This window comes from Oncorhynchus mykiss, chromosome 20, assembly GCF_013265735.2.
Source record: "Oncorhynchus mykiss isolate Arlee chromosome 20, USDA_OmykA_1.1, whole genome shotgun sequence".
NCBI classification, from domain to species: Eukaryota; Metazoa; Chordata; class Actinopteri; order Salmoniformes; family Salmonidae; genus Oncorhynchus; species Oncorhynchus mykiss.
In genome coordinates this window covers 20,762,955-20,835,043 of record NC_048584.1, presented here as the reverse complement: position 1 = coordinate 20,835,043, position 72,089 = coordinate 20,762,955, and the positions used below count along the sequence as shown (strand labels likewise).

Sequence of the window (72,089 nt, the reverse complement as noted above, 5' to 3'; positions counted from 1 at the left end):
TCCAGGCTGTGTAAGGGCTATTTGATGAAGAAGGAGAGTGATGGGGTGCTGCATCAGGTGATCTGGACTCCACAATCACCCGACCTCAACCCAATTTAACTCCTTCAAGACTGTTGGAAAAGCATTCCAGGTGAAGCTGGTTGAGAGAATGCCAAGAGTGTACAAAGTTGTCATCACTATTATTCTACAATGTAAAAAATAGTACAAATAAAGAAAAACCCTTGAATGAGTAGTTGTGTCCAAACTTTTGACTGGTACTGTATTATAGATACTGCTATGAGGTCTTTCAAACATTGTCACTTTGAAAGTCAAATCGACACTTTAAACCTACTCCTCGTTTTTCCTCGTGTTAGACTTCTTTGGATTATATTTGTGGTGGTCTTATTCGCAGTATAATGTGGTTACTGGGCTATCATTTCCTCTGTGGTGGGAGACCATTTTCTGGGTCAGTGAACCCCACCAAAGGAGTGATTGAGTCTTAAAGGGGGCTCCCTCAAGCATGTGCCCTCTCCCCTGTCCCCTTGTTCCCAAGACAAAGGGCCCAACACAACACCCTCACAACATCCAGGAAACATTCCTGCAACATTCCTGCAACATTACACGTGTCTCGTGAGAGTAGCAGGAAATGGACCAGGTGCTATGGAATATTGTTAGATGATAACTAATCTCTATATGCTTTTACCACAGCATCTCTCTCTACATTATCTAAGATCAGCGTTGTGGATGGAGCTGGTTTCAGCTCACCTGCCTGGGTTTGTGGGCCTGCTCATGCAGATGTCAGTGGAGGCCGGAGAGGAAGGGAGGGATCCATTGCTCTAGTGTAACGAGATTCCAGGCTAATCAGTGACTTTCCTGCCTTATCTCTTCCATCAGGACACTCAGGAGGCCATGTAACCCAGGATAGGGTGATGTCATGCTGTGATGATGGGTAAAGTTGGTGGGGAGGGGGAGTGAGTGTGTGTATGTGGGAGTGGGGTAGGTGTGTCATATATCTCCCCTTCAGTGAAGGAGAGGGGGGTAAAGGCAGAAGCCCACATGGTGGTGACTAACTGGGGTGGTTATGTCCCTAACCTAGACAATAAAGGATTAGGGGGCCTGGTTTGAGAGAGAGAGAGAGAGAGAGAGAGAGAGAGAGAGAGAGAGAGAGAGAGAGAGAGAGAGAGAGAGAGAGAGAGAGAGAGAGAGAGAGAGAGAGAGAGAGAGAGAGAGAGAGAGAGAGAGAGAGAGAGAGAGAGAGAGAGAGAGAGAGAGAGAGAGAGAGAGAGAGAGATAATAAATAACATTTGTGAGTATAATGTTTACATATCACCAGGGGTGAGACAGGGATGCAGCTTAAGCCCCACTATCTTCAACGTATATATCAACAAATTGGCGAGGGCACTAGAACAGTCTGCAACACCCGGCCTCACCCTACTAGAATCTGAAGTCAAATGTCTCCTGTTTGCTCATGATCTGGTGCTTCTGTCACCAACCAAGGAGGGCCTACAGCAGCACCTAGATCTTCTGCACAGATTCTATCAGACCTGGGCCCTGACAGTAAATCTCAGTAAGACAAAAATAATGGTGTTCCAAAAAAAGTCCAGATGCCAGGACCATAAATACAAATTCCATCTAGACACTTTTGCCTTAGAGCACACAAAAAACTATACATACCCCAGCCTAAACATCAGTGCCACAAGTAGCTTCCACAAAGCTGTGAACAATCTGAGAGACAAGTCAAGAAGGGCCTTCTATACCATCAAAAGGAACATCAAATTTGACATACCAATTAGGATCTGGCTAAAAATACTTGAATCAATTATAGAACCCATTGCCCTTTATGTTTGTGAGGTCTGGGGTCTGCCCACCAACCAATAATTAACAAAATGGGACAAATACCAAATTTAGACTATGCATGCAGAAATAAGCAAAAATATTCTCTGTGTACAACGTAAAACACCAAATAATGCATGCAGAGCAGAAATAGGCCGATACTCACTAGAAATAGGCCGATACCCGCTAATTATCAAAATCCAGAAACGAGACATTACATTTTACAACCACCTAAAAGGAAGCGATTCCCAAACCTTCCATAACAAAGCCATCACCTATAGAGAAATTAACCCGGAGAAGAGCCCTCTAAGCAAGCTGGTCATGGGGCTCTGTTCACAAACATAAACAGACCCCACAGTGCCCCAGGACAGCAACACAATTAGACCCAACCAAATCATAAGAAAACAAAAAGATAATTACTTGACACATTGGAAAGAATTTACAAAAGAACAGAGCAAACTAGAATGCTATTTGGCCCTAAACAGAGAGTACACCATGGCAAAATACCTAACCACTGTGACTGACTCAAAATTAAGGAAATCTTTGACTATGCACAGACTCAGTGAGCATAGCCTTGCTATTGAGAAAGGCCGCTGAAGGCAGACCTGGCTCTCAAGAGAAGACAGGCTATGTCCACATTGCCCCCAAAAAGAGGTGAAAACTGAGATGCACTTCCTAACCTCCTGCCAAATGTATGACCATATTAGAGACACAAATTTCCCTCAGATTACACAGACCCACAAAGAATTTGAAAACAAATCCAATTTTGATAAACACCCATATCTATTGGGTGAAATACCACAGTGTGCAATTACATCAGTAAGATTTGTGACCTGTTGCCCCAAGAAAAGAGCAACCAGTGAAGAACAAACACCATTGTAAATTCAACCTGTATTTATGTTCATTTATTTTCCCTTTTGTACTTTAACTATTTGCACATTATTGTAACACTGTATATAGACATAATATGACATTTGAAATGATTTTTTCTTAATTATTTTTATTGTTTATTTCACCTTTGTTTAATATCTATTTCACTTGCTTTGGCAATGTAAACATATGTTTCCCATGCCAATAAAGCCCCATAAAATTGAATTGAGAGAGAGAGACAGAGAAAAAGAGAAAGAGTGAGAGCGAAAGAGAGAGAGAGAGAGAGAGAAAGAGCGAGAAAGTGTGTGTGTGCGTGTACCTGTGAGTTTATTGCATGCGTGTCTGGAGGTTGGTTGATGAGGGTGAGAAAACATCAGCAAGGCTGTTTTAGGCTCATCTAATGAGCTAGTGTGAAGTGGACCTGCAGCATCTCGCTATTTCAGCCACACCCGTTGCTGACAGGTGTATAAAATTGAGCACACAGCCATGCAATCTTCATAGACTAACATTGGCAGTAGAATGGTCTTATTGAAGAGCTCAGTAACTTTCAATGTGGCACCATCATAGGATTCCACCTTTCCAACAAGTCAGTTGTACAAACAGTACATGTATAGGTAGGGGTAAAGTGACTAGGCAGTAACAACAGCGTATGTGACAGTAACAACAGCGTATGTGATGAGTCAAAAGAGCGCAAAAAGGGTCAATGCAGATAGTCCGGGTAGCAATTTGGTTAACTATTTAGCAGTCTTATGGCTTGGGTGTAGAAGCTATTCAGGGTCCTGTTGGTTCCAGACTTGGTGCATCGGTACCGCTGGCTGGAATCCATTACCATTTTTAGGGCCTTCCTCTGACACCGGCTAGTATAGAGGTCCTGGATGGCAGGGAGCTCGACAACGGTGATGCACTGGGCCGTACGCATTACCCTCTGTAGCACCTTGCGGTTTCCAAGTGGTGATGCAGCCTGTCAAAATGCTCTCAATGGTGCAGCTATAGAACCTTGTGAGGATCTGAGGGCACATGCCAAATCTTTTCAACATCCTGAGGGGGAAGAGGTGTTGTCGTGCCTTCTTCATGACTGTGTTGTTGTGTGTGGACCATGTTAATTCCTTAGTCATGTGGAAGCTCTCAACCCGCTCCACTATAGCCCTGCCGATATGGATGGGAGCATGCTCGGCCCTCCGTTTTCTGTAGTCCACTATCAGCTTCTTTGTCTTGCTGACTTTCAGGGAGAGCTTTTGGTTAGGATTTGTAAGTACTGTCACTGTGGGGACGATGTCATTGATGCACTTATGAAGGAAGCAGATGACTGATGTGGAAAACTCCTCAATGTTATTGGATGAATCCCAGGAACATTTTCCAGTCTGCGCTAGTGAAACAGTCCTGTAGCTTAGCATCGGCTTCATCGGACCACATCCGTATTTGCTGCGTCACTGGTACTTCCTGTTTGAGTTTTCGCTTGTAAGCAGGAAGCAGGAGGATAGAGGTACGGTCTGAGGTACGGTCTGATTCACCAAAGGGAGAGCCTTGTATTTGTTTCTGTGTGTGGAGTAAAGGTGATCTAAAGTTTGGTTACCTCTAATTGCACAGGTGACATGCTGGTAAAAATAAGGTAAAGCGGATTTCAGTTTCCCTGCATTAAAATCACATGCCACGAGAAGCGTTGCATCTGGATGTGCATTGTCTTGTTTGCTTATTGCCCTATACAGTTCATTGAGTGTGGTTTTAATGCATGCATTGGTTTGTGGTGGTAAATAGACAGCTATGAATTATATAGATGAAAATGATCTTGGTAAATTGTCACGCCCTGATCTGTTTCACCTGTCTTTGTGATTGTCTCCATCCTCCTCTAGGTGTCGCCCATCTTCCCCATTATCCCCTGTGTATGTCTCCTGTGTTCTCTGTTTGTCTGTTGCCAGTTCATCTTGCTTGTCAAGTCAACAAGCGTTTTTTAGATCTGCTCCGGCTTTTCCCCAGTCTCTCTTTTCTCGTCCTCCTGCTTTTGACCCTTGCCTGTCCTGACAAAGCCCGCCCACCTGACCCTGACCCCGAGCCTGCCTGCCGTCCTGTACCTGTAATAAACATTGTTACTTTGACACAGTCTGCTTCTGGGTCTTACCTTTATCCTGATAGTACGAACTGGTCATGACTGACCAAGCAAACCCGGGCCAGCTGTGCAACGCCATCTCCTCCCAAGGAGCCTCCATTGGTAGGAACAAGGAATTTCTTTGTGGTCTTATAGAGGGGGTCCAAACATCGGCTGAGCCCCATGACCGGGCATTGGACATTCTGCTGGAGCAATTCCGTGGGTTGTCTGGGAGACAGCCTGCCACGGTGGTACACCCACCGCCCCTCAAATACACTGCGGGTAGCAGCACAGCTCCACCGTTCACTACACCTTCTCGGGAGTCCCGCTTACCTCCTCCGGAACACTTTAATGGAGAGCTGTGCGTTTCTAGCTCAGTGTGCCCTCATTTTCGAGCTTCAGCCCTCCTCCTTCCCCTCGGATCACACCAAGATATCCTACCTCATCACGCTGATCTCCGAGAGGGATCTCACCTGGGCTACCGCCGTATGAGAAAAACAGTCGGCCATGTGCGTGAGTCTGGAGGGGTTCGTGGGAGAGAAGCTGCCCGGAAGCTAATCCAGCTCCGTCAGAACGGCCGCAGTGTGGCCGACTATGCGGGGCATTTCCGACGTTGGCAACGGAGAGTGCTTGGAACCAGGAAGTACTGTTCAACATGTTCCTGCATGGCGTCTCGGAGGAGGTTATGGACGAGCTTGCTGCTTGGGAGTTACCCACGGATCTTGATTCCCTCGTCGCTTTGACCATCCGCATCGATGGGCGATTACGGGAACGACAGATGGAGAGATAATTCGATTTCACTCGCACATCCAGGGATTCCACCTTGCCTCCGAGTCATCCCGGAAGTCCCCGACGGTCCAGTTGAAGAAAGCAACCAAGGTTTCCCGTCCTCCCTCGAGAGTCGCCGAAGACGGCCGAGGCACTGTTTCCCAACTTATGCAACTATGCAGAGCTGTGCTGCTACCAGTGGAACGGCAACACAGGATCAACGCAAAGAGTTTTCTGTATGGCGAGACGTTTGGTCATTTTGGGTTCTCTTGTCCGTTAAAGAGATCAGGCTCACTAGTAGGAGCGAGTACTTTGGTAGGTCATAGTTAGAATTTTCCTGCTTCCCATGCTCGCACCCCTGTGCATAACATTCTGCTGTGGGGAAACCAGTCTAAATCTCTCTGGGTCCTCATTGACTCTGGGGCCGATGACAGTTTTTTGGACGGTACGCTGGCTTCCAAGCTGAACATCCCCACTCAGCCTCTCTCCACTCCCATGGATGTTAGAGCACTTGCTCTATAGGCCGGGTCACTCATACTACCACTCCCATCAACATACAGGTGTCAGGGAATCACAGCGAGACTATTCAATTCCTACTCATCAAGTCTACTCAGATTCCCATGATATTGGGATTCTCCTGGCTCCACAGCGACACAATCCCCTCATCTACTTGTGCCATCATGGTCTGGAGTCAGTTCTGCCACGCCCAGTGTCTGAAGTCAGCGCAACCTGCCCCGGGACGTCTTCCTGGCGGCTCGGAAGGCTCCCCGGACATCTTCGCCGTTCCCGTGGAATACCAGGACCTTCGGCAGGTGTTCAACAAGGCCTGGGCTACTTCGCTTCCACGGCACCGACAATATGACTGCGGGATTGACCTTCTCCTAGCACCACTCCGCCCCGGGGACGACTGTACTCGCTGTTGGGAATGGAGACCAAGGCTAGGGACACCTACAGTTGAAGTCGGAAGTTAACATACACCATAGCCAAATACATTTAAAATCAGTTTTTCATAATTCCTGACATTTAATCCGAGTAAACATTCCCTGTTTTAGGTCAGTTAGGATCACCACTTTATTGTAAGAATGTGAAATGTAAGAATAATAGTAGAGAAAATGATTTATTTCAGCTTTTATTTCTTTCATCACATTCCCAGTGGGTCAGAAGTTTACATACACTCAATTCATATTTGGCAGAATTGCCTTTAAATTGTTTAACTTGGGTCATACATTTCGGGCAGCTTTCCACAAGCTTCCCACAATAAGTTGAGTGAATTTTGGCCCATTCCTCCTGAGAGAGGTGGTGTAACTGAGTCAGGTTTGTAGGCCTCTTGCCTCGCATTTTCTATAGGATTAAAGTCAGGGCTTTGTGATGGCCACTGCAATACCTTGACTTTGTTGTCCTTAAGCCATTTTGCCACAACTTTGGAAGTATGCTTGGGGTCATTGTCCATTTGGAAGACCCATTTGCGACCAAGCTTTAACTTTCTGACTGATGTCTTGAGATGTTGCTTCAATATATCCACATAATTTTCCTTTTCTCATGATGCCATCTATTTTGCGAAGTGCACCGCAGCAAAGCACCCCCAAAACATGATGCTGCCGCCCCCGTGCTCACGATTGGGATGGTGTTCTTCAGCTTGCAAGCCTGATTGGATAGTCTCTAACGAGAGCCGTAACACTTTGGTTACAACACATACTGTTGTGCTCTAATATATTGGCACTCTTGCACTTTACAAATCAAATCAAACTTTATCAAATCAAACTTTATTTGTCACGTGCTGAATACCACAGGTGTAGACCTTACCGTGAAATGTCCTTAACCAACAATGTAGTTTGAGAAAGAGTTAAAATATTTACCAAATACTCTAAAGTGAAAAAAATATTAAAAAGTAACACAATAAAATAGCAATAACGAAGCTATATACAGGGGGTACCGGTAGTGAGACAATGTGCAGGGGTGCAGGTTAGTCGAGGTAATTTGTACATGTAGGTAGGGATAAATTGACTATGCATAGATAATAAACAACAAGTAGCAGGAGTGTAAAAAAAAATGGGGGGGGGGGTCAATGTAAATAGTCCAGGTGGCCATTTGATTAATTGTTCAGCAGTCTTATGGCTTGGGGGTAGAGGCTGTTAAGGAGCCTTTTGGTCCTAGACTTAATGCTCCGGTAACACATGCCATGCGGTAGCAGAGAGAATAGTCTATAACTTGGGTGACTGGTGTCTTTGACAATTTTTGGGACTTTCCTCTGACACCGCCTAGTATATAGGTCCTGGATGGCCGGAAACTTGGCCCCAGTGATGTACTGGGCCGTATGCACTACCCTCTGTAGCGCCTTACGGTCAGATGCCGAGCAGTTGCCATACCACACCATACTTGGTGTGTTTGGACCATGATAGTTTGTTGGTGATGTGGACATCAAGGAGCTTGAAACGGCCCGCCCTTTCCTGTAGTCCACGATCAGCTCCTTTGTCTTGCTCACATTGGGGGAGAGGTTGTTGTCCTGGCACCACACTGCCAGGTCTCGGACCTCCTCCCTATAGGCTGTCTCATCGTTGTCGGTAATCATGGCCTACCACTGTTGTCATAAGCAAACTCAATGATGGTGTTGGAATCATGTTTGGCCACACAGTCATGGGTAAACAGGGAGTACAGGAATGGATTAAGCACGCACCCCTGAGTGGCCCCAGTGTTGAGGATCAGCGTGGAAGATGTCTGTTAGCTAACCTTACCACCTGGGGGCGACCCGTCAGGAAGTCCAGGATCCAGTTGCAGAGGGAGGTGTTTAGTTCCAGGGTCCTTAGCTTAGTGATGAGCTTTGTGGGCACTATGGTGTTGAATGCTGAGCTGTAGTCAATGAACCGTATTCTCACATAGGTGTTCCTTTTGTCCAGGTGGGAAAGGGCAGTGTGGAGTGCAATTGAGGTTGTGTCATCTGTGGATCTGTTAGGGTGGTATGTGAATTGGAGTGGGTCTTGGGTATCCGGGATGATGCTGTTGATGTCAGCAATGACCAGGCTTGCAATGCACTTCATGGCTACCGACGTGAGTGCTATGGGGCAGTAATAATTTAGCCAGGTTACCTTCACTTCAGGGACTATGGTGGTCTGCTTGAAACAAGTAGGTACTATAGTCTCGGTCAGGGAGAGGTTGTAAATGTCAGTGAAGACACTTGAAAGTTGGTCTGTGCATGCTTTGAGTACACGTCCTGGTAATCTGTCTGGACCCACGGCTTTGTGAATGTTGACCTGTTTAAAGGTCTTGCTCACATCGGCTACCGAGAGCGTTATCAAACAGTTGTCAAGAACAGCTGGTGATCTCATTCATGCTTCAGTGTTGCTTGCCTTGAAGCGAGCATAAAAAGTATTTAGCTCCTCTGGTAGGCTCGCGTCACCGGGCAACTCGGGGGTGTCACGTTCGTCGTAGTGAGGAGACCAAAGCGCAGCGTGGTGTGAATACATCTTCTATTTATTAATGAAGACGAACACTAAACAAACTATACAAAATAACAAAACGACCGTGAAGCTATCTTACAAAAGTGCAGACACAGGCAACTAGACATAGACATAGACAATAACCCAGGAAATACCCAAAGAAGATGGCTGCCTAAATATGGTTCCCAATTAGAGACAACGATAAACAGCTGCCTCTAATTGAGAACCAATCTAGGCAACCATAGACATACATAAACACCTAGATGGTAAACAACCCCATAAACTTACAAAACCCCTAGACAGTACAAAAAACACATACATCACCCATGTCACACCCTGACCTAACCAAAACAATAAAGAAAACAAAGAATACTAAGATCAGGGCGACACAGTACCTCCCCCCCAAAGATGTGGACTCCCGGCCGCACACCTAAACCTGTATGGGAGGGTGTGGGTGGGCATGACTCCGAGGTGGCGGTTCTGGCTCAGGACGCGTACCCTGCTCCATTTCTGACTCGTCACAATTACTTAATGTCTCTGGAGCGGGAACCCTCACCGCCAACCACGGACTAGAGGACGCCACTGGAGTGAGTGAATCCTCTGGATTGGAGGGAGATTCTGGCGGATCCGGACTGGAGGGAGACTCTGGCGGACCCGGACTGGAGGGAGACTCTCGCGGATCCGGACTGGAGGGAGACTCTGCAGATCCGGACTGGAGGGAGACTCTCGCGGATCCGGACTGGAGGGAGACTCTGGCGGATCCGGACTGGTAGGTTTCGGACTGCGACCCGTCGTGGTAGGTTCACGACTGCGACCCGTCGTGGTAGGTTCAGGACTGCGACCCATTGTGGTAGGTTCACGACTGCGACCCGTCGTGGTAGGTTCCGGACTGCGACCCGTCATGGTAGGTTCAGGACTGCGACCCGTCGTGGTAGGTTCACGACTGCGACCCGTCGTGGTAGGTTCCGGACTGCGACCCGTCGTGGTAGGTTCCGGACTGCGACCCGTCGTGGTAGGTTCTGGACTGCAAACCGTCGTAGGAGGTTCCGGTCTGCGGCCCGTCGTAGGAGGTTCCGGTCTGTAGACTGTTGCAGCACTGTAAGCCTGGTGCGTGGTGCAGGTACTGGTGGTACTGGGCCGAGGACACGCACCTCAGGGCGAGTGCGGGGAGGAGGAACAGGCGTACAGGGCTCTGGAGACGCACAGGAAGCCTGGTGCGTGGTGTTGGCACTGGTGGTACTGGGCTGGGGACACACACCTCAGGGCGAGTGCGGGGAGCAGGCACAGGATGTACTGGGCTGTGGAGGCGTACTGGAGGTCCGGAGTGTAATGCTGACACAACCCGTCCTGGCTGGATGCTCATTCTCATTCAGCCAATGTGAGGAGCTGGAATATAGCGCACCGGGCTAGAAATGCGCTCTGGAGACACCGTGCACATCTCTGCATATCACGGTGCCTGACCAGTTACACGCTCCCCACGATAAGCACGAGGAGTTGTCTCAGGTTTCCTACCTGACTTAGCCAATCTCCTCGTGTGCCTTCCCCCCCAAAAAATTATTGGGGCTGCCTCTCGGGCTTCCATGCTAGCCATGTACCCTTATATCTTCATTGTTCCTCCATTCTCCTGTATCCCTCCTCGCAATGTTCCAAAGAATCCCATGCAGGCTCTGGCACTCTCCCTGGATCGATCGACCAACTCTCAATCTCCTCCCAGGTTACCCATTCGTCCTTCTCCCGGGTCCATTTCTCCATTAAGCGCCTTAACGGCCTTAAATAGCTAGTTGACTGCAGTCTTAGTGCAAGCATCGGTTTGTCGTGATAAATAGATGGCCATGAATAATATAGATGAGAACTCTCTTGGTAGATTGTGTGGTCTCCAGCTTACTCTACCTCAGGCGAGCAATACCTCAAGACTTCTTTAATATTAGACATTGCGCATGTCAAGGGGTTTACTAGAGGCGAAGTCAGGTGCAGGGGAGCAGAGTAGTGTTAACAGGCGCACTTTTGTTTTCATTCCAAAAACGAGAGCACAACATTAATCACACGTGCTTAATACACGGAACATAACAAAAGTCAAGCACGTAATAAAACACCACATAACATGAAACAATTACACACGAAGACATGTTGGGAAACAAAGGGTTAATGTAGATAAATGTAGATAAATTGGAGAATGAAAACCAGGTGTGTATGGAACAAGACAAAACAAATGGATATATGAAAAATGGAGCTGCGATGGCTAGAAAGCCGGTGACGTCGATTACCGAACGCCGCCCGAACAAGGAGAGGCTCCAACTTCGGTGGAAGTCATGACAGTTGGCTTTTCATAGCCGATCATTAAGAGTATCTCTAACGCTCCTGTTGTCTCTAGAGAGTTGAAAAGAGCAGGTCTGGGACAGGTAGCACGTCCGGTGAACAGGTCAGGGTTCCATAGCCGCAGGCAGAACAGTTGAAACTGGAGCAGCAGCACGGCCAGGTGGACTGGGGACAGCAAGGAGTCATCATGCCAGGTAGTCCTGAGGCATGGTCCTAGGGCTCAGGTCTTCCGAGAGAGAGAAAGAAAGAGAGAAAGAGAGAATTAGAAAGCGCATACTTAAATTCACACAGGACACCGGATAAGACAGGAGAAGTACTCCAGATATAACAAACTGATCCAAAACATCTGCAACCGGAACCCAGCACCTCTCCTCCGGGCCGTACCCATCCCACCCCACTCCGACGCCTCGAATCCAGGATGGAACGAACAATGTACGCCGGGGCCCCCTCGATGTCCAAAGGGGGCGGAGGGAGTGGACCAGCCACCTCCGGCCTGAGGAGAGACACATTGAATGAGGTGTTAATATGATAATCAGAGGGAAGCTGTAATCTGTAACCTCCTTCACTCTCCTCAGGACTTTGAAAGGCCCCACAAACCGCAGACCCAGCTTCCGGCAGGGCAGGCGTAGGGGCAGGTTACGGGTCGAGAGCCAGACCTGGTCCCCCGGTGCGAACACCGGTGTCTCGCTGCGGTGACAGTCCACACGGGCTTTCTGGCAACGCGCGGCTCGCTGGAGGTGTACACGGGCGGCCTCCCATGTCTCCTCCTTGTGCCTAAACCACTCGTCCACTGCAGGAGCCTCGGTCTGACCCTGATGCCACGGCGCCAGAACCGGCTGGTATCCCAATACGCACTGAAAAGGGGAAAGGTTAGTGGAGGAGTGGCAAAACGAATTCTGTGCCATCTCGGCCCAGGACACGAACGCCGCCAACTCCCCCGGCCGGTTCTGGCAATAAGACCGCAGAAACCTGCCCACATCCTGGTTGACTCTCTCTACCTGCCCGTTACTCTCGGGGTGAAAACCTGAGGTAAGGGCTGATCGAGACCCCCAAACGTTCCATGAACGCCTTCCAAACTCTCGACATGAACTGAAACCCCTTAGTGCCAGAAGACGTAAGTAAACAGGGCCTCCACAGTCTGTACGGCCGTAGGAAGACCAGGCAGAGAGAGGAGACGACAGGACTTAGAAAAACCATCCACAACGACCAGGATCATAGTATTTCCCTGTGAAAGAGGAAGATCTGTTAGGAAATCCACTGACAGATATGACCAAGGTCGTTGTGGAACGGGTAAGGGATGTAACTTACCTCTGGGCAGGTGTCTCGGAGCCTTACACTGGGCACACACCGAGCTGGAGGAAACATAAATCCTCACGTCTCTTGCCAAGGTGGGCCACCAGTACTTCCCAGTCAGACAATGCACCGTCCAACCAATCCCAGGATGACCCGAGGAGGAAGACGTATGGGCCCAATAGATCAACTATATGGAACGTACATATGCCCAACAGGACACTGAAGGGGAGCGGGCTCTGTACGTAACGCCTGCTCAATGTCCGCATCCAGGTCCCACACGATCGGCGCTACCAGGCAGGAGGCTGGGAGTATGGGAGTTTGATCCATGGGCCGCTCCTCTGTGTCATACAGCCGGGACAGTGCGTCTGCCTTCGTATTCTGGGAACTTGGTCTGTAGGATAGGGTAAACACAAAATGGGTAAAGAACATGGCCCACCTTGCTTGACGAGGTCTCCTCGCTGCCCAGATGTACTCCAGGTTGCGGTGTTCAGACCAGATGAGGAAAGATGTTTAGCCCCCTCAAGCCAATGTCTCCACGTCTTCAACGCTTTAACCACAGCCAACAAATCCCGGTCCCCCACATCCTAGTTACACTCTGCCGGGCTGAGCTTCTTCTTCGAGAAGAAAGCACAGGGGCGGGGTTTCGGTGGTGTATCCGAGCGCTGTGAGAGCACGGCTCCTATCCCAGCCTCGGAAGCGTCCACCTCCACTATGAATGCCAAAGAAGGATCCGGATGGGCCAGCATGGGAGCCGAAGTAAACAGAGCTCTTAGTTGCCCAAAAGCCCTGTCCGCCTCAGCCTAACACTGCAACCATACAGGACCCCCTTTAGCAGTGAGGTAATGGAAGCAGCAACCTGGCCAAAACCCCGGACAAATCTCCGGTAGTAATTGGCAAACCCTAAAACGCGTTGCACTTCCTTTACCGTGGTGGGAGTCGGCCAATTACGCACGGCTGCGGTCACTCTCCATCTCCACCCCTGATGTGGAAATGCGATACCCTAGGAAGGAGACGGACTGCTGAAAGAACAGGCATTTCTCAGCCTTGACATACAGGTCATGCTCCAAAAGGTCATGCTCCAAGGACACATGCTCGGCGCATGTAGCGGAGTATATCAGAATGTCATTGATATACACCACTACACCCTGTCTGTGCAGGTCCCTGAAAATCTTTTCTACAAAGGATTGGAAAACTGATGGAACATTCACCAACCCGTACGGCATGACGAGGTACTCATAATGCCCTGTGGTGGTACTAAACGCTGTCTTCCACTCGTCTCCCTCCCGGATATGCACCAGGTTATACTCACTCCTGAGATCCAGTTTCGTGAAGAAGCGCGCCCCATGCATTGACTCAATCGCGATATGACGATAAGAGGTAACGGGTAACTGTACCTCATCGTGATTTGATTGAGACCTCTATAGTCAATGCACGGGCATAAACCTCCATCCTTCTTCTTCACAAAATATAAACTCGAGGAGGCGGGTGAAGTAGAGGGCCGAATGTACCCCTGACGCAAGGATTCAGAGACATATGTATCCATAGCCATCGTCTCCGCTTGTGACAAGGGATACACGTGACTCCTGGGAAGAGCAGCGTCTGCCAGGAGATTTATGGCACAATCCCCCCGTCGATGAGGTGGTAATTGAGTCGCCTTCTTTTTACAGAAGGGGAGAGCCAAATCGGCATATTCTGGGGGGATGCACACGATGGAGACCTGGTCTGGACTTTCCACCGTGGTAGCACCAACGGCAACCCCTACACACCTCCCCGAGCACTCTCGCGAACACCCCGTGAGAGCCCTCTGTTGCCAGGAAATGGTAGGGTTATGATGAGCCAGCCAGGGAAGGCCTAGTATCACAGGAAAGGCAGGAGAGTCAATGAGGAAGAGGCTGATTTTCTCCTCGTGATCCCCCTGTGTCAACATGGCCAAGGAGATGGTGGCCTCCCTGCTTAGCCCGGACCCTAATGGTCGACTATCCAGAGCGTGTACCGGGAAGGGTCTAACTACAGGAAAAATGGGAATCCCTAAACTAATGGCTAACGCTCTGTCAATAAAATGTACAGCTACGCCTGAATCGACGAACGCCTTATGCTGGGAATGTGAGGAAAACTCAGGGAAAGAAACAGGTACAAACATTTGGTCAACAGAGGACTCTGGATGAGTGTGGTGCAAACTCACCTGAGGTGATGCCAGAGTGCCCTGCCTGTTACCTCGACTCCCAGAGGAACCGACACGGCACCGACCGGCAGTGTGTCCTTTGCGGCCACAGATGGTGCACGTGATGGCTCCACCTCCAGTCTCCCTATGCGCAGCCCCTCCCAACTCCATGGGCACCGACAGAGCCACCCTCTGGACGTCCACGGGTGACCAGCAGGTTATCCAACCGGATGGACAAATCCACCAGTTGGTCGAAAGAGATGGTGGCATGCCTGCAGGCCAACTCTCATCGGACGTCCTCTCGCAGGCTACACCGATATTGGTCGATGAGGGCCCTGTCGCACCAGCCTGCTCCGGAGGCCAAGGTCCAGAATTCCAGGGCAAATTCCTGAGCGCTCCTCGTCCCCTGCCTCAAAAGGAAGAGCCATTCCCCCGCCACTCTCCCTTGGGGCAGATGGTCGAAAACGGCCCTCGAAGTGGTCCAACGCCGCGTCATCTTCTCCCCATATGGCGTTTACTCACTCCAGAGCTCTCCCTGAGAGGGCTGACACTCTCTCCCTTTCCGAGGGAGCTGGGTGTACAGTGGCCAGGTAAAGGTCCAGTTGTAATAAGAATCCCTGGCACTATGTGGCTGTCCCATCATACCCCCTGGGATGGGAGAGACGTATCCCACTAGGCTCCAGATGGGACGGGTACTGGTCGAGGCACTGGAGAGACTGCCTGTCTCTCCCAGTGGTCCATATTCTGGACAGTGCGATCCATCATGGTACCAAGATGATGTATCATAGCCGAATGTTCCTGGACGTGCTCCTCAACTCCTTTAACCGGGGTACCTGCTCCTGCTGACTCCATAGTCGGTGTGTAATTCTGTCAAGGGGTGTACTAGAGGCAAAGTCGGGAGCAGGAGAGCAGAGTAGTGTTAACAGGCACACTTTTATTTTTGTTCCAAAAACGAGAGCACTACATAAATCAAACGCGCTCAAAACACGGAACATAACAAAAGTCAAGCGCATAATAAAACACCACAATAACATGAAACAATTACACACAAAGACATGATGGGAATCAGAGGGTTAAATACATGTAGATAAATTGGGGACTGAAAACCAGGTGTGTATGGAACAAGACAAGACAAATGGACATATGAAAAATGGAGCGGCAATGGCTAGAAAGGCGCCGACTTTGGCAGAAGTTGTGACAACGCACCAGCTGTTGTTGACAAATAGACACACACACCCACCCCTCGTCTTACCAGACGTAGTTTTTCTGTCCTGCCATTACATGGAAAATCCAGCCAGCTCTATATAATCTGTGTCGTCGCTCAGCCACGACTCGGTGAAACATAACATGTTACAGTTTTTAATATCCCGTTGGTAGTATAGTCTTGATCGTATATCATCCATTTTGTTTTCCAATTATTGCACATTGGCCAAAATAACAGATGTTATTGGAGGTTTACTCACTCGCCTACCAATTCTCAGAAGGCAACCCGACCTCCAAATGACTGGGATTTGGGCCCGTAGGTTCGAGGTGAGTAATCACTGTTCTGATGTCCAGAAGTTATTTTCGGTCATAAGAGACGGTAGCTGCAACATTATGTACAAAATAAGTTCAAATATAAGTTACAACGCAAAAAAAAATAACAAAATAGCACAGTTGATTAGGAGCCAGTAAAACGGCAGCCATCCCCTCCAGCGCCATTATAGATGGAGTGCAATGGAGGAAGCAGAATGTTCTGTTTCCTCTTTTCATAACTGTTTGAATGGCTATTTCTACCCTGTAAGCACCTGCAATTTACCACAGATCAGATCAATTACACAGTAAATGAGAATCACCTGCCTCCAACCAAATAAATTCTGAATAATTTAGTACAGGGCAGTTTAGATTAGTTATTTCTTGGTTCTGTGCAGTTGTAAATCAAACAAAACATTTTTTTATTTTGTTTTTATTTCACCTGTATTTAACCAGGTAGGCAAGTTGAGAACAAGTTCTCATTTACAATTGCGACCTGGCCAAGATAAAGCAAAGCAGTTCGACACATGGAGTAAAACAAACATACAGTCAATAATACAGTATAAACAAGTCTATATACGATGTGAGCAAATGAGGTGAGATAAGGGAGGTAAAGGCAAAAAGGCCATGGTGGCAAAGTAAATACAATATAGCAAGTAAAACACTGGAATGGTAGATTTGCAATGGGAGAATGTGCAAAGTAGAAATAAAAATAATGGGGTGCAAAGGAGCAAAATAAATAAATACATTAAATACAGTAGGGAAAGAGGTAGTTGTTTGGGCTAAATTATAGGTGGGCTATGTACAGGTGCAGTAATCTGTGAGCTGCTCTGACAGTTGGTGCTTAAAGCTAGTGAGGGAGATAAGTGTTTCCAGTTTCAGAGATTTTTGTAGTTCGTTCCAGTCATTGGCAGCAGAGAACTGGAAGGAGAGGCGGCCAAAGAAAGAATTGGTTTTGGGGGTGACTAGAGAGATATACCTGCTGGAGCGTGTGCTACAGGTGGGAGATGCAATGGTGACCAGCGAGCTGAGATAAGGGGGGACTTTACCTAGCAGGGTCTTGTAGATGACATGGAGCCAGTGGGTTTGGCGACGAGTATGAAGCGAGGGCCAGCCAACGAGAGCGTACAGGTCGCAATGGTGGGTAGTATATGGGGCTTTGGTGACAAAACGGATTGCACTGTGATAGACTGCATCCAATTTGTTGAGTAGGCTATTGGAGGCTATTTTGTAAATGACATCGCCAAAGTCGAGGATTGGTAGGATGGTCAGTTTTACAAGGGTATGTTTGGCAGCATGAGTGAAGGATGATTTGTTGTGAAATAGGAAGCCAATTCTAGATTTAACTTTGGATTGGAGATGTTTGATATGGGTCTGGAAGGAGAGTTTACAGTCTAACCAGACACCTAAGTATTTCTAGTTGTCCACGTATTCTAAGTCAGAGCCGTCCAGAGTAGTAATGTTGGACAGGCGGGTAGGTACAGGTAGCGATCGGTTGAAGAGCATGCATTTAGTTTTACTTGTATTTAAGAGCAATTGGAGGCCACGGAAGGAGAGTTGTATGGCATTGAAGCTTGCCTGGAGGGTTGTTAACACAGTGTCCAAAGAAGGGCCAGAAGTATACAGAATGGTGTCGTCTGCGTAGAGGTGGATCAGAGACTCACCAGCAGCAAGAGCGACCTCATTGATGTATACAGAGAAGAGAGTCTGTCCAAGAATTGAACCCTGTGGCACCCCCATAGAGACTGCCAGAGGTCCGGACAGCAGACCCTCCGATTTGACACACTGAACTCTATCAGAGAAGTAGTTGGTGAACCAGGCGAGGCAATCATTTGAGAAACCAAGGCTGTCGAGTCTGCCGATGAGGATGTGGTGATTGACAGAGTCGAAAGCCTTGGCCAGATCAATGAATACGGCTGCACAGTAATGTTTCTTATCGATGGCGGTTAAGATATCATGTAGGACCTTGAGCGTGGCTGAGGTGCACCCATGACCAGCTCTGAAACCAGATTGCATAGCAGAGAAGGTATGGTGAGATTCGAAATGGTCGGTAATCTGTTTGTTGACTTGGCTTTCGAAGACCTTAGAAAGGCATGGTAGAATAGATATAGGTCTGTAGCAGTTTGGGTCAAGAGTGTCACCCCCTTTGAAGATGCTAATGCATCTCGATGCTAATGCAGAACGCCATAGGATGTTTTTGTGTTGGTTAAGGGCAGTCAGGTCTGGGAAGAACCAAGGGCTATATCTGTTCCTGGTTCTAAATTTCTTGAATGGGGCATGTTTATTTAAGATGGTTAGGAAGGCATTTAAAAAAAATATCCAGGCATCCTCTAATGACGGGATGAGATCAATATCCTTCCAGGATACCCCGGCCAGGTCGATTAGAAAGGCCTGCTCGCTGAAGTGTTTCAGGGAGCGTTTTACAGTGATGAGTGGAGGTCGTTTGACCGCTGACCCATTACGGATGCAGGCAATGAGGCAGTGATCGCTGAGATCTTGGTTGAAAACAGCAGAGGTGTATTTAGAGGGCAAGTTGGTTAGGATGATATCTATGAGGGTGCCCGTGTTTAAGGCTTTGGGGAGGTACCTGGTAGGTTCATTGATAATTTGCGTGAGGTTGAGGGCATCAAGTTTAGATTGTATGATGGCTGGGGTGTTAAGCATGTTCCAGTTTAGGTCGCCTAGCAGCACAAGCTCTGAAGATAGATGGGGGGCAATCAGTTCACATATGGTGTCCAGAGCACAGCTGGGGCCAGAGGGTGGTCTATAGCAGGCGGCAACGGTGAGAGACTTGTTTTTAGAGAGGTGGATTTTTAAAAGTAGAAGTTCAAATTGTTTGGGTACAGACCTGGATAGTAGGACAGAACTCTGCAGGCTATCTTTGCAGTAGATTGCAACACCGCCCCCTTTGGCAGTTCTATCTTGTCTGAAAATGTTGTAGTTTGGAATTAAAATGTCTGAATTTTTGGTGGTCTTCCTAAGCCAGGATTCAGACACAGCTAGAACATCCGGGTTGGCAGAGTGTGCTAAAGCAGTGAATAGAACAAACTTAGGGAGGAGGCTTCTAATGTTAACATGCATGAAACCAAGGCTATTACGGTTACAGAAGTCGTCAAAAGAGAGCGCCTGGGGAATAGGAGTGGAGCTAGGCACTGCAGGGCCTGGATTCACCTCTACATCGCCAAATACACAAGAGAACACCAAAGGTGTTGTCCATTTCAACACATTTTAGAAGAAATAGTGAAATATATTCTAAATGTGCAAGTGCCAATATATTAGATGGCAATTGTAATTTCAAAATGATACAGATAATGATTCTCCCTCCCTCATACGTTGACTTTATTTCAATAGAGAAATAGAAAGACCTCTAAATATTTGAACAAATATTTTATTTAAACCAAACCTATTCAAAGCTGTTTCCTATTCAAATCCAGGCCACTGCTAAAGCTATGTTCCACATTTACATACTTTTGCAGATACTCTTATCCAGAGCGACTTACACTAGTGAGTGGATACATTTTCATGTTTGTTTATACTGGTTCCCCGTGAGAATCGTACCCACATCCTTGGCGTTGCAAGTGCCATGATCTACCAACTGAGCCACACGGGACCAAATGTCCACCACTCTCACTCATTAGTTAGAATCCTCCCAGTAACCCACTGGCATTTCTATCCCTGTCCACTGGGTACATCTTCTTCATCTCCTATGTCTAATGGCAATAAAGCATGTCCACACTGCCACTGATCTGTCAGTCTCACATACCCGGCTCATCCCAACAGGAGGTCGTTCATATACCAGGTCTCACCAATACCCAGATGGCACCTGATGGCTCTAGTGCCAGTGTCACATCCATCTTCCTTCAAAGAGAACGGTGGAGTGCCAGGCATTCTCCACATGTAGCCTATAAGGCTGGTATTAGCTTGGTACACTTGTAGCTGCAAAAGGTCATCTCTATCTTCAGCGTCTGTATAATCTTGTTGAGGTTGATGGTGGGCGCGTAAGATTTGTAAGAGTATTTGACTAATAGGACAGTGTGGTAAACGTGTACATGTCCACATACTGTATCGCTATATTTATGATTTCACGTCATGCTGATGTAATACGCATACAGGATGTTAGATTGAGCTTAGTTACTTTGCTTAAGTCCATACCTCTGTTTTCCTAAGAGTGCTTTCTAACAAATGTGAGATTTCAAGTTGCATAAGCATTGAGAATTGAGTCAACATGAATTACAGTAAAATATACAGTATGAAGAAACTAAAAACTACCAGCTGCAAGTATTTCTTGACAGTCTTGATATTTCTTGATATTTCTTGACATAAACTTTATGAGAGTGCTCTGTCGTGCAGTAAATCTGTGGTCAAGCTGAGTGACATTGTCTTATCAGGTCAGCCTAAACCGGATAAACCCAAACTAAACACTACCGCCCAGTTGTTTGGAATCCCAACACAGGCCCTCGTGTTTGAGGAGGAAGGTCTAGGGGCATTGTTTAAACGTGCAGAGTTCATAACTAACTACAACAAGAATTTTGACAAAATGAGCGAGGCTCCCTTGTGGAAACAAAATTATAGTGATGTTAAATCATGAAACCTCAACAATATTATTTAGGAAAAGAGAAGGGGTGAGGATGGGCGAGAAGACTGGTTAAATCTGAGACACCACTGATCAGTGAATCTGTGAGAAGTCTCTTCTTTTCTCAACATGCTCTTGGGTAGAGCTTTGATGTCTGTCTGAGTAGCACTGAAAGTGGACAAAGCCCTGCAGGGGTTTTCTGTACATTACGCACATCTATAGAATTATTTAACAAATGTATTCTTTTACAAATGATTTCTCAACATATCAACTTCTAATCAATGATGACCTTTACTCAATCATCATGATTTCATATTAACATTTTCCACTGTAAAATTCATGATAAACATTCCACAATACTGAATATTCCTTCTATCCATATAGCCTTTTGATCAGACTAAGACAGTGATGATGAGGCACAGCACACGCCCCAAAGCCAAACCATTGGCTTTCCCCATGCGCCTAGATGATGCAGCTGGATTACCATAGCTGAAGTAAATGGGATTTTGTTTTATCCCCAAATTAGCATGGAAATGAAGTGGAATTTGGGATATAAATGAAAATGTGGGCGAGTTGGTTGGAGCGACAATAGAGAGTTTACACAAAACCAGTGCTGTGGAGCGACAGAGACAGCAACAAGGCTCCTCTATGTCTCCTCATCTGAACCATCCCGCCCTAAAAAAAAAAGAACTTCTCTCAGTCCCAGCTCTTCTCTATGGGCTCCTGATGTGTGCTGTTGGCTCGTTGAGAAAACTGGAGAGGGCCAGTCTAAACCTTGAATAAAGGGGGGTTTGCTTTGTCTCTTATCTGGAACCTCAGCTGGGCCAGTGCAGCTGCATGGGGACTTTCAGCCGGCATCTGAAAACACCCCCATAAACGAGGAGATGATTGTATTCACCTGATTGATCTTTCATAGGGCAGTGCAGGCTATACAGGCTGGCTTTGGTGGGAAATGGATGGTGGGGTTGACAAACAAGCAAGTCAGTGTCTGTGGCAGGAGACTGAGACTGCAGGTGCTGAGCATGCTTGGGTTGGCGCGCTAGACCTCCTCAGATGCCAATGGTGACATTTCCTGCCTGTGACTATACACAGCAACGAAGCCATGTCCTGGGGGAATTAATAATAGGCCACCGGCGGGTACAGAGCACACACACACACACACACTCAGACAGTATACACACATAGATAGAGAACACACACACACTCAGACAGTATACACACATTGATAGAGAACACACACACAGATAGACAATACACACACTGATGAATGCACACACACACACACACACAGCCGTTAAAGCTCATCTGTTGTTGTGGGGGAGGCAGGCTGAGCTAAGCCTGTCTGGGGTCTGTGTGAACTGCAGTGCCAGGCATTCCACAGGGTTGGCGGTGGGAAATCAATTTATGTGTTGCGGTCTAAGCCAGCAGCCAGTGACAATCCCATGCACCAGGCCCGAGCCAGGAGACATAAATCAGCTCATGACTTACAAGCGTTCATTTCAGAGAAAATGCACCGCAAGTGACTCTCACTCCCTTCACTATTTGGGGCAAATCTGTTCACTATTCAGGTGTAGTCATAACAGGGCAAGTGCCTGATTGACAGGCAGCGGCAGACACTGACAGAAACAGAACAACACAACTCTCAAGGATGAGGGTTCAAAACCCTGATTTGAATTTGTGTAGTGTCAACACCTATTAAATCTGACCTCTTGGCCTTAATAAACATAATTGGCTCTGGTTTATGCTTGAGTTATTTTCAGGTGAGCATTGTTTGCTGTTCAGGAGGATGGAGGAAGTCCTGAAATGAATGGAGACGCCATTGGCCCAGAGGAGTCAGGACATAAGGGCAAGGCAGCCTGGCACAAAAAGGATGTGCGATAAGTCCATGCCCAAATGTGTAGAGTGTATTTTTAGTAGCTATTTCACTGGAAATGTTTGTTTAGCAAACACACACACACAGAAAGACACACACGCGCACGCATACACGCACATACACTCCCTCTCTCACACACACACACACACACTCGCCCTGCACCTCTTTTCACACGGCAACTGTTTGGACTGGGAATCATCTTCCAGTTGACATGGCATGTGAGAGCAAGCTGCTCTTGCTCGAACGCCCGTCCCTATTGCAAACAGCCAGGGCTGCCTGTCTTGTCTGGCCTCTGCCCTCTGCCTGAGAGAGTATGTCCTGTTTGTTTTAATGGCCCAGAGATGCCCCCTCTATGGATGAGAAACATGGATGTCATGCACGGGTCAATGAAATGAATGGACACCCTCATGGGCATTAATGTATAATATTACAGTGTTTAAGAATCCCTTTGGCACTCATTTCAGAACCTTGTGGTCCTTTTTCAAAACTCTAGACACAAAACTCAAAACGGTCATCACTTGTAACACAGGCTGTCCAATGTTCAAAACATTGCATTGTGCTTTCATATCGTTAAAGAAACCTTGCACTTGCAGAATCATTGGTTCAAATAACTAATTTATCATGAAATACCATAGGAACATTCATTTAGATCACCCACACAAGATCGTACAATCATTAAATATTGTATGTGATACATGTTTCATTATGCTACTACAAGTCAATGCATCACTGTAAAAGGACTAGTAGAGAGAATACTACAGACACAGTGGAATCATTGAACAAAATATGAAATTTATTGATGAAATACAATAAAATCACAACATGAATCAAAGCAAAAATAATTAGCTACAAAAAAAGAAAAAACAGAAGTCAACTGCAGTGTTCCTCACCTGGCTTACTGTAAAAAGCAAAACAAAAGATTGATTACTGTACTTCTATATTTCCATCAACCCTGTCTTGTGGATTTGGCCACAGGTTCTCATCCACATCACAATGGATGTTTTCATTAGCCAAAAATCTTGGGAAGAATCTTCGGGCGAATCCAGGCCTGACACTGGTCTGCCGTGATGTCATTGCATGCGTCATCCATGGCCTGGAGAAGGGTGGCTTGTTCGTGAGGGCGCCTACCTTCCACCTCCATGTGGAGAAAAATTCCTCAATCGGGTTAAGGAAAGGAGAGTATAGGGGTAAGTACAGGGTGGTAAATTGCGGATGGGCCTGAAATCAGGCTTGCACCATTTGAGCATGGTGGAACCTGACATTATCCCACACAATGACATAGGTCATGCCATCAACTCTACCAACCTTATTTAGCTCATCAAGGACGGTTACATTTGAACAGCAAATCATGTGGCTGCCTGCAACTCAATATATAGAGTATATAGAGTAGAGAGCTTTAGATGTTGTTCGACCAAACATTAGAACGGGCAAGATGCGTAATCTAAGCAACTTTGACCATGGTATGATTGTTGATGCCACACATGATGATTCCAGCATCTCAGAAACAGCTGCCTTCCTGGGATTTTTACGCAGTACAGACTCTAGAGTTTACAGAGAATGGTGCGATAAACAAAACACATTCAGTGAGCGGCAGTTCTGTGGGCAAAACCACCTTGTTAATGAGAGAGGTCAGAAGAGAATGTCCAGAATCATTCAAGCTAACAGAAAGGCCACAAACATTCAAATAACAGCTGTTTAAAACAGTGGTGTGCAGAAGGGCATCTCTTAACGTACAACACCGTGAATAATTCAGGCTGTTGTGGAGGCAAAAGGGGGTCCTACCCAGTACTAAATAGGTGTACCTAAAAAAGTGGCCGGTGAGTGTACAGTAATGTCAAATCTGAAAACATGGTCGGGAAAAGTGGTACATGGGACCATAAAAACTGTTTCTGATAGAGAATGATTATGAAATATTACATCCATAGATAATGAAGTCCACGGTAATTGGTGTCAATGGATCTCGTTATCCTGAAACTTTCATGATCTAAACATGGAATATTGTTTGTCAGTTTCCGTAAAACTATGCATTAAGAGTAACGCAACAGTTACTTATAATTTTGAGCAGTTGGATCAATTGATCGTTAGATCATTGTAATGAAATGAGTAGACAGTCATCTCAGATGTAATGTGTGAATTGCATTTTGAAATGGTAATACTTTGATGTCAAGTTGTGTCATTTTGAACAGGTGATTTTAGTTCAATGAACAAATGATCTTAGCTTTATGTGTATTGTATCCAAGCAATTGGAAAAAGTGTTAAGAGTTTTGAAAAATGTGCATTTTGATCATTGGTTGTGAGTTTTGTGTCTAGAGTTTTGAAAAAGGACATCAGCGTTCCGAAATTAGTGCCAAAGTGATTGTAAAAAAACTGTAAGCATTCTAAATGTAGCGTTATAAATGTGTCACAATTTGGGGGAATGAAGATTAAAGAATGAAAACGACATGGTTTACAAATCGTAAATGTTTAGTGTCAATTTAGGAATTATGAACATAGAATTCAGCGATATTATGGTTATTGTTACACAGTAACATAATACAATACTCTTTGAGATATGATCAAGGACAAGAGGATGTATATGGGGGTGGGGGGTGGGGTATTGGCAGAGATCTCTTGAGTAGCACACATGGTTTAGTTCTGGCATGGTCTGGTCTGGCATGGCTCGACTCTGGTATGGGAACTCATTAGATTCCCAGTGGGGATAATGGTATGTCCCGCCATGGAGCCACCGACTTGACCCAGGGCAAGCTGTCTCATAGACACAATAAAAACACGTAGCCTGGCATTGCTCAAATGAATAAAATATTTGGTTGAAAATAAGAATGATTTTCAATCAAATGAGCGGTAAAAATAACAGTTGCACAAGCACATAATTTCAGGACATAATCCAAATCAAATCCAACTTTATTTGTCACATGCGCCGAATACAACAAGTGTAGACCTTACCGTGAAATGCTTACTTATCAATGTTCTTTATCTCAATATGAGTGAGCATTTTATAAAATACTGGTGTGGTTGTGTTCTATTTTGTATTAAAAACAGCATCCCTTCTACAGAACGCTTTAAAGAGCCTCCTTTTGCTCTCTGTGGACTCTTCTTAACCCTGCTGACACACATCAGACTCAGACAAGCATACATGGCTATTAGTAAATGTTTTGGAAATTAGATAGACTATATGAGTACTGTTAAGATAATGAAACATCTCCATTAGTTTCAGAAATTAACTACCACTATAAGCCACAGAAAGCTTTTTTTATACCATTCCCCCCCCCCCCCCCTTTCATTTTCATTTTAGAGTGCATGTGGTAGAATTGAATTGAATAGAATATTTGTTTTAAATTGCGTCATAAAACATAATAACACGATAGTGACATGTTCCTTCCAACTCGGTATGATGTTTGTTTAAACGCAAGTTGTGACGTTTCGTGGCATTTTTTTCAAAAGGTGTTCCAAATAGCTGACCTCTGACTCAGTCAGTGAGCAAAGTAATTTCTAGTTGTACATTACATACTGTAAAACGTGTTATGTAGCCTAGTCATTAAAAGTGAGGAGAAGAAGTGTAAGAAGGTAAACAAATTAACTTATTTGACAGTGTCTGGGCAGGAGGGACATTCAAGCTAGGGCAGGTTTTTATGAATGGAAGTTTTTTCCCAACTTTACCTCTCTCTCTTTTTGTGAATGAAAAACAACAGGACATTCTAGTATAAAGGCTCTCTGAGTCCCAAGCTCTGATTGGCTGCCACTCCTCTAACTCCACCCATGGTTGCTAGGGACCTGGACAGCCTCATAGCTGATTGGTTCAAAGAGGGAACCTAGTTTTCATTCATAAATCAGGTCATTCATTAGGACAAAAGTAGAAATTCAACCCCTTGAAAGAGGAAATCAACCAATCACCAAAGTCATTTGGCCAGAGCAAGCGTCTGAAAGCAAGTCTATGTAGTCCAAATCAACACTCAAGTCTGGAAAATAATTGACAACACCCTTGATTTTTGGGGCATTTCCGACCCAAGCTGATAACACACGGATCAAGCTTCTAGTTTGATTATAGAGCAAGAGTTATTTAGTGACCCTGTAGCCTGTAAAGTCGAGACGCGACATTTGTTTTTTATTCTTCACATTATCCACAGTTCAATTTCCTCTCGCGTCGTTCGTGTAAATATAAAGTATAAACTACTTTTTTTTTGTAAGAAAAGCCTATTTTTTGTAAGTGCACGGTCCTATAAAAATCCAATTTATTGGTTTTGCCTGTCGATTTTACAAATGAAAATGTAACATTATTAGGTAACACTTTATTTGGATAGTCCATCTGTAGATGCTCTACAGACTATCAGTAACATTTCAACTAAATATCTACTAACCCTAACCCTAGCTCTGAACATAACCTTAACCTTTATACTAACCCTTATTCCAAACCTAACCCTAACCGTAACCTTAGCAAGCAGTTGCTTGTCAACTGAAAGGTTGTTGATAGTATGATCCAGACTATCCAAATAAAGTGTGACCCATTATTTCCATAAATCCTGTATAAGCCATTTATAAACAACAAATAACATAAGAGCAAAGAAGAGGCACATTGCATAGGCTTACTTGTTGAGAGAATTTTGTGCGGTATCTGAAGACTGTGCGAGATCTATCACGAACCAGCAGTAAAGGGTTTTTGTCTAGAAGGGATACAGCTTTTGTAAAAAAAAATGTATTTTCGTAGCAGGTTTAGGAGAATTTACCCCCCCCCCAAAAAAAATAACACTTCCGATGGCAATTTGACAAAGTTGTATTACATCTAGAGATGGCCGTTGTAAAGGGGGCAGCAGCTCCCTGAGTAAAAGCTCGCCATCGCTTCCCTCTGCATTTTATGTGAATGGAGCTCATTATGTATGCAGCTTTCTCGCAGCTCCATTCACAACTATCGCTCCTCTTGTCCCTCTTCCCTCTCTCCCTGCAGGCTGCGTGGATCTCATTCAACTCAGCCTAAATGACCACAAACGGTTAACGGATGGATTATAAAATGGATGGATATTTGGACCAGCAAGTGCCTTACACTTTAGCAAATGTACGTATGGATAAAGTAATGTATTTGTAAATGCTGTGCTCAGTTTTTAGGACTTGGCTACCGGGCTCTGATCGCCCTTTGCATGAGATTTGGCTGAAGCAATTGTGTGCGCGAAGAAAACTGTTTTCATTCGCTTCTAAACTATCAAAAGTTCTGCATAATTGTTTTACTACATACACTAAATGAAAGCTTTTATTTTACACTGTTCATTAACACATTGCTTGTCTCTAGACCGGACATGTTAACAGTGTCCCCTAGCAAATGGGTTAACAATTTGAGAGGGCAAATGGAACTGTAGAGCGCGTTTGTGTTGCAACACTGTTGCAGTTTACGGTGACAAGCTGCGTTGGTATTCTGTTGTGGTTGTATTGGGTTGATAATAGGTTATATGAGAGTAATTGTCAATGGTATTTGAAGGGACAATATTTGTTCTATAATTAGGTACAACTATTAATAAAAAGTAGAATTGTATCCTTTTAATATCCTTTAGATAACGTAATATGTGATTATTTTAGTATTGATTGCCATATTGACTAATTACCTAAACCAATTAGTGACCTTGGGAATGTTCTAGGTAGCCTATGACATCAAAGGTAGGCTACATGTCATGTTTGTGTGTATTAACCACTGTAATATTTCTGATGCTTTGCAGAAGTCACAAGGACATGGGCCCCTAAATAGACTGTTGATGGCAGCAAAAAGGAAATACATGGACACGGAATTACCCCCTCAGGAATCTGAAGGTAAAGTTAGAGCTTCAACGGCGGCTCTCAATGTCCCCTTTAGGTGACACAAGTTTACCTCGTCAATGGTCTGCTTATCAAAACGTCATACAGATGTATGGCTCCTATTTATGGATTGATAAACATGACTTAACTTGCCGAAAACTTGATCTAGCCGACATGACCAGACCATCTTGTGAGTGAATGCTCTTTGATCTTGTCGTTCTGTGGTAATCATGTCGTTTTCTTCTTCTTCTTCTTTCAGACCTCTTTCAGGATTTAAGCCAACTTCAGGAGACATGGCTCACAGAAGGTGAGACTACCTGCAGCATTTACTTCAATTCGTTTTTTTGTTGTTGGATTAATTGCTATGTTTCAGTGAGAGTGGCAATGATAAATCATAACGCAACAGAGACTAGGGAAAGGTCAACAATATTTGAATATGTTAGATAGCATGTTTAAATATGCGGGTGATCTGTTGAACATTAGTGATATTGATATCCTGGAGGACCAACCTTGTTCAGACATATTAATATGGAAATTATCCATTACAAAAGGAGTCTGTTGACATAGCTGTGAGTGTGTTTGATCTCAATTTCTCAGTTGATGACTGCTAGGTTGATGAGAACACATACCACCACGAACCAGTAATTAAATCCCTACAGACTTATTAATAAAGAGTGGGACTGAAAGAATGTACAGTATGATAATTACAATTAATTTGACTATTAGTCATGTGCAGGGGCACAACTTTGGTTTTAGAAGTGGGGGGGATGTTTTTTTACGAGTTACATTTTTTATTTTTTTTTCTAGTCGAATAAACACTCCAGTCGGATAACATGAGCACTGTTGCCTCGTTTTATATCACATGCCATTGCTAAAACTGGGGGAGACAAAAATGTAATTCCAGAATGTGGGGGGGACCTGTCCGCGGTGAAATTTTCACCCCTGGTCATCTGTCCCAAATATTTAGTTGACATCAGGAAAGGCCTATTTTACTTTACTGTGGTGGTATTCAAACTTTTTCAGCACAATGTTTTCGACCAGAATATTTGGGGACACCATTTTTTGCACAGGAATTTCTCGCAACCCCACCCCACCCAAATCTAATTACACACACTTAAAATCGGTACATTTCAATTTAATTGCATTTTCATCTCTTATCAAAATGAAAAGAAACCAATAAATACTCAATAAAAAATTGAAAATTGAAATAAAATATTATTATTTACCCACTAGGGGTCGTAACCCCGACTTTGAATACCACAGCTTTAGTGAGTGTTAGACACACAGTACACAGGGTTGAGTAGCAAAACGTAGTTTCAGTAAAAATGTAGGCAAACGTAAAAACGTAGGCAGTAAAACAAGGACCTTTTCACTTTAAGAGGTGAAGAAAGGCTCGGGGAGTTAAACATTATGTTGCAATACACATGGTCATTAGTGATATGTTACGACAGAAACGTTTCCTTGGTGAACATAGACAGGACATGATAAGCTGTAAACATTCCCTATTTTGGCTGTGTTGGCATGTAGTGTCCTTGCGTGCCAATAATCCCAGCCAATGCAAACAAACAGCATGTTAGGCCCTTGTCACTAAAAGCACATAGCGATGAAATGGACCCAGGCAGGCATCATCAATTGTCAGCAGTGTGGAGTTTAAAGGTACAATATGACGTGCGCTCTAAAGAAGCAATTATATGTTAGGACGGGACAACAACACTAAGGAATGACTCACGCATGTTTTGTAAATCTGGGGCCCAGAAGTGGAAGGGCAATATGTAACACTTAAACAACCTCTAAACAAGAAATGAAACCTGCTACAAAATGCCTGCCATCTTGAACCAGCCAAATTGATATCCTGTGATTTGTAGCAGACCTGGGTCAAATATACATGTATGTCAAATGCTTTCAAATACTCGAGCTTCGGTTGATTTTATTTGCATAATGGAGCCAATAGAAAAGTCCCAAAAGTGCAAACTCCAAGCTTAATCAAGTGCACCTCAAATCCTTTCAGACCCGAGACTGGTTTACAGTATACATAATGTACATAACAAAACAACCAGATAACTAATGTAACATTCTTTTGTTTGGCTCGAGAGGGTATCTTATTGCCTTGAATGAAAAGCAAAAAGCTCATCTCCATACGTACATGTACAGGAGTCTTGAATTGCCAGTGCTGTGTTCATTGTAAAATAGTAGTGGGTACACTAGTGATAACATGGGAGGTGCTTCCAGACTGTTGTTGTGAGGAAAGGGGATTTCTAAAGTTATGCATTTTTTGCATGACTATCCCTAGACACAGCTTATCTGCTTATCTTGAAGTAACCATTTTTTTTCATGGTAGAGGACAGTTCACAGTAGCATCCTTAGTATTGACCATGAGTCACACAAGACCAAAATCTATAACCAGATCCTGTGAGAAGTATTATCGACACAAACTACTTTAAGGAAGTTGTTGTGGATGCTTGAGTTGAGCTATACCTTTTTCACACTACTGAGCCGAACTGTACTGTATTGGTCCGGTTACGCATCCACCATAATTGCTGGAACTGTGCTGGAAAGGCCAATGTGAAAAGAAAATACCCGAGCCAACACAGTACCGTTCGAGTCGGCACACTAGCGTGAAAAGGGTTCAAGTCATTGAAATGGGCCTCGACTCTTATGAAAAATGATTGTTTATGATGCCCAGCAAACAATGCTCTCATTGTATCTCGGCCTCGGGCACCTAATTCTCATGCAGCGTCAAACTGGCAAGTTCACACCACCACGCTCCACAGACAAAGACAGAGCCAGCACCAATAAAAGGGACAACAATGAGAACCACCCCAAAGTCTGGTCCCTTTGATGGACATTCTATTTGTAGTTAGTCAACCATAAAGGTAACATCCATAGCAGAGCAGTAGATATGGCGTTCTGTTGTACTGCATCAACAGATTGCCAAGGAGGAGGACTCGCTGGGCCATAGAGAGAATGAAAAAGCCCGAGCTGCCTGGGTGGAAGTCAGTGGCGTAACTATCGGTGTGTTATTTAACCCTAAATAGTAGCTTGTTTTTGAGCTGTTCTGGCAGAACTCCTCTGTCCTGTTGCATTAATTAGAGGCCTATCATTGTGACTGATTGTGGTTGCAAGGGATTCACCCGCATTGTAAAAACTCGCTAGCTGGAGGGAGTTTTCTGCTGGAGAGTGTGGAAGAAATAAAGGAGACGGGAAGGTTACGAGAGAGAGAGTTCAGGTTCTTGTCACATCTTGTCATTGGCGTTTATGACAGAGTTCTATGCTCCTCCCAGGATCTCCCATTGAGGAAAAAAAAGTAATTCAAGGTGCCTGAAATAAATAAAAAAAAATTAAAAAGGAAATTTGTCTTTGCTCATATAAACACATTTTCTGTCTTGTGCTGACTTGCATCTCAAAGCCTTTGACGAGGGTGTTCCTGGAAGCAAATCGGATACACACACTCGCTCACGCACACACGCGCTCACGCACACACACACACACACATACTCTCCCTCTGTCTCCCTAAGCACAGGGTTGTGCTCTTGTCTACGAGCCAGTACTGACGCTCAGATATCCTTAATGTTTTCTTTCTTCTCTTCCTTTTTCTTAGCTCGATCCAACGTGTTCCATTTTAGACACGTTGAAACGGGTGGAAATGATTTATTGTTTGATCTGGTGGACTAAATATTGGCCTCTGCTCTTTCTCATAAAGCAGCTTTATCCTTCTCCTTAGGGCAAAAGTTAAAAGGGGTAATAGTATTACCGTATAGGAACAGGACGCAGCATTATATAAGAAATCAATGTCATTTATCTGAACATGCTCCAAGACGCCATCATCCGGTTTCCTCCTCACAGGAAGCGGGGCAGAAATACGTGAAAGTGGATTTGAATTTCCTATTTCCTCTTTTCGCTCTGTTTTCCCTGCTTTGTTTTGTGGACTGTTAGCTGAAGTGAGAGAGGGGGCCTTTTGGCTAGGTTTGGGTCTTTAACTTGGCTGGGTGATGTCACAGGCGCTGGCACTTACTAACTTTCTCTTTGTGGGTTCTATGATGTTGCCCTTGCTCTGTGTTTGAAGAAAAAAGGGTTCTATGAAGTTGCCCTAGCTAAGTGTTAAGTAAATTTGCTTATGCCACATTTGAGTTTCAATTTGAGAGACTTTTTAATGTTAGTAAATGGAACTTCAGATTTGGTTTCCTATAATACTATACACTTTCACTTTCCATATTCTCATTATTTTAAACCATTTTAGAGTGGAGAGGGGACATGTGCTTCCCATGTGGTGGCATTTTGTTTTCATTCGTAAACCATCAACTTTTCCTAAGAATTGACGTGTACCATTACGTAAGTTCAAGACCAAAGCAATTAAAAGGCTTATGAAAAAGCAGGAACCTTTTAAATTGGACTCATGCCTGTTGTAAAGGTTTCCAGACCTGGCTGCAGGCGAGGTTTAGGCCATTCAGCCACGGGTAGCGATTCAGATGCCAGTGTGCTCATGGCTCACTGGGTAAATTTGACCTTTTCACCCATTGGGAAATTGGCAGTCCACTAATCTGGACTTCCTAACCTGTTTGTGTGGTTCAAAGTCCAGTGCTTGGGAGGACAATTGATATCGGAAATGTATTTGGATCTGAACATCTCAGCAAACAGAAAAGTACAATACTATCAAGCCCTGTTGCACCCGTACATAATGGGCTGGTTTTACAAAACGACTGCGACAATTCAGTCAGATACGGCCTAGATGGTAGGATAAGGTTAATTTGACTATAATGTCAGTAATACAATTGTAAATTAAACTGACTGCAAGTTAAAATCAAGTATGAATCCATTAATATTTATTTTACCAGGTCCAGTGTTTCTGTAAAGGTTGAATATTTTTGAAGTTTTTATTATCAACAAAATATCACTCATTCATGCTAGTGGCCTTGTGACCAAGATCTAAATAGTGCTAACCTAAACTTGCCCTCAGCTCCCCCTACTTCTCTCTCAGTTCCTCGTCCTCCTACCACCTCTAGCTTGACCTTAAGAACAATATCTCAAAGGCTTCAAAGCAGGTGACGAATTCCAGAACACTTCACTAGCCGCAGAGCATCTAGATTGACCAAGAATGTCCTCTAGCTCCACTAAATGGGTGTAAGACTGACAGAAGACATCTGATTTTCTTCCTTGTTTAAAAAGCCTGTTTAGTCTGTCTGTGCTCTGTGATGGAAAGTACACAGACACAAGTAAACAACATGCACACATTTTACATGCCACTGACGTCTTGTCACAATTCACATCAATGAGGGCAAAACATATCTCTGTGGATATTTGGCCAGGATTTACAAAGAGAATACGATTCCAACTGAATGTCTTGAAATGGGATCCGTGGGTGGAGGAAAGGAAAGCAGCTCCACCTCTGTACTGATCCATTAATCACCACTTTGGTTCGATAGCTAGTCTGCGTGAGTGACAGTAACCCTGTCTCCACTGTAAGTGCACCTCTTAAGGTCTTAAATCACCCTGTGCTGCCATCGTTAGGCCTCATGTCAGAGCCAGTGGCATGTGTTCATGGATGCCAAGGGAAGTCAGGCCCCTCCCAATAAAATAATAATTCATCTTTATAAATTTTCCTTCAATTGGCAAGAGGCTGACTCTATCTCATCGGAGAAAGCATCCGAGCGAGCGAAACTGTATGTGTCTCTGTATGTGTAAGGCATCTATCTGATCCTGACTGGTCAAAAGAGTATACATTATTGCCACCCGTAGCATTTAATGCAAGGGAAGCCAGCGAGCATTTGGCCACCCTTGATAATTTTAAAATAAAATAATAGCCAATCACAGTTGAGTTGAATTGAGTGAGCTCAACTGTGAATGGTCCTAGCGCACCAAAATAAAATTGTGAAAGGAAGCCAGTTTGGATTTGGCTTCCCTCAAATCACATCACATCGAGAGCAATACGTCATTGACAGAAACAACTTGAATTGTTGCATCTGGTGGGTAGCTACTTAGCTAGCTAAAATTGTCCCTCTCCTAAATTAGCCATGGATGGTGATAGGGATTTGGACTTGTGGTTTTACTTAATTCTCCCAGTGGCCAATGATTATAACGACAAATCTGATCCAACCATAAATTCATACATTGTGCCCCTAGCCTGAGAGGATGGAAGTTCAATATGTAGCTAGATGTAGAAGCTAATGTTTACTAGCTAACGTTGCAAGCAAGCAATTTAGGCAGGTAGCCCAGGACAACAAAAAACAAAATTGTGTACTGTATAACAGAATCATAGACCGTTTCGTCAACATGAAAGAGAGGAGGATGGCATTGGCATTTCTCTACAAATAGGGTGAGTTAACATGTTTTCTCTACTTGCACGCACACACACACACAGAAATCATAACCATGGACAGCCACATCTTATTTAGCTTAAGTTGATTGGACTAAACTGTTTTTGGTATCTTTTAGTTGTCAATGTATTAGACTAAGCATAGGTGATTTGAGGATGTTGAAATGTTGAAGTTGAAATGGTGCTGGAATAGTGGAGGCAGCTCTTGTTTTCTTTGCGACTTATTGTAACTCTCCGTGGTTCTAAATCAATAGTTGTTTAATAGTCCAAAAATGTCAGAAACATTAACTTTCTTGACCATTCTGTAGGTCATGTAACTGTTTGTTACATGCAATATGCTTTGTGGACTTCACCAGACAGAGTTTGCTCTCCGGTTTTGTGATGAAACGAAGGTGTGGTTGAATTTATTCTGCCACCATGTCTTCTTATTGTCTCAGCCTTTAGGCTTATATATCACTGTAGCAAGGCATGTGAACTAACAGGTTTTAGAGCAAACAACACAATTATCACAACACATAGGCTGTAATATGGCTTTTTGTCTGGCTTGGCTTCGCCAGTTATTTTACCCACGCACCGCTACTGGTCAGGGCATCGTCCTTCATACCAAAATGAGTTATCAGAAGGGACCCAGAGTTTTTCCTGGTCAGGTCATGAGGTCAGGAAAAACTCCTGACACTAATTGAGGTCAGAACAAAAATTAGACACAGTCAATAGTCACAGTAACGATGTTTGACTGCGGTCAAGGCATAACTGAGATTAAACCCTTCCAAGGCGCAGCTCGAAAAGTTAACGAATAAATCAGTGTTTGCGCCATCAAGACGTTAAATGCCACATGAAATGAGGAGAGCGAGGTAGCATGTAGCTGTGACTGAGTCCAACAGCTAAGCTTCATTCCCCCCTTGACTATGTGGTATTGATCTGTCGCTCATAGAAAAGTGCTGGCACACTGGAAAGTGTGGAAGTGAAGGTTGCTTGGCTGGACCCAGGCAGTGACTCAGGTTTCATGGCCAAGGAAAGAGTCTGACGAGGCCCAGCACCATGACCGCCAAGGACTATGGGCAGGTTGAGCTGAGCTTCCACACTGGCAAAGCTGCTGGACAGCATGAAGCACTAAGACTGGCTCAGTCAATGGAGAGATGTAGCTAGCATCAGACAGGCTAAGCGTGCATGCTAACATAGTGCTCACTCGCCTAGAAAGGCTAGCATAGCAGGCTAGCATAGTGCTCACTCTCTCTAGATAAATTGACAGACCGACCACCAAGGCTGGCAAGGCTAGGTACATTATGCTCAACCCATGACATGACTAACGGTTTCTCTTTCTTTTCTGATTTCAGCTCAAGTTCCTGACAGTGACGAGCAGTTTGTTCCTGATTTCCACTCCGAAAACTGTAAGAAAAAAATGCATGTGTCACTGCTAAGAATTCTGTGTGTGTGCGTGAGGGAGAGAGAGAGAAACTTAGATACGGGGTCAGCGTTGGGATGTTGAACTGTTCAAGGCTTGGGCGGAGCTACTGTCCTTGCCAAAGTTACGGTAATCTTTGCCTGTGAAACATAGCATTTCCAAGACACATACTTAATACAACCTATTCATCATGGGTGAATTAGGATGCTACTATTGTCCTCCTCCATCCATTTGCATAGTTATGAAAGCTGAATGGATCGGCCCAGGAAACCAGTAAAAGATGATTCAGAGTCCAGGTACAAAGATTCCCTTTTGTGTATGTCTGAGGTGTAAGAGGGGAAAGCAAATTCCCGTACTACACAACTGCGTGGCTAGTATTTGAATGGGTTTCCCTTTTTGTTGTGTGTCTAGACAATGCGGATTCAGGATCTGTAGGGGAGTGTGCGCTTTACAAACAGCGTCCTCCGTGCCCTTTTCATTTAAAGCCATTCATAGAGTTAGACCCTTTTTACATTGACAAAAGTTGGAGATTCTCGAGAGGAGATTCTCAAGAGGTATCAAAATAAATTGTGAGACAGCTGTGCCACCAGAGACTCTAGGTTCGCGCCCAGGCTCTGTCGTAACCGGCCGCAACCGGGAGGTCTGTGGGGCGATGCACAATTGGCCTAGCGGGAGGAGTTGGCCGGTAGGGATATCCTTGTCTCATCACGCACCAGCGACTCCTGTGGCAGGCCGGGCGCAGTGCGCGCTAAACCAAGGTTGCCAGGTGCACGGTGTTTCCTCCGACACATTGGTGCGGCTGGCTTTCGGGTTGGATGCGTGCTGTGTTAAGAAGCAGTGCGGCTTGGTTGGGTTGTGTATCGGAGGATGCATGACTTTCAACCTTCGTCTCTCCCGAGCCCATATGGGAGTTGTAGCGAAGAGATAAGATAGTAGCTACTAAAAACAATTGGATACCACGAAATTGGGGAGAAAACGGGGTAAAATTCCCATTATTATTATTTTTTTAATAAATAAATAAATTGTGAGAATATATACTCATTAATAATGGAATTTAAAGCTGTGAATTGCTCACATCTCGACCGCTAGCTACCTTCAGGGGTAGCGCACAAGCAGGGCAGTGTAAACAGAATTGTCTCATTGAGTCCAGCACTCCTACAGTAAAAATCATAATTGCAGAACTATGTTTTTGGAACAGCTGAAATGCATAGACATTTTCCTTATATTTGAGACTTGTATTATTGAGTTTTTACCTGAAATTGCAGTAACAGGCTGTTACATTCTACATTTGTAGCCGTAGCTTTAAGAAAAGTAATCTCAACAGTGTACCTCCCCCCTTGCTTGGCTACCCTGCACTGAGCCACTTTCCAGGCAGGAAGCCATTTGATCTAGCTATGCAAGCAAGACCTGATCAGCTCCCGATGAAATGATCAACGTTTTAGTCGCAATTTGTATTTACCTCATATAATGACTTCCATGGTGTTGATCAAATGAAGCCTGGTTTGTTCTAAGGCAGGGTTATTCAACCAGGATGTCCGCAAAAAAATATATATAATAATGTTTTTATGAATATCGATAGCAACAACAGAATAAAGAAATGTAGAATTACATACATACAGCAGAAAAGCAGAATATCTTCTTTCTAATGATGTCAGCTTTTTTTCTTAACTCTTAATATTGAGCAAATTACACGGAGTTTCTACTGTTGTTGGTATTAAACTTACTGGAATATCTGACATAGGCTTTGAAAAACCACCCATGAACATACTACCACTGCGGCAAGTGCTGCTGGTAAGCTTTCTTGACTTGGACATAAATGTTTGCCAACACATGGCCAAATTTTTTGTTTAACCAGCTAAACATCTGCTCTTAGCAAAACCGGGTTTGGAGTTACCTTTCTAGCTTATAGGCTAGAAATATGTTAAAGTTTACACTTCCTCTTCCAATTATAATGTGGGGAGGTCAGAACAATAAAAAATATATATATATACCAAATCTATTAATTTTAAAATGTTGATTACTTCTCTCCTTGTCATTATCATTCTCACCTGAGGATAAGACAAGATGTGAAAATGATTTTTTGCAAACATATGATGGGGGACACTGGGTCGCGGGTTTGCCTGGGGTGTGGGGTTCCCTGGGCAAGAAAAGGTTTAAGACCCCAGTTTTAAGGGAACTTTAATATGCTGATATTGTCATGTAGAACTAAGAGCTAGCAATCTAGCTATGGTTCAGCATTCAGCTAACTGGTTAACGTTAGTAGCTAGCTATTATGATGTAGATAGCTAATGAGAATACAGAAATGATTTTGTTTAGCTTGCTTCCTAGCAAGCTCTATACAATACTATGAATGACACTGTATGATAATGCTCCTGTATTTTATATTCGTATGAGACAGGTAAACGTTCATGTTTGATATGCTAACATTACTAGCTAGTGGTAGCTTAGCTAACTGTGCTATTGTCTTACTTGCTAGGTACATTTAATGTGTGTACGAACAAGAAAATAAACCCTTTAATTGTCTGCACATGCTTGTGAATTGTTGCATTATTCAAGAGAGTAATATGCTCTGGTTGCATTATTGAAGAGTGTAATATGCTAGGGTTGCATTATTTAAGAGTGTAGCTAATATGTTTTAACTAAATGAAAAGTTGCTTGCATTGTTGAATAGTTTGCATGCTTACTGGCTAGTGTCTACTGTGATATTTATGGTAAATTTGAAGCTAAAAAGCAAGAATGTCACATTGCCTGCCATGACGAAAGGTAAAGCAAGGATGTAATGTAAATTGAAAAATCTAAATACACTACACAGCCAGAAATATGTGGACACCTGCTCTTCGAACATCTCATTTGAAAATCATGGGCATTAATATGGTGTTGGTCCTACCCCTCTCTACTATAACAGTCTCCACTCTTCTGGGACGCCTTTCCACTAGATGTTGGAACATTGCTGCAGGGACCTGCTTCCATTCAGCCACAAGAGCATTAGTGAGGTCGGGCACTGATGTTGGGCGATTAGGCCTGGCTCGCTGTTGCTATTCCAATTCATCCCAAAGGTATTCGATGGTGTGGAGGCCAGGGCTCAGTGCAGGCCAGTCAAGTCCTTCCACACCGATCTCAACAAACTAATTCTGTATGGACCTTGCTTTGTGCACGGGGGCATTGTCATTCTGAAACAGGAAAGGGCCTTCCCCAAACTGTTGCCACAAAGTTGGAAGTACAGAATTCGTCTAGAATGGCTTTGTATGCTGTAGCGTTTCCCTCTACTGGAACTAAGAGTCCTAACCCGGACCATGAAAAAGAGCCCCAGATCATTATTCCTCCTCCACCAAACTTTAGTTAGCACTATGCATTTAACCACTTTGCGGCTGAGCCGTTGTTGTTCCTAGACGTTTCCAATTCACAATAACAGCATTTACTGTTGACCGGGGCAGCTCTTTCAGGGCAGAAATTTGACTGACTTGTTGGAAATGTGGCATCCTATGACTGTGCCACATTGAAAGTCACTGAGCTCTTCAGTATGGACCATACTACTGCCAATGTTTGTCTATGGAGATTGTATGGCTGTGTGATTTTATACACCTATCAGGACCGGTTGTGGCTGAAATAGCCGAATCCACTGATTTGAAGGGGTGTCCACATGTTTTTGGCCATGTAGTGTATCTTTTCGTCAATCTGAATAGGCCCTTATGGGTGAGTCCGTTCAAAATGATGACGAAGAGGACATTGGTATATTTAACTGAATTTTTTAATGCAGAATTAACATAGCAATTTCAATTGATAAAGTCTCAATTAAACATGTTTTGAACATAATTTAAACCTGAAAATAAGTCAGAAGTTGTATAGTGTGAAACTTAGCAACGGAGTTCCCCCTAGCCCTGCTCAAAACCCATTAGCCCCAGTGAAACATGCCCAGTGAAACATATTGTTCCTGTCTGTGGAACAACAATGAGGAGGAGGAAGTGGCGATGAACCCTAGGGCACGCAAGGGTCATGTCTACTTAACCCTAGGCTAACCCAGCCAATCACTGCCAGCTTGCTGCCCGTGGTTGACCCTGGTATGATCCGTAGGGTCATTGGGGATTCACTTTGACAGGCAGCTCACTTATATGCAGTAGTCTGAGCAGAGATGGGCTCAGGTTGACAGACAGCACTCCTGCTAGCTCCTGCTGTTCGTACTCAATGGCCAGAACACTCTTTTGGGCTTCTCTATTCAACATGATGTGATGGGAAGCTCCAAGTAGACAGGCTGCCATTGACAGAAAGATATTCTTCTATGTGTTTGTGGTTGCGACTGGTAGCGAGTCTATTTAAGCCCCCTGCGGGTTAAATGAAAGTCTTGTCTGTTCCCATACCCGGTTATGCATTATTCCATCGAACTCATCACTCTTCAGCCTTGTAATATAGTTCTAAACAGGTGAGTCAGATGTTATGGTAACTCCGAGTACAGGGCGCAAAGCTGGCAAACAAAGTCCTAACGTTTTCTGGAGGCCGTATTGAAAAGGCGCCACAGCAAATCAAAAGTTGTTTTCTGAGTCAGGTTGTTACCTGTATGGGTGTGGAAGATAAAGGGAAAGGGAGCGAGAATGACGGAGAGAGCGAAAACGAGAGAGCGAGAGGGATGAAGAGAGTAAAAACAGAGCGCCAGGCTTTGGGACACTGGAATGCTAGATGAAGGAGATGGGAGGAGGGGGGGACAATAAGTTATTGTGCAATACCTGCACATCTGGTAAATCTATCTGTTCCCTTCTCCCTCAATAACAGATAACAAGCATGCTCTGTCTGCAGAGTTCCACTGAGGGAAGGTTATGTAAACACATGTCCTTTACCTCTGAATTATACTGTGTATTTGATGGGAATTGACCTTCAAGCTTTAATACAATACATGTGTGTTCCTTAACATATGATTCACTGAATACCGTTATGAAATGAAGTAAAAAGTGGAGGAGGTATGTTGACTTTTGGGGGTTTGACAAATCCCCCTATCTGATGTGTAATGAGGCTGTTGGATACTGACAGGCCCACTTGTTTTCAATGTGTCTGGCTGCAGGAAGGGAACTCAGTCGATTGTCAAACAAATCTTACACACACTGACTGTTTACTTAGTTTCTACATTTGAAGGTTTTTAGAATTGTCTAAGAGAGAATAAATGAGCCATTGATAAATGTGTTGTTACTGAAATACAAATTGTGTGGCAAGCAAGAGTTCTTTGGGTTCCGTTAGATGGAGAGCAGCCCAACAGACACATCCCATTCATACATTTTCTCCTGAGTGTAAGAGGAAGCGTGTCTCCCCCTCTCCCCATTCATAAAAAAAGTGCTACAGTACTACGTTACCCCCTTTGTGACCCCCCCTCGCTACGAGTGGATTCTCTGACCCCTCCCTCTTCCTGCCTCTGTACAAACTAAGCTGAGTTTTAAATCTGGACACCCCTAACTACCCCCCTCCCTCTCTCTCTCTCCTTTCCTCCCTTCTACCCTCTCTCTTTCTCTACACATTGAGTGTTCCAAGATGTGAGCTGATCCAGTCATTTCGGAGCTGTGTGGGCCGATTGTTTAGTTTTGGGCCTTGTAGTAATTATATAGGAAGTTGTGGCTGTAGATGCCGTTCCAGTCATTTAGAGAGAAAAGGGGAAACAGAGAGAGAACGGAAAGAGAAAGAAAGAGATAGGGAGTGCAGTTGAGTGCGAACGCTCACAGCAGTTTGTCTCATCGGTAGGTAGCATTCTGCCTCGACATTCATTTTCAACCTTCTCTCTTGTTTGTGTTGTTGTGTTCCCCTGCTCACTCATTCGTTCAGAGCTGGCCCAATCAGTCCCCATTTGGTGCAGAGGGAGAGTAAATTGGTGAGTCTCTCCCTCTGCTCTCTCTCCACTCAAACGAAAAGAAATATGCAGCCCAGTGTTCTCAACTTTCCAAAATACAGCTGCTATGCAACAAGTCTGCAAAAACATCCAGGTGACTGCCAGATATGCATGGATACCATTCGCCCTGGGAGGACGATTCCTTTTCAATGTGTATGCGTCCATGAGTGCGTGTGGTTATATGAGTGAATAGGTCATTTCTCTCTACAAACACACATGCATCCTGCCCACCTACACATGGTACGCACACACACATACACACTACACACACACACACACATACACACTCTGCACACACTTCAGCCCCACAGTTTTATGAATGGGCTGGTTGTGAGAGACTGGCTGAAGCAGCACATTGGGTCAAGGAGAGGGAATCTCAATTCATGAATTGGAGGGCCGTTATTCTACGACTAACGCTACAAAATAAGAGGGAGAACAATGCTTTATCTCTTTACATTTGGTTTCTGCTAATGTAATCCCTTAAATACATTTTCCAAAAAGTGTCTTATGTCTTCTCGATGTAGGGATTTGAAAGAATCAATAGTTGTTTTCCCTCTTGTAATGCACATACTAACATAATACTTTTGCCACATAATACTCACTAAAAACGGGCTTCTATGGATGGAGTAAATGTTGATTCAGACCAGTCCTGCAGACCAGGGACTGTATATGTAGAGATTTGAGCCAGCTCTAGCGGAGTGTCAGCTCAACCTTCTGAATGGGCAGTAGTGTGTTTTTTATTACAGAAGGGGGGGGGGGTGCATGTACGGGGAGAGAAAGGGGGGGCTCAAGGAACTGCTGTGTTTTAACGTTCTCCGCAGCTGGAATGTTTTCTCTTTCTAAGGTGAGAACAGGGGAGAACAAGGAGGAGCAGATACAGGCAGGGATGAGACCTAAAAATAACAGGCCAGTTAGTTCCACGTTGAGCAATAATACATGACTGACGAGAAACAAGGAGGGCACGTCAGCAAACCACACATGCCATCACAAAATAGCACCAGCGTTAATTGGTGATGCCATAGTTTTTGCCAAGGCAGGCAGCTAGGGCTATACCTCTATTTTCTCTTCTTGACTGAGTCAGTCATACCTGGGTCCTGTTCAATAGGTAGAAAACGCTTTGAAAAGAAGTGAAAGTGGGACCTGCACCTGAACTTAAGAACACCAGTAAGAACACAGATCTTCTATGTGTCTTACTAAACATGACCCTGGTTTGCTCATTGTTTACAACCGCCACATGTGACTTTAAGACGGGATGGCTGATGGCTGAGGCTGTGGTCTTGCTATAGTGACTTGCTGACAGAGGACAGGACGTGTGTGTGGAGTGAACCTAGTAGCGCTGTATTGATCCTAAAGATTCCCCCGACGGGGGAGGAAGAGTGGGAGGCGGAGGGATAGATGAAAGGATTAAGTGTGGATAAATCAGGAAAGGGGAGAGAGAGAGGAAGAGAGATAGAGGAAGAAATAGAGAGATTGAAGGGAGCGATAGGGCGAGAGGATCTGTGGACGTGGCATGTGCTCTGATAATTACAGGGAGGTGTCCGGCCAGGCTTTCTACTAGGACTTGATGGGAACAGTGCAGCACGTGTTATATATCTCTAGTCAAGATAAGCCTGGTCTGCCCCCATATCTCCTCCCCTCCCCATTCCATCCCTCACTTCAGCACTAGACGGATATCAGCCAGGTCACTGGGAGCTCATTATATCATTTCGGTAATGGCAGGGGGGGGGGCGGGAATCGATCGGCACATTAAACATTAAGAGGGGGCAGCTATATTGGGGACTGAGGGAATCGAGAGTGAAGAGTCAATATTGTGCCACATTAATCACACCCCTTGCTTTCTGCGATGGAACGTCCCGCTCGCTGCCCATGTCCTGGGATGGGGATGTATTGTATTGTGTCCACTAAACAGCAATGGGGGAGAAAGATTTATAGACGGTCAATGGCCATTCATAAAATACCACCGCAACGCACTGGGGATGAAATGGACAATGGATGAAGTGTGATTAATCTAAATGTTTAAAGAGATACAGGTCATGTTTTTTGTCAATAGGAAGGCAATGGCCAACTTTGATTCAACTTAGATTTCAGTGTAGCCGCGTAAAACTTTGATTCTGTACATGTTGTTATTTACCATGCTATTATCCACAACACGTCCTGTTGTCAGTGCTAATTGCTATTAGGTTCATTCATCGAGAAGAGGCGAAGTAGGTTAATAAGAGATCATTCTGGTGGAAGAGCTGCCTTTTTCTACATCCTGTGTCCACTCCTCCTTGTCTTGACCACAGGATGGACATGACAGTCACATGCACACACACCTTCAGATTCATGGTACCGTCTCTTCACTAGCTACTACCTGAACTGTTCTAGTTTCTCATGCAGGTCCTACAGTCAAATTGTCCTAAGGATATGTACAGTATGCTACAGTCATTGGTGGGTGACATCATTTCATTTCAAATATTAAGCACACGGGATATGAAAAAGGAATTTCCACTGTCAAAAAAAGGCAACCTGACAAAAATGTTAAAATGATCTAGAAGTAAGAAGTGAAACTTGGATGATTGACCGTGTGACACTCCATACTCTGGTCACATGAACTGAGTTTCGTTCAAGTCCGCCACATCCTCTTACCCAAAACAACATCAAGCTACACCCAATAATATGAAACCAAAATACATCGAACACTTCCGTTTCTCTTAACGCGCCTTGATATCTCTCACATAGTTCATCGGTTTTGAAGCAAACAAAGCCAAGGGAGATAAAGGGACCTGCCACTTCGCTTTACCTTCCAATTGCTTCCTGTTGATACTTCAGTACTGTCTATCTATCGTGTCAGGCTCATTTGGCAACAATGCTTTAAATATTCAAGGAAGTCAAGTCGTAAAAACAATATCTGATCAGAATGGGGGACCCCTAAATCAAATAGGAGAAACGAATGGTTAAATGGACCAAGCGTTGGCTTTTAAAGATGCTGAGTTGTCAGTTTGCCCATTGCTCTCTCTGCTCTTTCAGATTGTGCATTGACCTGAGAAGCACACATGTCCAGCACATGTTTCCATGTGCCAGTGGAGTAGCTGCTGGATTGTCTCTCTAGTTTCAATGATGTGGAACACATTGAATTGTAGTCGTTGATTCGCCATCCCACTGGATTTTCCACTGATGCACTATTACACTGAACAAAAATATAAACTCAACATGTAAAGTGTTGGTCCCATGTTTCATGAGCTGAAATAAAAGATCCCAGAAATTTTCCATACGCACAAATTTCTCTCAAATGTTGGCACAAATTTGTTTCCCTGTTAGTGATCATTTCTCCTTTGCCAAGATAATCCATTAAACAACATGATCATTTCACAGATGCACCTTGTTCTGGGGACAATAACAGGCCAATCTGAAATGTGCAGTTTTGTGACACAACACAATGACACAGATGTTTCAAGTTTTGAGGGAGCGTGCAATTGGCATGCTGACCGCAGGAATGTCCACCAGAGCTGTTGCCAGAAAACTGAATGTTGATTTCTCTACCATAAGCCGCTTCCAATGTCGTTTTAGAGAATTTGGCAGTACGTCACAACCGCAGACCACGTGTATGGCATTGTGTGGGTGAGAGGTTTGGTGATGTCAGCTTTGTGAACAGAGTGCCCCATGGTGGCGGTGGGGTCATAGTATGGGCAGGCATAAGCTACGGACAATGAACACAACTGCATCTTATCGATGGCAATTTGAATGCTTAGAGATACCGTGACGAGATACTGAGGCCCATTCATCCTCTGCCATCACCACATGTTTCATCTTGATAATGCACAGCCCCATGGCCTGCATACTCACCAGACCTATTGAGCATGTTTAGGATGCTCTGGATTGATGTGTACAACAGTATGTTCCACTTCCGCCAGTATCCACCAACTTCACACAGCTATTGAAGAGGAGTGGGACAACAATCCACAGGCCACAATCAACAGCCTGATCAACTCTATGGGAAATAAATGTGTTGCGCTGAATGAGACAAATGGTAGTCACACAAGATATGACTGGTTTTCTGACCCATGACCCTATTTTTTTTTTTTAAGGTATCTGTGACCAACAGATGTTTATCTGTATTCCCAGTCATATGCAATCCATAGATTAGGGCCTAATGAATGTATTTCAATTGACTGATTTACTTATATAAACTGTATCTCAGTCAAATCTTTGAAATTGTTGCATGTCGCGATTATATTTTTGTTCAGTATACAGTATACATTATACATTATACTTTCAATGTGTGGGCCAACATACTTGGAATTAAAATGTCAGCGTTTAAATTTCACCTAAATGTTTACAGTGAGTGAAATTGAGTGCCATTATTCTGTACTTGATAGGGTTGAAAGTTACAGCAGTGGCAACAAGCCCAGTTGAAAGTAAGAATCACCTCAACAAAAAAGGTGCAAGAATTAGGTGTAGGTGAAGCAGCATATGTTGATATATTTTGACATTTGCCATCATAACATATACAACTATTGTTGAGCCAGTCCACAAAGTCAGAGAGAAGAATGCTATATAGCATATCTCAGAAATCCATTTAGTTCCTTTCAAAACCTTTAGAGCCATTGTGATATTATAATCCTTGTTGTTTTTATTGATCTGTCATCGTTGGGATCAATTGGCCAGTGGGGGACCAGGTCTCTCTCTCTCTCTGGCTTTTTAGAAAGAGTCATGCACTAATGCAAGAAATGACATATCATTAACATTCAAGGAATGTTGACAGTTGAAATACACCTCCATTCATTCTCATGGCTTACCTATGGCAGTAGTTTGCAATACTATTCACCCTATATGACATTGCCCCCCTCCCCCACCTCGCGGGCCAAACATTTTAGTGCCCCCCCCTCTTGACGGTGAAAATACAAACGTTTTAAAAGTAATTTCCTGCAATTCTACACATTTTACCATGACTTATACCATGTAAATTATATTTAGGTGAGAGGGACTAACCAAATCAATAGTGGCTCCCTAGAGGTCAGGGCCCCTGGGCATGTGACCAGTCGGTATTCAGCCATGATTACAGCAAGTTTAGATAGCTGGCTAGACTAATTTACCAATCTAAAAATTGTTAGCTAAAATGGCTAATTGAGTGACTTCCAGTGACTGGCATTGCTGACTGCTGGTGCACAACCAAATGTCGAACTTGTGTATTCTACTATTCTAACTCTCAACAGTAAGTTGAGTTTTGGGGGGGGGGGGGGGGGGCCTAGCCGCCTGGGGACCTAAGTGACCGCTTATGTCGCTTGTGCCTGGAATCGGCCCTGAACCAGAATGTTAAGTCACTGGGAAGCTCACTGGCTGGCTGGCGGGTACAGAAGCTGTCACGGCCTGCAGACTTCCAGAGACTTCCCATCCTAGAGATAAACACCCCAATGTAAAGTTCTCCAGATCCTCTCTCACTTCAGGTTTAAATTCCCCTAGAGGAGAACCTTTAATGGTAGGAAATGCTCTGTATAAAATAAACTGAGAAGTTTACAGGGGAGGGGATTTTCCTACCTGGCATTCAACCCTGGCTGCCACTTGTTTGATCATTGCCATTAGCTACCAAGCTATGATTGGAATCCTGAACAAACTGAAGATCACAAGAGGATAGTGAGACGAGATAGATACCCTATTTATATCATTCTTTCTTGATACTTTACGTTTTCAACTTGAAGTCTCTTGATGATGCAACATTCGGAATTCCTCTTTGCGTTACACAATGTAGTAGCATGGCTATGACAAGGTATTTCTTTAGCACTTCCTGTCTTAAGCCTCAGAGTTATGTCCCATTTCAGACGAGCTTCAGGCGGCTCCTCAGTCCTGAGGAGTTCCTACTAGTACCCCCATGTGTTCCAGCTGAGCACCCTTTTGTGAGGGCGGGGAGGGGGTGTGGCGGAGTGTTGAAGGGGTTGGAGGTCTCCGGTCCTGACATTTTGTTTGTGGTGGGTGTTGACTGAATAGTGCCCCCCTTCCATAATAATCCTGCCACTTCCTGAAGCACTCAACCATGACCATCACCTTTCACCCTGCATCCTCCCCCAAGGCTTCCCTATTTACTTATGTAAAGTCCTCCTGCTCCTCCCTCCACCCCCCACCCCAACCTACAGGGGTAGTCAGAATGAGAGTGAATGGTGAGACACGAAGAGAAAGCATAAATCGAAAGATTGGAAGAAAAAAAACAAATCAGAAAGAGGAGGAAACACAAGATGAAAAAACGTTCAACTTTCACCACAAGTAGAACGCTTTCCACATGCCCTGTAGTCCGACTCTGTTTATTTTGTGGGTAGAATAAGACAAGCCCCCTACCGAATGATGTTGAGATGTTAGGATGTGTTCACATAATACGCCCCGCCCCCCCAACACCCATTCCAAATATTAAGAGAGGACACACGCATCCCCTCTCTGCTTTAACACTGGGTACCTTATGTGTACAGTATCTGTCCAGAAAGATCTGAACACTTCTCTAGGCCATTATACAGTACATTATGTTTAAGTTCACCACACCCCCTTAGAAAAAAACTCCTTGAAGTAAAATATGAGGATCTTGGAGAAAAAGTGATGCAACTACTAACAGGGCTGTAGAGAGAGAAACCGGAGCCTGTAAACTGGGGTCAAATGTCCCAAAATGAAACCAACAGGGAAGGGCAATGCTGTCCAAACTGTTTATATGACTGCCACTACTTTATAAACTTTGGCGGCAAATTTGATATACTTTTAACTGGATTAACCTCAATAATGTACGTTCTTTCCAAGATTTGTAAAACCGTCATTTGTTAAACCGTTTTGAAACCGCACATTTTAGGAATCAACCTTTTTCTATTTCAAATAAATCCTAATTTTTCTGTCGTGTCATTCATTTAAGATACTCTTTGGAGAGGTCGAGTTTAAAAAGTTTTCTGAAAATGGGCAGGGACTCTGCTGTCCTAGCTTCAGGGGGAAGCTGGTGCCACCATTGCGGTGCCAGGCCAGAGAAGATATCAAACACAACTGAAACAATTCATATGCTCAAATTTTGGGATATTTCTAGAAGCATCAAGGGATGGAGACTAATCCAATGTCTCCCATCCTTTGATCCTGGGCTTGATAAATCATTTGATTCATTAGGGCTTCGTTAACGGGGAAGTCAGCCAACTTCTTCTAATTGAGGAAGCGTGCCAGACAACAACAGCAGCAATCACACACACTCACAGCCATCCCGTGCTCATTTACAAGAGTAATTAATATTGTAGATCCTGACAGACAAATCTCCACCACTTCATTCACAAACAGTGACCCATGCTCTTGGCTCAATGCTGTTCAGAGGAGTATGCAGGTTCTGAAATTAAACATGTTCTGAGGCTGTCCTCAGAAGCGGGGCCACATCAAAAGGCAATATGTCTGCCAATCACATTAGCTGCTCCACTTGGGCTGCATTGTGGCTGGACTTGTTTACAGTACACACTACACACCATGGATTGTTTGCCATTCATAAGTGTGGCACAAAGTGAGAGGGTCAACATGTGAGACAAACACATCCCACACTCTCATAGACGTATTCGAAAGTCAGTCAGTCATGTGCCACCCTGGGTATTAAGAGAAGTGAAGAGAGCAGAGGGATTTGGAGTGCTGCAATCTTAATGTGTCTGTGTGGGAAATCTGGGTAAATACTTTCTAATCCTTTCTGATCGCACTCTAAAGCCAACACTTCCTCACCTGCCTGGGTTTGTCAAGGAGGGGAGACTAAAATAATAGGATTCCCTCTGTTCTACAAGCTGTCTGTCTGCCGGTCTTTCTGTCTGTCTGCCTGCCTGTCTTTTTGTCTTTCTTTCTGTCTGTCTGCCTGCCTGTCTTTTTGTCTTTCTTTCTGTCTGTCTGTCTGCCTGCCTGCCTGTCTTTTTGTCTTTCTGTCTGCCTGCCTGTCTTTTTGTCTTTCTTTCTGTCTGTCTGCCTGTCTTTTTGTCTTTCTGTCTGTCTGCCTGCCTGTCTTTTTGTCTGTCTGCCTGCCTGCCTGTCTTTTTGTCTTTCTTTCTGTCTGTCTGCCTGTCTTTTTGTCTTTCTGTCTGTCTGCCTGCCTGTCTTTTTGTCTGTCTGCCTGCCTGCCTGTCTTTTTGTCTTTTTGTCTTTCTTTCTGTCTGTCTGCCTGTCTTTTTGTCTTTCTGTCTGTCTGCCTGCCTGTCTTTTTGTCTGTCTGCCTGCCTGCCTGTCTTTTTGTCTTTCTTTCTGTCTGTCTTTTTGTCTTTCTTTTTGTCTGTCTGCCTGGCTGTCTTTTTGTCTTTCTTTCTGTCTGTCTGCCTGTCTTTTTGTCTTTCTTTCTGTCTGTCTGTCAGTCTTTTTGTCTTTCTTTCTGTCTGTCTGTCTGCCTGCCTGTCTTTTTGTCTTTCTTTCTGTCTGTCTGTCTGCCTGTCTTTTTGTCTTTCTGTCTGTCTGCCTGCCTGTCTTTTTGTCTTTCTTTCTGTCTGTCTGCCTGTCTTTTTGTCTTTCTTTCTGTCTGCCTGCCTGTCTTTTTGTCTTTCTGTCTGTCTGTCTGCCTGTCTGCCTGCCTGTCTTTTTGTCTTTCTTTCTGTCTGTCTGCCTGCCTGTCTTTCTTTCTGTCTGCCTGCCTGTCTTTCTTTCTGTCTGTCTGCCAGCCAGTCTTTTTGTCTTTCTTTCTGTCTGTCTGCCTGCCTGTCTTTTTGTCTTTCTTTCTGTCTGTCTGCCTGCCTGCCTGCCTTTCTGTGTGTCGCTTTCTCTCTTTCTCAGTCTCTTTCATTCTGTCTACATTTCTCCCCGATTGTCTCTTTCTTTTGGCCTCTCTCCATTCCTCTCTAGCCTTCTATTCTACTGTGTTGCTCTCTTTGAATAGCTGTAGAAGTTCCTTTCGCAGCCTTTTACAGTCAGTCGCCGCATTTTTTCTCCTCCCTTTTTGTGAATGGGATACAGACAGTACGTAATTACCTGGTCTCGGGTTTCAGCGGGGCCTGTTCTGTCAGCACCACACCCACTGCAGTCACACACAGTGCACACACACACACACACACACACACACACACACACACACACACACACACACACACACACACACACACACACACACACACACACACACACACACACACACACACACACACACACACACACACACAGGCCTCACCAGCTGGAAGTGCACAGCTGCTGCTGTTTACCCTCTCAGGGCCAGAAAAACATCCTGTGCTGTACAGTCGGTGAAAACCTCCCCTCACATAATAAACACATTCTCGGCACAGTTTGAAGCCCCACTTTTGGTGATTTGTGTGGCCTTTTAGACAAAGGTCCTCACCAAGAGAGGAGCTTGAAAGACAGTAGACGTCTTAGGTGGAGTTTGGATTGGACACGGGAAAAAAATATAGACTGTGCAGAAAAGAAGCGTCTAATAAACAGCTCAGAATGTTTGCAAACGAAGAACTAAACCAAGAAAAAACATTTGTATCTAGCCATTTCCCGTTGGAAAAGAAAGTTCTTAACTGAAATACCAAAAAATGATATAACATTGTCTGCCAAGGAAATAAAGAATGTATTATGTCTCAGTCAAACATCATGCTGACCAAAGTGTTACATTGCCTTTTGCTCATCTAAAGACAGTGTCTTGGCCACTGTCGTTGTTTAGGTTTGGCTTGACTTTGTGTTGGTACATAGGATGTTATGGCTGGTGTTGTGTCTGGAGGAGAGGACAAAAAGTGGGCGAGGACACCAACGGCTTCCAAATGAACTGCGGGAATGTGTGTACGCACATGTTATACGTGTGTTTAGATGTGTCTGTCTGCATCCCTTGTTTTCAATTGACTGTCACTTGAGTGTTCTGGCTCGTATTAGAGATTCCTGTGTGGATCAGAAGTATTTGCTTAGCCTTTGAGCTTGACAACACCACAGAGGGGAAAATAAAATTATCCATGTGCGCCAACCTCCTTTTCGGGTCTCTGTTTCTTCTACAGCAGTGGCATTCCACAGCCCGCCAGTGACCATCAAGAAGGAACCACAGAGCCCAGGTTCCGACCCCAGCCAATCCTGTAGCCACAAGCAGACCTTCACCTACCCCAATGGAGAGCAGTGCCCTTACGCCAGGTACCCATGTCAGCACAACGGTGGCAAGAAAAAGTATGTGAACCCTTTGGAATGACCTGGATTTCTGCATAAATTCATCATAAAATTTGATCTGATCTTCATCCAAGTCACAACAACAGACAAACACAGTGTGCATAAACTAATAACACACAAATTATGATATTTTTATTGTCTATTATTGAATACATAATTTAAACATTCACAGTGTAGGTTGGGAAAAGTATGTTAACCCCTGGTTTAATGACTTTTACAAAAGCTAATTGGAGTCAGGAGTCAGCTAACTTGGAGTCCAATCAATGAGACAAGAATGGAGATGTTGGTTAGAGCTGCCCTGCCCTATAAAAAACACTCACAACATTTGAGTTTGGTATTCACAAGAAGCATTGCCTGATGTGAACCATGCTTCGAACAAAAGATAACTCAGAAGACCTAAGATGAAGAATTGTTGACTTGCGTAAAGCTGGAAAGGGTTACAAAAGTATCTCTAAAAGACTTGATGTTCATCAGTCTACGGTAAGACAAATTGTCTATAAATGGAGAAAGTTCAGCGCTGTTGCTACTCTCCCTAGGAGTGGCTTCAAGAGCACAGAGCCGAATTCTCAATGAGGTTTAGTAGAATCCTAGAGTGTCAGCTAAAAGGAGTTACAGACATCTCTGGAACATGCTAACATCTCTGTTGATGAGTCTAAGATACGTAAAACACTAAATACGAATGGTGTTCATAGGAGAACACCACGGAAGAAGCCACTGCTGTCCAAAAAAACTACTGCTGCACGTCTAAAGTTCGCAAAAGAGCACCTGGATGTTCCACAGCGCTACTGGCAACATATTCTGTGGACAGATGAAACTACAGTTGAGTTGTTTGGAAGGAAGGAACACACGACACTATGTGTGGAGAAAAAAAGGCACAGCACACCAACATCAAAACCTTATCCCAACTGTAAAGTATGGTGGAGGGAGTATCATGGTTTAGGGCTGCAGGGCCTGGACAGCTTGCTATCATCGACAGAAAAATGAATTTCTAAATTTATCAAGACATTTTGCAGGAGAATGTAAGGCTCAACAGAAGCTGGGTGATGCAACAGGACACTGCCTCAAAACACAGAAGTAAATCAACAACAGAATGGCTTCAACAGAAGAAAATGTGCCTTCTGGAGTGGCCCAGTCAGAGTCCTAACCGCAACCTGATTTAAAATGCTGTGGCATGACCTCGAGAGCGGTTCACACAAGACATCCTAATAATATTGCTGAACTGAAACAGTTTTGTAAAGATGAATGGTCCAAAATTCCTCCTGATTGTTGTACAGGTCTGATCCGCAACTACAGAAAACGTTTGGTTGAGTTTATTGCTGCCAAAGGTGGGTCAACCAGTTATTAAATCCAAGGGTTCACATACTTTTCCCACCCTGCACTGTAAATGTTTAAATTATGTACTCAATATAGACAAGAAAAATACAATTATGTGTGTGTTATTAGTTTAAGCACACTATGTTTATCTATTGTTGTGACTTAGATGAAGATCAGATCAAATTTGATGACCAATTTATGCAAAAATCCAGGTAATTTCAAAGGGTTCACATGGTTTGTCTTGCCACTGTATAGTACACAGCTAATTATGGCCCGTTTACAAACATTTTAGAGTTAGACGGTCCATAGCAAGTCAATAGTCATCCAATTCCAGTCAATTATCAGGCATAAGTCAGTGCGGCAAAGAGAGTGACCACACGCTATTGACCACAACGCCAGTATCTACAAAACAGCCATCCTCCATAAGCCCAGTTTGGCTTACTGACCTGTATTATTAATGCTAGGGCCTACTACTGATGCCATGGTATTGCTCATAAACCACATTGGGATTCATAAACCATGTTTGTGTGTGTTTTTTCCAGTGCCTACGAGCAGAAGAGGGCTCCAGGACCAAATAAGAGCTCCTGCACCCAAGGGACACCCATGTCCCCCATGCAGCACCATTACTCCCCCAAGCAAGTCGGAGGCGCTGGTGGAAGGCCTGACAACATGGCCTACAACATGAACCACCCTGCTGCCTCCCAGCCACTTCCCAGCCACAACAACTACCCCATGAACACCAGGTATTACCCCCTGTACTGTACGAAATACTTAAACTTGTGCCAAAACAGTGCATGCCTTTGGTGGGTGACAATGTGCTTTGGTGGGTAATAATGTGCTTTTGACGCGGATGCTACGCTACAAGACTGTTTTGCTAGCACAGAATGGAATATGTTCCGGGATTCATCCAATGGCATTGAGGAGAATACCACCTCAGTTATCGGCTTCATCAATAAGTGCAATGACAACGTCGTCCCCACAGTGACCATACGTACATATCCCAACCAGAAGCCATGGATTACAGGCAACATCCGCATCGAGCTAAAGGCAAGAGCAGCCGATTTCAAGGAGCAGGACACTAATCCAGACACTTATAAGAAATCCCGCTACACCCTCAGACAAACCATCAAACAGGCAAAGTGTCAATACAGGATTAAGATTGAATTATACTACACCGGCTCTGACGCTTGTCGGATGTGGCAGTGCTTGAAAACTTTTGCAGACTACAAAGGGAAACGCAGCCACGAGCTGCCAGTGACGCGAGCCTACCAGATGAGTGAAATACCTTTTATGCTCGCTTCAATGCAAGCAACACTAAAGTATGCATGAGAGCACCAGCTGTTCCGGACGACTGTGTGATAAAGCTCTCGGTAGCCGATGTGAGCAATACCTTTAATAAACAGGTCAACATTCACAAAACCGCGGGGCCAGATGGATTACAAAGCATGCATGGACCAACTGGCAAGTGTCTTCACTGCCATTTTCAACCTCTCTCTGACCGAGTCTGTAATACCAACATGTTTCAAGCAGACCACCATAGCCCCTGTGCCCAAGGTAGCGAAGGTAACCTGCCTAAATGATTACCACCCTGAAGCACTCACATCATGGCTCACATCAACAGCATTATCCCAGATACACTAGACCCACTCCAATTCGCATACCTCCCTAACAGATCCACAGATGACGCAATCTCAATCGCAGTCCACACTGGCCTTTCCCACCTGGAAAAAAGGAACACCTATGTGAGAATGCTTTTCATTGACTACAGCTCAGCGTTCAACACAAACCCCTTAGCTTAGTGCCCACAAAACTCATCACTAAGCTAAGGACCCTGGGACTAAACACCTTCCTCTGCAACTGGATTCTGGACTCCCTGACGGGCCACCCCCAGGTGGTAAGTGTAGGCAACACCACATCTGCCACACTAAACCTCAACACTGGTGCCCCTCAGGGGTGTGTGCTTAGTCCCCTGCTGTACTCCCTGTTCACCCACGACTGCGTCGCCAAACACAACTCCAACACTATCATTAAGTTTGCTGACGACACAACAGTGGTAGCCTGATTACCGACAACGATGAGACAGCCTATAGGGAGGATGTCAGAGACCTGGCAGTGTGGTGCCAGGACAACAACCACTCTCAATATGAGCAAGACAAAGGAGCTGATCGTGGACTGCAGGAAAAGGCGGGCCGAACAAGCCCCCATTAACATCGACGGGGTTGTAGGTGGAGCGAGTCGAGAGTTTCAAGTTCCTTGGTGTCCACATCACCAATGAACTATCATGCACCAAACACACCAAGACAGTCGTGAAGAGGGCATGACAACACAGCTCGTGGCTGGGTTTCCCCCTCAGGAGACTGAAAAGTTTTGCCATGGGTCCCCAGATCCTCAAAAAGTTCTACAGCTGTACCATCGAGAGCATCCGGACCGGTTGCATCACCGCCTGGTATGGCAACTGCTCGGCATTTGACCGTAAGGCGCTACAGAGGGTAGTGTGTATGGCCCAGTACATCACTGGGGCTAAGTTTCCTGCCATCCAGGACCTATATCCTAGGCAGTGTCAGAGGAAAGACCAAAAAATGGTCAAAGACTCCAGTCACCGAAGTCATAGACTCTTCTCTCTGCTACATCACGGCAAGCGGTACCAGAGCGCCAAGTCTAGGACCAAAAGGCCTCTTAACAGCTTCTACCCGCAAGCCATAAGACTGCTGAACAATTAATCAAATGGCCACCCAGACTATTTACATTGACCCCTCACCCACCCATTTGTGTTTACACTACTGCTACTCACTGCTTATTACCTATGCATAGTCACTTTACCCCTACCTACATGTACAAATTACTTTGACTAACCTGTACCCCCGCACATTGACTCGGTACCAGTACCCCCTGTATATAGCCTGGTTATTGTTATTTTATTGTGTTACTTTTTATTATTTTTAACTTTAGGTTATTTGGTAAATATTTTCTTAGCTCTTTCTTGAACTACATTGTTGGTTAAGGGCTTGTAAGTAAGCATTTCACGGTGTTGTATATGGCGCATGTGACAAATAAAGTTTCATTTGATACTGATAGTTTTTCATTGCCCTCTCTTCCCTTCTCTCAGTTCCAGGTATCAGGCCCCCTCAGCAGACATGTGCCCCCCAGGGTTCCCCCCCCAAGGGCAGGCCTTCCAGCGAATGCACGCTGCCCCAGCCGGAGGTGGTGGCGGTGGAGGACCAGGTGGAGGTGGTGGTGGCGGGGGTGGCTACCATCGGCAGCACTCAGAACCCTGTCTACCCTACCTGCAGCAGAGCTTCAAGCAGGAGTATCTGGACCCTCTGTATGAGAGGGCAGACCACATGGCAGGACAAGGACACGGGCCTGGGCCAGGGCATGGATCAAGGCACCCACCTCACCAACCCCAAAACTCCCACCCCCATCCTCACAGGTTCCCCCCTGCCCACATGATGGTGAAGCAGGAGCCAACTGACTACACCTATGAGCCTGGTGAGTAATTCAATCATGGTGGGCCCGAGAGCAGAATGACAGAGATACAGTATGAGAATGTTTTGAATGGCAGCAATCCCTTTAGCATAAATAGTCTATCTATATTGAATAGGTAATGGGTTTTTTTTGGAGAGAAGCTAATCTCTAATGGAAGTCACTGAGCATCATTCCTCCCTGACAAATCACAACACACCGAACACTGCAAAACATACCCAAACTAATCCTATGTCACTCAAAAGAACATGTAGGCCTTCTGTAGGACGTAGGATGTATACAACCCAATTACCTACGCATTGAAATGTTATGTACATATTGCTTTGTGGCTTTTGCTCTCGGTCCTACAAAAGTTCCTTTGAGCCAACCTGTGTATGGCTAACCTTAGAACAAAATGTCCAAAAGCAGACACTTCTATATCTACAACAGACTTTTCCCTACCCCCTCCCTACCTCCAAACTCCTCCTTTCAACTCCCTGACACTTTGCAAAAAAGGTCTCGACTCGTCTGTAATTCTGTTTTTTCCCCTCCTCTACACTCCTCCCCACTCCCTCTCGCCGCGCGCTCGTCTCACCGAAAGGAAGGCAGAGGAATTTCATTGAGAAAATGGAGGGCACTGGAAAGACTAGAGTCCCCAGTGGAGCACTCTGGGGTGTTGGGTTGCAACAGCGGCTTTCTTTCTGCAGGCAGATGAACTCATAATGGAAAAATGAGCGTGGCCGCAGTAACCCGAACCTCTCACTGGCTGGGATGTGGAGGGGAGGGGGAAGGAGAGGGTGGGGGTAGCTATGGGCCTTGGCAACAACAAACTGAGAACCATCCCTACCACCACAGCACAGCCCCAAAGCCCTGGCGGTTCCCTTTAAGCAGTGCTAGGATGCAAACACAAGGGCTGGAAATGCAACACGGTGTATAAGCGACATATGTCATGGATGTTGTGCATATAAGTGACAGTCAACTGGGAGCAGAGCTGTCTTTGTTGTGTTTCCCTTGGGTCTTATGGGCACAGTGGACAAACACAGCTACAAAGTGAGCCTCCCAGCGCTGAAACCAGCACACATCTCAATACAATAAGACCGACGATCTAAATTCTTTTGACTTTTTTATGTTTTGATAGAAGCCGGATACTGCTTAGAAAGTTCAACTTGGTGCTTGAAGGAATCTGCCAGAAAAAAAAAGATGTCTGTGGATAAACTGGACTCTGTTGGTAGGAGGAGGAGTTGAGGGGGCTGGTGGGCCTGCCTGAGTGTTGTGCCACAAATAAGAGCTGGCCAGCTATTTTGCCTGTTCAGAAATTCTATCACAAGGACCTAATAGTCCTAACATGACCAAATCAAATCAAAATGATAGATAAGTGCGCCACTAGGCCTTAAGCAGTTATGTGGTTCAGGCTTGCGAATAAAGTCTTTTTTACATTTACATTTCCGTTTCGTAAAATAATGTGTGTCTACTAAAGCTAGCTACACCAACCAGCACACAATTGACACTGGTGCTATCGCCCCAAATCTCCCCATCACTGGCTGGCAGTGATATTATTTACAGTGTGATAGAGTGCTGGCCCGGGAATGAAGAGTCTGATTTCCCCCAGTGACATCTTATCAGAGCCACGGCACTGCAACTGAATTCCCCAGGAGTGAGTCACCAAACTCACCACACTGCTGAGGTGCAGGAGACTAGAGCTTCACCCACTTTTGCCTGCTTTTGCCCTTTGGCCACTCATACAAACAAACACACCGATGCATGCGCATGCACTCACTCACACAGGCACACATACACTATACTGTATATGAGATGAGACCAGGTCGTCACCAACCGGACCACAACCATTAGCAACAAGGAGAAACATCTACCACCCACCCCGGATGAGAGAGGTTTTCAATTTATACAACTTCCGGAAATAGAAATGTGATTAAAAGATTTGATTAGGATTGATAGACATACAAAGATCTCATCCATTTGCGGTGTGGCTGGATGTCAGGGTGTGTCCAGTTACTGACCTGTATTACTAATGCCAGTTGGATGGGCAGAGTGCCGACACCGCAGACTCACCATTCTCTACCACTGTACTACGCTATACTGCTGCTCCCCACTAGGTGCTTACTCATGGCCTAAAAATACTTTCGAGGACAAGTGATATTATGACAAACAACGGTTTTGTCCTTGCAGGGCTAGAGGCGATCAAACCAAAAATATGCACATTAATACTCTCTCTCTCCCTGTGGATATTGGCCTGGTATTTATAGACTGAGGAAGAAAACCCATCTGTACATTGAAAAAGTTAACACTGTATTGAGCAATAGGTGTATGCTTGTGTTTCTGTCCTATAGACGTGCCTGGATGTCCTTCAATGTACCACCACAACGAGGGGTACCCCAACCCCAACCCCCAGCACAACAATGAAGGTAAAGCAAAAACTCTGGTAACTAAGTTATACGAATTATGACTTGTCAGAAGCACGTATAAACCCTTCATAGATACTTCATAGACACGTATGACTAGTGTTATAATGCATTATGACTGCAGCATGTTTTTTGTGTGTTTGTTTTACATTCATGCCTTATTACCAAAAGTCTGTGCCCCCGGTTCATTGCACTGTAGATGGGAGGGGCATACTACATGTACCGAATCTCCCTCTCCCATTTTTTATTTATTTAAATGAGGCCTTGCTACTGGCTGTATTATTGCGGTCATAGGCTAACCGGCCCAGTGTCCGTATTTCCATTGGCTAACCGGAGGTGTCGCTATGTTTCCATTGGCAGAGGCTCTGGCCCCTTTTCCTGCCTCAAGGATCTCTGGATAAACATTTCTACTGGAAAAAGCCTGTGTATTCTTCCTTGAGAAAAGAAAAACACTCCTCCTCTTCACTCCCTTTGTTTGTCACACCATTCTAGTTATTGTCCAGGATCATTTCTTAAACAAGTGAGAACTCAGGAGCTGCCCTTGAACAGCCATTCCCAAGACAGACTGTATTACTAAGGATCATCAGAGTATTAAACACTTCAAATGAAATATGAAAACAAAAGGAAGAAGGAAGATGGGGTCCTTTTGAGATATTTACAGGAAGGAATCCTCCCCTTCTCACTAAGTACTCTACTCATTTGTGTTGAAGTGGATGAGCACATCCAATAAAGAGTGTTCTCTTCTCAACCACTTCAACATGTGTCATGGGCGAATTCACCGTTTTCATACTCATTCATTTTGCCACAATGTGATTCAAGATTTGGCATACAAGTTAAAGCCACACAGGACAACTTGAGGAACTAATTATAACACCTGTCTTGTTTTACAGGCTATCTCTTTGAAAACGACTCCTGCGTCGTTCCGGAGAAATTCGAAGGTGAGCCTTACAACCTGCTATCGACCGTCCAGGAGTCAGCTCAAGACACAGAGCCTAAAACTTGCACACTCCAATCCACTTCAATAGGTGTCACTGAGATCAGATAATGGTTATGGGTGATGGCACTGAGGGTGTCCACTGTCCGTTCTCCATAACAGAATCCATTCAATCACATCACGTGTCTCTCCGTTTGGTATCAGCACACTATAAGTGCCAATCGTATCAGATAGAGTGTCGCTGACTGAACAATAAGCTTTAGAGTTGGTTTTTTTGCGTGACAGGCTCTTGGTTGGAGCTGAGTTAGCGGGTTTTGTTTCCCCGTGTGTGAGGTAGGGACCAGGCTCCTGTGTCATGGAGAGCAAGGTGACAGTCGGTTTCCCATTGTGCGCTGGGGGTGATTGGCGTGAGGGGAGAGCTTGAGGGTTGAACCGGCAAAACACACTGCGTTAGAGTACCATTTACTTACAGCGGCTTGCCCCAAGTTCCCACACATACGGTGCTTATCCACACCAGACCATACGGTGCTTATCCCACACATACGGGACTTACCCCCACACCAGTGGGTCACCACTGTTTTATGTTAATGGTGCCTCTAGTGTTACTGCGTTTCCATCAGGCGTGTGACACTTTTTATTTTGTTTATTTAACCAGGAAAGTCAGTAAAGAACAAATTCTTATTTACAATGATGGCCTACCAAAAGGCCTCCTGTGGGGATGGGGGGGCTGGGATTAAAAATAAAAATATATACAATATAAATATAAGACAAAACAACACTACATAAAGAGAGACCTAAGACAACAACACAGCAAGGCAGCAACACAAAACAACACAGCATGGTAGCAGCACAAAACATGCAGCAAAAATTATTGGGAACAGTCAACAGCAGAGATGTCAATAAGGTAGAGACAACAATACATCACACAAAGCAGCCACAACTGTCAGTAAGAGTGTGGAGTTTGGAGTGTGACTGGTGTCTTTTATACTGATTTATACTGATAACAAGTTCAAACAGGTGCCATTAATACAGGTAACGAGTGTAGGACAGAGGAGCCTCTTCAAGAAGAAGTTACAGGTCTGTGAGAGCCAGAAATCTTGCTTGTTTGTAGGTGACCAAATACTTATTTTCCACCATAATTTGCAAATACATTCATAAAAAAATCATACAATGTGATTTTCTGGATTTTTTTTCTCATTTTGTCTGTCATAGTTGAAGTGTACCTATGATGAAAATTACAGGCCTCTTCTCATCTTTTTAAGTGGGAGAACTTGCACAATTGGTGGCTGACTAAATACTTTTTTGCCCCACTGTATGTGGAGGATGAGGGCTGCAGTAGATATCTCAGATAGGGGGGAGTGAGGCCTAAGAGGGTTTTATAAATAAGCATCAACCAGTGGGTCTTGCAATGGGTATACAGAGATGACCAGTTCACAGAGGAGTATAGAGTGCAGTGATGTGTCCTATAAGGAGCATTGGTGGCAAACTAAAGACTCGCGGCGAGCAGAAGCAACAACCTCCGCATCATTCAAGACTGTTGCTTTGTGAGAAGGTGTTAAATAAAGTTCACAGTTAGCCGCTGCTATGTAAATGAAAGCTGAAAAGTACCCAGGGCCTTCCCTTAAAGCAGATCCGCCGGAGCCGTGACCCAGTGAGTCACGGGTACCGGCCCGCATAGATGGAAACCCCCAAAAAATAGGATCATTTGGGGTAAAACCTCAGTTGAAATGCACCATCACCCTGACTCTCAAGATAATCAACTCTCCCTCACATGGTTGCAGTTACTACAGTGTCTTAAGCATGTCAAGACAGCCATTGATTGGACTCAACCCAAAATGACAGTCTTATCCATATCCTATTAGTAATGGTAAACAAGCTTTGCCCACATTACCATGCTTGTTAATAGCGGTCTTATGTCAATGGTAGCTGCCTATTTCCTTAAACCAGCCTGAGCCTACAGCCTAGTCCAACCTCCGGTGTCCCTATTCCTCTCCAGGTGAGGTGAAGCAGGAGGGGGGAAGCGTGTTCCGTGATGGGGCCCCCTACCAGCGCCGGGGATCCCTGCAGCTCTGGCAGTTCCTGGTGGCCCTGCTGGATGACCCGGGAAACGCCCACTTCATCGCCTGGACCGGCCGCGGCATGGAGTTCAAACTCATCGAGCCTGAGGAGGTAAGGTCCAATCTACTAGTCGAGATCTAGAGTAACTAGAACGACAGTAATGACATCTCTAGCGGAACTATATCTACTGTAAAACAAATTGTATCACGTCCTCTTTGGAAATAATTGTTAGAAGTAGGCTTAACCGTTAGAACAAGGCTAAGTTCGCTTGTTTGGGAGGTCAGAGACAGACATAAGAGGTATTTCATGCCTTGTAATGGCATCTCCCAATTTGGGATATTTTCTCTTTGTTAAGAAACATTATAGGCTTGACCATTAGAAGTAGTTCCCCCTGCTATGTGTTGCAGGGTCAGACGTAAGAGGTACGTAAAGGGGCAATCTGCAGTTGCTACATTCCTTTCTGGGCTTATAAATGAATAATTATGGACCCAGTCTTGAATCATTTCACTTAGAAACGCCTAATGAACTTAGTTCAACTGTCATACCACATCAGAACCCAAAATACAAGCTCGTTTTACTCCAATGTTTGTAAACAAAGTAATTGTAAAAAAAAAAAAGTTAAAACACTACCCACATGAATTTTTTTTTATCGTATGCTATGTTTAAATACTATAGTATTCATTGTAGTGTTTTTACAGAATTTACTGTAGTATTTACAGTTTACTAGAATATATACTGAACAAAAAAATACACACAACATGCAACAGCTTCAATTGTTTTACTGAGTTACAGCTCATAAAGAAATCAGTCAATTGAAATAAACAAATTAGGTCCTAAACTATGGATTTCACGTGACTGGGCAAGGGTGCAGCCATGGGTGGGCCTGGGAGGACATAGGCCCACTCACCACTCACTTGGGAGCCAGGCCCAACCAATCAGAATGAGTTATTCCCCAGAATGAATTATTACAGACAGAAATACTCCTTGGTTTCATCAGCTGTATGGGTGGCTAGTCTCAGACGATCTCGCAGGTGAAGAAGCCGGATGTGGAGGTCCAGGGCTGGCTTGGTTACATGTGGTCTGCAGTTGTGAGGCCAGTTGGACGTACTGCCAAATTCTCTAAAACGGCTTATAGTAGAGAAATGAACATTAAATTCCTTTTGGTGTCCCCAGCACAAGGTGCACCCATGTAATGATTAAGCTGTTTAATCAGCTTCTTGATATGCCACACCTGTCAGGTGGATGGATTGTCTTGGCAAAGGAGAAATGCTCACTAACAGGGACGTAAAGAAATGTGTGCACAAAATTTGAGAGAAATTAGCTTTTTGAGCATATGGAAAATTATTTTATTTCAGATCAAGAAACATGGGACCAACACTGCATTTGCATTTATATTTCTGTTCAGTATAAATACTGTAGTAAGAAAAAAACTGTAGTACAGCGCCTTCCGAAGGTATTCATATCACTTGACTTATTCCACAGTTTTGTTACAGCCTGAATTCAAAATGGATTAAAAAAAATCTCACCCATCTACGCACAATACCCCATAATGACAAAGTGAAAACATGTTTTTAGAAATGTTAGCACATTTTCTCAAGCTCTGTTACATTAGATGGGGAGCGGTGGTGAAAAGCAATCTTCAAGTCTTTCCACAGATTTCCAATGTGATTCAAGTCTGGGCCACTATAGGACTTTCACATTCTTGTCCTGAAACCATTCCAGATTTGCTGGATGTATGCATGGGGTCATTGTCCTGTTGGAAAGTAAATCTTTGCCCCAGTCTAAGGTCATTTGCACTCTGAAGAAGGTTCTCATCCAGGGTTGACCTGTATTTGGCTCCATTCATTGTTCCCTCTATCCTTACCAGTCTCCCAGTCCTTGCAGTCGAAAAGCATCCCCATAGCATGATGCTGCAACCACCATGCTTCATGGTAGGGATGGTGTTAGGTGGGCGCTTTGCATTCAGACCACAATCTTTTCGCTTATGCTCTCAGTCTTTCACGTGCCTTTTTGCAAACTCCAGGCGTGCTCAAGTACCTTTTTCGCAGGACTGGCATCCATCTGGCCGCTCTCCCATGAAGCCCAGATTGGTGAAGTGCTTTAGAGACTGTTTTCCTTCTGGCAAGTTCTCCCATCTCGGGCCTCCCGGGTGGCGCAGTGGTTAAGGGCGCTGTACTGCAGCGCCAGCTGTGCCATCAGAGTCCCTGGGTTCGCGCCCAGGCTCTGTCGTGACCGGGAGGTCCGTGGGGCGATGCACAATTGGCTCCTGTGGCGGGCCGGGCGCAGTGCGCGCTAACCAAGGTGCACGGTGTAGCCTCCGACACATTGGTGCGGCTGGCTTCCGGGTTGGATGCGCGCTGTGCGCGCTGTGTTAAGAAGCAGTGCGGCTGGTTGGGTTGTGTATCGGAGGACGCATGACTTTCAACCTTCGTCTCTCCCGAGCCCGTACGGGAGTTGTAGAAATGAGACAAGATAGTAGCTACTACAACAATTGGATACCACGAAATTGGGGAGAAAAAAGGGGTAAAAATTAAAAACAAACAAAAAAAAAGTTCTCCCATCTCAGCCAATTCATTTTGTACGAAGGACCAAGGATATACAGTGTGCCTCCTCACAATTCTCTCTCGGAGAGCTACGGACAGTTCCTTGGACTTCATGGTATAGGTTCTGCTCTGCCATGCACTGTCAACTATGGGACCTCATATGTGTGTTTCTTTCTAAATCATTTCACAATTTAATTGGCCTCAGGTGAACTCCAATCAAGTTGTAGTGACATCTCAAGGATGATCAAATGAATTATGAGCATTAGAGCAAATGGGTATGAATATTTATATTTCTGTATTTCATTTTTAATAAATGAGCAAAAATGTATAAAAACATGTTCTCTATCATTATGGGGTAAGGTGTGTAATGGGGATTATGGGGATTCAGGCTGTAACACCAAAAATGTGGAATAGGTCAAGGGGTATGAATACTTTCTGAAGGCACTGTATATACTATAGTGTATTATAGTATAGTATGGACTGTAGTACTTGTTGTAGAGTTTTTGCTGACATTACTGTAGTATTTACTATAGTGTTTTTGTTTTATTATCTTTGACATAGCGAAGAAAACCTACTGGACAAAATACTTGAAAGAGCAAATTTTCCCAATCTGTAGCTGGGTAAAACTTAGGTCTAAACGGACAGTTCAGAGCTCCTGCTCTTTTGATAACCTGTAGGGAACACAATATATGGTCTATAATTGGCTTTTAGGTTTCTCACTTATGGGTGGCACAAATTTGGATATGGGGAGGGGAATGGGCAGGGTATATGCAAATTAAATACTGTAGTGTTTCTGCAAACATTACGGTAGTGTTTGTGGTAAGTAGTATACTGTAGTATTTACTATAGTATTCTACAATATACTACAACATTCTCTAGTAAGTACTACACATGTTATAGGTATACTAGTGTTTAGTATAGTATTCTACAGTTTACTACATAATTCTATAGTAAGTACTGTTGTATTCTATAGTAAACTGCAGTATTTTTTATGTGGGTATATAGCCTCAAAACATGGCTAACACTATCATTTTGATGGACGGTCATGGACGGTAAGTCCATAGCTCTGTTGATGAATTTGAGAGTGGTTGGATTTCTCCAACCCCAACTTTTTACCGAAGCAGGGGAGAGGAGTACACTTTATGGTTTCAAGCACTGATTGCCCCTTTAACACTGATTGAGCTTTCTCTAGAAAAAGGTTTCAATGTTTGAGATTGCTCCCCCCTCCACCCTTCTAAGCCATCTCTGGGGCCGTGCACTGATCTAAACTGCCAGTTGCCCATTAACCTCCATGCATTATTTACCACACCTAATAACAGGAGATACACACACAAAATGGAAGATGAGCTCCATCACCTCATATTCACTACACATCACCTATAAGTAAATGGACTGGTTGAGAGATGCTTTTGAAGTTGAGCTGTTGACTTGAAGTTTACTCAAACAGATAACTGAATTTACAAGACATTTAGAAAACATTCTGATACAATGATACTTCCATTATCTGGCTACTGTACATAAATAATTCATACTACAAGAGCAGCTAAGGTTGAGTGTCCACTCAGGATCCGAGAGAGTAGTCTGCTCAGGGAAATCAGCATTCCCTAAACCCCTAAGTCAGGAGTCGACTACGCCTTCTCAACGTGTCCTCTATCCACACTCAAGTCTTCCTATAGTGACCAGGCTGTTTGTCATCAACACACATCTCAGACGGCGCGGTTCCATTCTGTTCTCGTTTGGAGATGTGAGACATTTCGTAGGTATTGGAATTAGCAGGCTGTCAGTGGGGAGTTCAACTTGAGGTTGAGACAATATTTCACGATGCTGCCTCTATGACAACCTGGCACCAGGGTCATTTCACTGTGCACATTGTGGGACTCTGGTTGCATTAAAGTGGTGATGGGTTATATAAAAAGGAAGTGAATCCACATGTGGGGGCTTTTGATATGATGAGCCAGTTAACTCAGAGAGAAAGAGCCTCAAAACTGGTCACCGAGGATCCCCTAGTGGTGGCTTTGGAGATTTGCAGGCAGAAGGAAGAAAAATGGTGTTGTTCCCTACAGGGCAAATTATTTGGAATTCATTCATATTGGCCCCAGCAGCTTTCCCCCTAGGATTTGTTTCTTCAGTGGTGGCCGGGGAGGCTAAGATTACTACTAGCGTTAGCGCAGTTATATGCTAGCTATTCCATTGCGCAACGACATGCTAGCTGTTCCCATAGACTTCCAGTCATTGAGCCTATACGACTATCCATTTGAAAGTGCGTCTCCGCAAAAATACATATATAGCCCCAAAAGAATTTGGGCAGAGGGGGCAACAATTAAGCCGCGGTGTGCCACCCCTGCTAAATGAATATAGAATATATACACAGGTCCTCAATCCATAAAATAATATAATAGGAGTGTCCTTTGGCAGATGTTAAAAACTTTGTCTCCTTTAATGTGTGTTCATTCACCCGTGAAGAGCAGAGGGCCTGGAGCTGAACAGTCCCAGATGTAACCACCTCTTGCTCTCTTCCCTCCCTCGTTCCCTCTCTCCTCAGGTGGCCAGGCTCTGGGGCATGCAGAAGAACCGTCCAGCCATGAACTATGACAAGCTCAGTCGCTCCCTGCGTTATTACTACGAGAAGGGCATTATGCAAAAGGTTCAAACTAAAGGCATTTATAAACCTAGCTGTACAATATGCTTTATTCAGTAGATCAAATGTGTCTCAGAGCGATGGGTCTGCCGATCATATGGTTGGCTCTTCCATTTCGTTTAGAAGCAATATTTTACATTAAATGGCTAATGTGTATATCGGATTTATTTGATTCGATTTTTTACACACACTTGCATTAGTATAACAACACCGACTAATGAACATACCTAACAAAGGAATTCCTTTCCTTCGTATTGGCAGGTGGCAGGGGAGCGCTATGTTTACAAGTTTGTGTGCGAGCCCGAGGCTCTCATCTCCCTGGCCTTCCCCGACAACCAGCGGCCCAGCCTGAAGGCAGAGTTTGAGCGCTACGTCAACGAGGAGGACACTGTGCCCCTGTCCCACATGGACGAGGGGGCCTCCTACCCCAGTGAACAAGCCCCACCAAACATGGGCGCCCAGCCCTACTCCAAAGGTTACATGTACTAATGCCACCACCCCACCCGCTATCCTCTCTGTCGGGGGTTGGCAACAGCCGGCCCGTGGGCCGAAACCGAGCGACAAGTGTTTTTTCGGGGGGCGGGGCCTCCAAAAAATGTTTGGTTTTCGTTTTGTCGAAGACTAACATCACCTGGAATTCAGCCCAAAATGTGTTTAATTTAGGACATTTGTTCCCAAGTATTCCCACAAATAAAAAGAGGTGATAATGTCTCAATGTAATCAAGGTATGAAAGTTGTTTTTTTCAAATACAATCTCTTTTTTGGGCTTAGTTGTGGTCAATTTGCAGCGTACAAATGATTATGTTCCGGGGACCCCCGACCATCCGCTCCGGGAAAAAAATAGTCCCGCGTCTGAATCTAATCTAGTTGCCTACCCCGGCCCCGGCCCCTATTGCACATGTCCACCCCATTCACTTGTATATAAAAAGGCTATGGTGTTTCTTTGAGTTTTTAACAGCTGCATTCCTCTCACTTCTGAGGCCTATTTAATCCATACACATGACTGTGGTTAAAGAGATTGCTTAATAAAGACACAATATTACTACTACTCTGTGCAAAGACATATATTCTTTCTCTGATAACATTGTGACAGATTTGGAATGGCTACACAGAGGGAGAATGGGTGTTATTTCAACACATGGAGTAATTTACAGTATGATCATGAAAATCAGTTAATCTAACTTCCGTCTATGGCAGACTCTCAATTGCATACTCCTCGAGTCCTCTCTCCTCTGGCTTTCTCATCCAATGGGTTTTGAGGGGAGTACGCGAGGAGTATGCAATTGAGATTCTCCCAAAGTCGTTGACAAAAGAGCACATGCATTTCCGACCTCACATGCTAACATTATCAGTGGTCACACCTTATGTGAATTGGAAACGTGATTACTACGAAGGTTGTTATAGGTCAGACTGTTCCACTCCTAATACAGTGCATTCGTAAAGTATTCAGACCCCTTCCCCTTTGTTACATTACAGCCTTAATCTAAAATTACTTAAATCAATGTTTTCCTCATTAATCTACACACAATACCCCATAATGACAAAGCGAAAACATGTTTGCAAATGTATTCAAAGAAATTTTTAAAGACACACTACTGGTCAAAAGTTTTAGAACACCTACTCATTCAAGGGTTTTTCTTTATTTTTACTATTTTCTACATTGTAGAATAATAGCAAAGACATGAAATGAAATAACATATGGAATCATGTAGTAAACAAAAAAAGTGTTAAACAAATCAAATAGCCATCCTTTGCCTTGACAGCATTGCACTCTTGACATTCTCTCAACCAGCTTCATGAGGTACTCACCTGGAATGCATTTTAATAAACATGTGTGCCTTCTTAAACGTTAATTTGTGGAATTTCATTCCTTCTTAATGCCTTTGAGCCAATCAGTTGTGTTGTGACAAGGTAGGGGTGGTATACAGAAGATGGCTATTTGATAAAAGACCAAGTCCATATTATGGCAAGAACAGCTCAAATAAGCAAAGAGAAACGACAGTCCATCCTTCCTTTAAGTCATGAAGGTCAGTCAATATGGAAAATGTGAAAGTTTCTTCGAGTGCAGTCGCAGAAACCATCAAGCACTATGATGAAACTGGCACACATGAGGACCACCACAGGAATGGAAGACCCATAATTACCTCTGTTCATTAGAGCTACCAGCCTCAGAAATTGCAGCCCAAATAAATGCTTCACAGAGTTCAAGTAACAGACACATCTCAACATCAACTTTTCAGAGGAGACTGTGAATCAGGCCTTTGCAGTCGAATTGCTGAAAAGAAACCACTACTAAAAGGACACCAAAAAGAAGAGACTTGCTTGGGCCAAGAAACACAGGCAATGGACATTAGACCGGTGGAAATGTGACCTTTGGTTCGGAGTCCAAATTGGAGAATTTTGGTTCCAACCGCCGTGTCTTTGTGAGATGCGCTGTGGGTGAACGGATGATCTCGGCATGTGTATTTCCCACCGTAAAGCATGGAGGAGGTTGTGTTATAGTGTGGGGGTGCTTTATTGTTGCTATAGGACTCTCAGACCATGACAAAAAGTATTCTCTGGTCTGATGAAACAAAGATTGAACTCTTTGGCCTGAATGCCATGAGTCATGTCACGTCTGGAGGAAAGCTAGCACCATCCCTATGGTGAAGCATGGTGGTGGCAGCATCATGCTGTGGGGATGTTTTTCAGCGGCAGGGGAGACTAGTCAGGATCAAGGGAAAGATGAACGGAGCAAATGACAGCGAGATCCTTGATGAAAACCTGCTCCAGAGTGCTCAGTACCTCAGACTGGGTCAAAGGTTTTACCTTCCAACAGGACAATGACCATAAGCACACAGTCCAGCCAGAGCCCAGACTTGAACCCAATCAAACATATCTGGAGAGACCTGAAAATAGCTGTGCAGCAACACTCCCCATCCAACCTGACAGAGCTTGAGAGGATCTGCAGAGAAGAATGGGAGAAACTCCCCAAATACAGGTGTGCCAAGCTTGTAGCGTCATACCCAAGAAGACTCGAGACTGTAATCGCTGCCAAAGGTTCTTCAACAAAGTGGTGAGTAAAGGGTCTAAATACTTATGTAAATGTTATTTCAGTTTCTTTTTGTTTTATATAAATGTGCAGACATTTCTAAAAACCTGTTTTTGCTTTGTCATTATGTGGTATTGTGCATAGATTGATGAGGGAAAAAAACGATTTAATCCATTTTAGAATAAGGCTGTAACATAACGAAATGTGGAAAAAGTCAAGGGGTTTGAATACTTTCCAAATGCACTGTATCTGCACACAGCTGTAATGGGACACCTGAACATTCAGAAATTAAAATCAGTTGACTTTTGATGGTAGTTCTGCAAGGGCCAATTCTGTAACTTGTCTGTACTATACTTTCCATTCCCATCATTGGCGGACCAAGACAGTTTAATTATAACAGCAACAAGACAAAAATCAGCAGACATGAGACCATCCAATATTTAATATGGAAAAATATGGTCATTTAGATATCACTCATTTCAGTTCGCTTACATTTCCGTCATCTTAATAAAACCACAGATCTGGTAATTGTTGACCACAATCAAAGTCCGATCCATTTCCCTAGATATAAACTATATTACATGAGACCTCTAGACTAAATGGACTCTGAGCATTGTGTCCTCATAAACAAACAGACTTCCACTGACTGATCAGATTACTGCCCACTTAAAGTGTCCAGTCTCCTTCCTAATCACTTAATGGTCATTTTCTTTGAGGGAATCCGTAATGTTCTGTTTTGAGATAATTTATACATTGGACAAAAAAAAAACTTTTTGGTAATATATGGGCACTTGATTATCTGTCTGATGGGAGGTAAGTTAACTGACATTGACCATGAAGCCAAATGACTCGGAAGGAACACAGCAAGGAACAATGGACGGGGTATTTCTCAACCAGTTGTCAAGGACAGTCTCCCTCTCTCTCCTGCTGTGGTGTGAGCCTGTGTGTAAGGGTATAGGGATACACCTCTACTTCCTGCGAAAGGCACGGGAGATTCTCCAAGCGTTGGGCTCCTCGTAACGGTTGTAGAGGGGCTCGAGGCGCTGCATCTTCTTCTGTTTGCTGAGACGCGTGGGATCGGCCACTTTGAAAAAGGCCGGCGAGAACTCTACCAGCCAGCGTGGGTCAATGGTGGTCACCTCCCTCATGTACTCCTTAGTGGTCAGCACCAACTCATGGTACACTAACCTGGCAATATGGGGATGAAAGGAGTGGGGGAAATTAGTGTACAGAAGAGCACGTTTTTAACCTTTCTGGAGCTCTATTGCCTGATCATATATATTTAAAAACTATCAGTCTATAAACTTATACAGTACTCTTTACTTTCCAAAAATGTTTGATCTATACAATGACTCTACTACATAGAGGCAAGGATGTCAAAAACTTTTACGAGTAACAATTGACGAATGTCAATGTAAACTTGAGACTATGCCTATAACCCCCACGGGTATAGACTCACCACTCAGGCTGGCGGTTGAACAGGGAACTGGAGGGGTGGATGTACACCACCTGCTGGTCAATGAGCGTACGGTAGCCCTCCTGGGGATCCTTT

At 44.4% G+C, this 72,089-nt stretch overlaps 2 protein-coding genes across 4 annotated transcripts in view; one reads left to right on the top strand and one right to left on the bottom strand.

Annotated features, from left to right (window-relative positions):
• Positions 1-27,533: 27,533 nt before the first annotated feature.
• LOC110499110 (ETS translocation variant 4) lies at positions 27,534-68,921 on the top strand. Of its 2 annotated transcripts, XM_021576022.2 has the most exons (12): positions 27,686-27,742; positions 28,395-28,485; positions 28,730-28,777; positions 36,115-36,168; positions 51,975-52,104; positions 53,994-54,194; positions 56,558-56,940; positions 59,262-59,336; positions 60,224-60,271; positions 62,264-62,436; positions 67,411-67,512; positions 67,768-68,921. In XM_021576022.2, the coding sequence occupies exons 1-12, from the start codon at positions 27,686-27,688 to the stop codon at positions 67,993-67,995; spliced, it is 1,590 nt and encodes a 529-aa protein (XP_021431697.1). In that variant the 3' UTR covers positions 67,996-68,921. The 2 variants fall into 2 exon arrangements, with proteins under 2 accessions (XP_036811854.1, XP_021431697.1); XM_036955959.1 differs by lacking the exon at positions 36,115-36,168 and having other exon boundaries at positions 27,534-27,742.
• A 2,040-nt stretch (positions 68,922-70,961) lies between these two features.
• Positions 70,962-72,089, bottom strand: part of LOC110499111 (ATP-dependent RNA helicase DHX8) — a 28,651-nt gene continuing 27,523 nt past the window's right edge. For both annotated transcript variants that reach the window (XM_021576024.2, XM_036955958.1), the window contains 2 exons: positions 71,997-72,089; positions 70,962-71,725 (listed from right to left, as the gene is read on the bottom strand). The exon at positions 71,997-72,089 is cut by the window's right edge and continues 87 nt beyond it. In XM_021576024.2, the coding sequence (XP_021431699.1) occupies positions 71,506-71,725; positions 71,997-72,089 (313 nt within the window). In that variant the 3' untranslated portion in view covers positions 70,962-71,505. The remainder of the gene's footprint in view (positions 71,726-71,996) is intronic.

Excerpts from the sequence above, each read along its gene's own strand:
- LOC110499110 (XM_021576022.2), top strand. The coding sequence starts at position 27,686 with ATGGATTATAAAATGGATGGATATTTGGACCAGCAAGTGCCTTACACT. Across the intron at positions 27,743-28,394 it reads TGCCTTACACTTTAGCAAAT|AAGTCACAAGGACATGGGCC; the intron begins GTACGTATGGAT and ends GATGCTTTGCAG. Across the intron at positions 62,437-67,410 it reads AACTCATCGAGCCTGAGGAG|GTGGCCAGGCTCTGGGGCAT; the intron begins GTAAGGTCCAAT and ends CTCTCTCCTCAG.